We start from the raw sequence: 71,056 nt of genomic DNA, 5'->3' as shown, positions 1-71,056 counted from the left end.
CCTGCCAGCGGGAGGACACTGTGGGATGACCACCATCACATCACGTTGTGGACCACCGGGTCATCCCAAGGTCTGTCTTCCTGCAGGAGCTGTCACTGATTGGGGAAAGGGAGACCAAAATGGGGAAAGTGAACTGAGATCTCGAGCAGAAGCAAAGACTGAGCCCTCGCAGTGCTCATGGTGAATGTCCCCAAGAGCACCACTGGGGCTCAGCACCAGTACCCGCCCCTTCTATGATAAGAGCACCATCCATGGTCATTACCAATGTCCTTGGGAGTGCAACAATGCCTAGCATCAATTCCCTGAGGACACTGTCAGTGACTTTGGGGCACCACCAAGATTCACCAGTGGCCTTTCGAGCCTGTCATCTATATTTTCAGGAGTACCCATCAGTGTGCATCTCCAAAGCCTTGGGTAGACATCCTCACCAATGCCCCAAGCATAGGAACCGTGTCCTTGTTAGTCATCACTGTATCTCCATTAGCCAGGGTGCCTGGCTCTTGACAGGAGCTCAATAAATATCCTTTGAGTAGGTGAATACATGAGTGAAAGGGAAGGACAGGAACTTCCTCTTTTCCCTGTTGGCCACCCTACTACCTTCTCCTCAGAACTTACCCAGTACCTAGCCAAGGAGAATGTTCCATAACTGTCTGCTGGGTGGACAAGCAGGTGGGTAGATGGATGGAGGACGGAATGTGGATGGATGGTGGATGGATGGATGGGTGGATAGTTGGTGGATGGTGAATGGGTGGATGGATGAATGGGTGGATGGAAGGAAGGAAGGAAGGAAGGAAGGAAGGAAGGAAGGAAGGATGAAAGAAAGGATGACCCTTGGAGGAAAGTCAGTGCCATCTGTGATTCCAGGCAATCAGCCCCCAAGATGAGTTCAATATGAAGTAATCTTGAAACAGAAGACAAGGCCAACTACTAGTGGTTGGTGAATGGGTGGATGGATGAATGGGTGGATGGAAGGAAGGAAGGAAGGAAGGAAGGATGAAAGAAAGGATGACCCTTGGAGGAAAGTCAGTGCCATCTGTGATTCCAGGCAATCAGCCCCCAAGATGAGTTCAATATGAAGTAATCTTGAAACAGAAGACAAGGCCAACAACCCTAGTGGTTCTATACAAGCCCAATGGCTTCACCTGATTCTCTCCTTTGCACTGGAGATGCGGTGGGGATGGAGATGGGCAGAGTCCGGGAAGGCCTCTCACCCCCCGGCCCTACTCTCCCTGCTCTCACTCTCCAATTCGAATACCATTTTCTAGAATGTCCCCAGGTACTGGAGGGAAAGCTCATTACCTGTGATCTGCCCATAAAAACGTCAGTAGCTGCCTGCTGGCTGGGGAGCCCGTTGCCATCAACTCGGCCTGGCAGCAGGATAAGCAGCTGAGCTGAGGCGGGGCAACACCAGCTCCAGTCCTCAGCTCAGCCTCTCTGCAGGTGCCAGCTTTGTGCCGATCCAGCCATGACCCCTGGCAGGGCTGACTGCCCAGTACCTCCGAGAGGGTCACCCCGGGATGGGGAGCACTTGGTCCACCTGCCATGCATTCCACATGCACTTCAGGCCACTTGCTCCCCATACCACTTGATCTAGACCCTCAGGGCCACCCTAAGAGTCAGGACCATCACTAAGGAGCCCCGTTTCACAGTTAAGGACATGAGCTCAGAGAGGCAAGGACGTGGCAAGTCAGCATCTGACCCCAAACTGATCTGACTCCAGAGCCTGGCTCCTGTGGGTGGCGGCTGTCAGCCCCTGAAGCCAGGTCACCCAGTGCCACCAAGGTCATTGCCACACAGCAGCTTGGGGTGAGAGCACTCTCACTGCAGACAGCATTGACCACGTGGCAACAGAGAACAACCTCTCTCTCTTGGCAACATCGAACCTCTGACCTCTGTCCGTCACCCTGGCGGGGGGGTCCACTAGCCCACAGCACAACTTCCCGTGAATTAGAAAAAGCAACCCCCTTTGTCCAGAGGAGGACCTCGCAACCTTGTGCAGTGGCCAGCCTGCACCTCATTGCACAACTGCTCTACGTCCGATTTGAAATGAGATTCTGCTGTTAAATCTCAGAGCCTTGGAGCTTTGGCTCTAGAAATACTGAATCGATCTGGGTTTTCCCCATTTCAGCCATTCGAATACCATATTCATAATTTCTGCCATATCCAAGTATCACCTGGACTATTATTTACTGAATCGTGTTCTTCCAATGACCCCCTTTTTATACTTAATTTTATTTGGGAAGCAAAACATTCGTCAATGCATTAAATGGAAAAACAGTAACGCAGGACATAGACGGAGACGTAAAAACAAAACACTCGAGTAAAACGCTGTTACCACAGCCTACTCTGACATCGCGGCCCACCAACTCCTTCAGTCTGTCTCACACTTTATAACAAAGGGAAGTTACTGAGAATTAGGTGCCCCAGACATGCCAGCCCCTGGCCCATCCTTTCTCTGATCCGGTCAGAGAAGAAGGAGTGAGAGCTGAGGAGCCCCCTCTCTCGCCAGGTGGTAGCTCAGTGTTATTTAATGCTGTTTATAAGTCCTGGCTGTCAGGGTTTCCCAGGACTGACCCGCCTGGCCACCACTGTGGCCCAACACAAGAGCTGAGGAGGGTTCTCGCAAGCCTTGGTTCTTTCACTATTGGCTGGGCGTCTTTGGGTGAATCCCTGCCCCACGCTGAGCCTCGGTTAGACGGAACATACTCTACAGCTGCTTTCAGCTCTGATAGTCTAAAATTCTGAGATCTAAAAGGGGATTCTTATACTGTCTAGGTCGAGGGATGACAAACTTTTCCTGTAAAGGGCCAGATCAGATAGTAAACATTTTCCACCTTGGGAGCTATGCCGTATCTAATCACTGCTCCTCGGTGCCATGGTAGTGTGAACAGACCATGCCGGTGGGCATAGACCTTTCTTGGGAAGCACAGACAAGGACCAGCCACAGGTGGTAGTTGGCAAAACCCTGGTCTAGATGTGGGAGAACGGAGGAGGCGCCAGGATCAGGGGAAATCAGTCAGGGTCGAGTTCTGTGATGGGTCAGGTACAGCCCCCCACCGTGAGGCCCCCACCTCCCCTCCAGGAAACCCCACCACAAGTTTCCCAGACAGCCAGGATCCTACTCCCTTCTCTCCCCTTTCAAACCTATTACTCCTAGGAAAAGATCAAAGTCATTCTTCGAGGTGAAATTGTGGACTCCCTCAGAGCTGACAGGGCGCTCCTGTCCTCCGTAGCCAAGACACACACAGATTTCAGGACACTGCCCAGTGTGGGCCTGAAATCTCACTCCCCTTCCTCACTTGTCAGGAAGACAAGTCTTTTCCCTCTGGACCTGGTGTTTCCAACTATAAAACATAAAAGAAAGGACTGATACATACCCATCCCAACAAAGTTAATTGAAAAGGGGAAAAATTTCTCTTTACAGAGCACTCAGCAAGTATTAGCCCACACTAAACCCTCCACACGTTACCTGTTATTATGAGTAACAATAACAACAACACAAGGTGGCCCAGCTCCTACCACACAGCCCCGCCTGCTGTCCATCAGGGCTTGCCCCCCCCCCCCCCCCCCCCCCCCCCCCCCCCCCCGCCACACACCTGCTACACAAAGTGTAGCCATCGATTTCTTGGAAAACCGCTTTAGGGGTTTTGTGATTTTTTTTTTTTTTTTAGTTTGATTTTTAAATCCTGGTTTATTCTTAGTGCCTTAAAAGAGGAAGTGGAGATTTGGAGGCAGGCTGGAGCTTTCCTGATGCTTGATTTTCCTACTCTTCCACCCCATTTCCCCAGCCTCCCAAGCCCCAAACCCACCCCACCTCTGCTACTCACATTACTGTCTCTTCCCCCAAAGGGGGTAGCACAAGGACTTCTGCCCTGCCCTGCCCTGGCACGGGAGGAGGGATTGGAATCAAAGTGAGTGACTTGGACTCCAGGCACTGTCCCCTGTCCTCCTGGTGACCACCCCCACCAAAGCCCCAGTAAGCATATTTCGAGGCCTCTCCTTGCCATCCACCCCCAGCCTCAGATGGGCACAGGTTCAAGGGTCCCCTGAAACTCTACCACTTCCTAGCTGTGTGGCCTTTGGGCATATCATTAGAACTCTCGGGGCCTCTGTTTCTTCTTCTACAAAATGGGTAAAAAGGTGCCATCTCCCGGCACTGTGGGAGGAGACAGTAGGGTGGCAGGGGCTTTGCGAGTCTTCCAATGGATGAGGGAGTCTCGGTGATCATTGCCTGACCAGGACAGGGTCTGGCTGCTTCCCAGGGGCCGCTGGGTTCAGGTGGAATCAGGCAGAGAAGTCTTCCCAGCTGAGTGTTTCAAGCTCAGGCTCCGGAAATGTTGCAGCTGCCACTCTGCTACGACCCAGCTGGGACCCACTGACAGCATCTTAATTTCAGCCCCAGCTCTTTTCCAGACGGGCTGCTAATTAGGGCTAATGGGCAGCTCTCCCCGCTGGCTCCTGGGGCCGCCTCCTCTTCTAGAAAGCAGGCCACTGAGCAGGGTCTTTGGGCTGATGCCCCAGGCTCGTTGGCCAGACCGTCCCCTTGGGCAGACATCACTCTCCACGTCTCTTGGCAAGGGTGAGTTCTTTTGCTGCTTTTTCCCCTGACAAATGGGAGGCAGGGGAAGGGGCGATATTCATCCCAGCGCACAAGCACCCCTTCGGGACCAGGCACCTACCACCTCCTTTGTGCTGGGCCGGTGGGAAGCACTGAGGACATGCAGATAGGCTGAACCAGAAGCCAGACATTCCTAGACTCAAAGTTGAACTTAATCGCATTCTGGCTGTGTGACCTTAGGCACGTTACTTAACTTCTCTGTACCCAGGTCTCCACGTGTATCATAAAATAGTCCCTACCTCACAGGGATACTGTAAGAATGAGATGAGATGGGATAGGCTGAACACTGTAGCCAGCACTCCAGCCGCGAAGCTGGCACAAGTCAGAGGAGGCATGAAGGGCCTTGAGTGCCATCTTGAGAAGCCGGAACGACGTGCCTAGAGAGCAATGAACAGTGACTATTATTCTTACCATGTTTACTTCTGTTCCATGCTCACTAGACATCTCCAGAGTGCTGAGAATGTGATAATAGCTACACGTTTATAGCATTTACTGTATACCAGGCGCTGTCCTAAGTACTAACTCCTTTAGTCTGTACAACAACCTGACAAGATAGGTGTGATTATTTTTTTTTAAGATTTTATTTATTAATTTGACAGAGAGAGATCACAAGTAGGCAGAGAGAGAGAGAGAAAGAGGGAAGCAAGCTCCCCACCGAGCAGAGAGCCCGATGCGGGGCTCGATCTCAGGACCCCGGGATCATGACCTGAGCCGAAGGCAGAGGCTTAACCCACTGAGCCACCCAGGTGCCCCGATAGGTGTGATTATTAACCCCATTTTACAGACATAGAAACTGAGACACAGGTCAAGTAACTTGCCCCGGATCACCCCGTCAGTATGGAGTCACCCACTGCTGTATGACAAATTAGATCAAAACCTAACAGCTTAACACAGTCAACATTTTTTATCTATGTTTCTGGAGGTCAGGAATCCAGACACTATTAAGCTTGGTGCCTCAGGCCTCCTGGCTCCTGGTCGGGATATCAGCTCCTTGGCATGTGGCCCTCCCCATAGCGCAGTTCACTACATGGCAGCTGGCTTCCCTCAAGCAGGAGAGGGTATCCAAAACGGAAGCCTCCAGTTGTTTATGACCCGTCCTTGGAAATGATAGCCCATCATTCTTGCTGTACTGGGTTTATTCAAAGCAAGTCACTAGGTCCAAACCTCACTCAAGAAAAAAGTGCTATGCAAAGGCAGGGGTACCAGACACCACCACTCCATGGGGTAGGGGCGTCTTAGTGGGTATCTAGCACAGTCCGTAAATAGGGGACCTGGGGTATGAATCCAGGGAGGCTGGCTCCAGAGTCCATGTTATTAATCCAGAATCTGATGGCTATCTCAGCTCCACGATTGTCCGATGATTGAATTATGAGAATCGAGACACCATCCCCGCCCTCCCGAAGCTCTCCATCTAGAGGGAAGCAGAAAAGAGAGTGAGATGCAAGTGCATTCATGGAGGAAGGCAAAGCAGATTAAGCAGGAAACCTGCCTGGAGGAGGTGACGCCACTCTGAGAACAGAAAGACAAAGTGGTGTTGGCCAAGCAAAGAGAAGTATGGGAGAGAATTCGGCAGCTAGAACAATTTGTGCCAAGGCTAAGTGTGGAAGATTGGTGCTTTGTGCGAAGGCCAAAGTGTATGTGGGAGGAAGAGAGCTGGAGTGGGCAGAGAAAGAGCAGGAGAGGTAAACAGGCTAGGTTGCCAAGGGCCAGGTAAAAGAAAGTGGATATTATTCCAAAGAACTAGGGAGCCATGGAAGGTTGTCCACAGTAAGATGTGTGTTTTGTAAAGACCATCCTAAATGGTACGGGCAGTGGCAGAGGGTGCCTGGGACAAAGAGGGAGAGTGAGGAGGCTCTTTCTTCCTCCCTTTGTTCATTCATTCGGGTAATATATATTTAGCAAGGCCACCAATGTACTGTTCTAGGCACTGGAGATACAGCAGTCAATAACACAAGGCTGTTCCGTCTTGGAAGTCACATTCTAGTGGAAGAAAAAAATTAAACTTACAAAACTAATAAATAAAAAGGAAAATTACCAAAGCGATAGATGCCATGAAGGAAAAAAGCAGAGTAGCCTTAGCCACGTTGACTTTAAACCTGAAAGACAAGAAAGAGCTGGCTATGGGAACATAGCATTCCACGCAGAGAAACAGCTGGTGCAAAGGTCCTGGGGTGGAGTGGGTCTGGTCCAAGGCTGGTATGGTGGTGGCATAGCAGCCAAGAGGGAGAAGAAGTAAACAGAAGCCAGAACAAAAGAGGATGTTGCCAGATGCTGAGCTCTGGCAGCAGGGACTAGTGACGGGAACACGGAGGAGCAGCAGGAAGAAGGCAGACTCCACCGGCTCTGGGTAAGCAAATCTGAGTACAATGCCTGGCGGCCCCCATGGACCAGGGGAGCCCTAGCAAGAAAGGGAGAGAAGAGCGGCTGGCCCGGCCCTGACCTACTTTGAGAACAGGATTCCTCCCCACGGCCCTGGCCACAGACTAACCGTCATCCCCACGGCAGACCCAGCGAAGGCAGCCGGTTAGGCAGCATTTGCATATTTGTTTAATAAAAAGTTATGGATGTACAAAGATGGATAATTAATTACCCAGCATATTTTCCCTCGGCTCCCTCCCCTCCTTCCCACATCGCCACCGTGGCCCCAATTGCCTGCCTCTCCTTCTGGCTGAGTCAGCAGAATCCCTTCTTGCCTCTTCTGAGTGGGGGCGGGGTGGGGGGGGAGGACAGGCCCAATAAATACGTACTTATTAAGTGTGTATTGCGGCCCGTCAGGCCCGCACAAGCAGCAATCCCAGACCATTCTGCCTGAAGTATTTATGCCGGTACCTAGGGCCACTTTAGCTATTTATTTTCACAAAGAAATTAAATTAGATAGTTTGATAGCTTTCAGTGTAATTATGAAAGAAATTTACATGGGATGTTTATGAGGAGGGGATCATTAGGCACCCGAACCCCGAGGATATCCATTTGTAGGGACCCCCCCTCTTTTATTTCCTCCCCAGCCACTACAAGGGGAGTGAGGAAGTATCCCTCCATGGCGGTGGGGAGGGGGGCGCTGGAGTTGGGGGGGGTGACTCAAATTGCTGGAACTTGAGCCCCAAGAGGGTGGGAGCCGTCCCTCTGTTGAAGCAGTGGGCTTGGAGCTCCGAGGGACAAAGCAAGGGGCTCCTCCTCTTGAAGACTCAGTTTCCTTATCTGTAACAATGCCTCCATTGCCACGCTGTTCTGGGAATTAAATGAGATAATGCAAGCAAAACTCCCTAGCCAGAGCTGCTCTTTACTGGGTTCTTACATGTCAGGAGAGACTCCGAGGACTGTCTTGCATCCTCATAACAATCATTTTAAGCACATGTCAGCAGCACTTGGGTGGCTCAGTCAGTTGAGCGTCCAACTCTCGGTTTCGGCCGGGATCATGATCTCAGGGTCGTGGGATTGAGCCTGAGTGGGGCTCTGTGCTCAGCAGAGTCTGCTTGTTCCACTCCCTCTGCTCTCCTCCCCCGCTCACTCTCTCTCTCTCTCAAATAAATAAACAAAATATCAAAGCCGATGTCAGAACTTTAAGCTTCTCCCCATCTGATGGATGGGAAAAGTGAGACCAGGCTAAATTAGTTACCCTAGCAGCTCAGGGCAGGGCCAGCTTTCGAACAGGGCAGCTGGCCTGAGCCCGCCCCTCGGGTCAGTTGCTGTGCAGCCACCTGGCTTTCTTTGAGGTAGGAGGCTAGGCTCTTTCCCTTGCATTTCAGAGTTAAACACCTACTGCCTTCACCCATGCCGGTGCGTAGCCAGGGAAACCCAGAAAGGAAGAGCATGTTGTGCCAGCGTCCCACTGAGCGAGCTACATGGCTGGAACCCTCCTAGCATCTCCGCTTGCTCACCTCCCCATGGACTGAGTAATCAGCCAGGCTGATTAGCACTGACGGCAGCTCCCGCCCTGCAGGGCAGAGAGGGAGCCCTGTCGGGGGGCTGGGCCTGCAGGATGGGGGAATGCAGGGCACCGGGGGTCCCTCGGATCCACCTGGTCCTTCTCTCACCATCCCTGCTGGAGGCTGGCTCCTAGGGGCTACCATCTGAGCTGTAGAGGGATGGGCCAGAAACCCTGGACCAGGAGACATGCCCTTAAGTCCAAGTCTGGGAAACTGAAGCTGGCTTGACCAAGTCTCCACGAGCCAAAGCCCCTGAATTCTAATTCTGGCTCTGCCGCTTAAACTAGCCATGTGGCAATCACTTAACTTCCCTGAGCCTGTTTCTTCATCCATCACATGGGAAGATGATAATAGTCCCTTCCTCTCTGCGTTGTCATGAGGACAAAATAAGCTTCTGCGGGTGACATGCCTGATAGGACATGGGCATTCAAGAAGCATCATTTTTATTATGTATTTTTTGTTTGTTTGTTCTTTAGGATATTATTTATTTGAGAGAGAGAGCGTGAGAAGGGGAGGAGCAGAGAGAGAGAGAGAGACAAGTTGTCCACCAACTCAGGGCTGGATCCCACAACCCTGAGATCATGACCTGAGCCGAAATCAATAGTCAGATGCTTAACTGAGCCATCCAAGCGCCCCAACATCGTTTACATTATTAATTACTCAAATCCCTGAAAGGGAGAAAAACAGTGAGGCTGGATGGCTGAGGGATGTGGGAGGAAGCTCTGGCCCCAAGGCCATAAAGGCGGGATGGAGCAGCCCTCCTCTGGCCATCTGAAGCCCCCCCACCCCCAGACCTTGGAGGTGGGCTGAAGAGGGAAACACCAGGTATCGATTGTACGTACTTGGTAAAATCGTCCAGGTGAATCCCAGATGAGGACCTGGGCCTAGCCAGCAGGGTGCCTTCCCAGATCACCAGGCAGAGTCAAAATTCCAATCTGGGCCACTCTGACCCCAGAGCCTGGAGGGCAGCTGGGACAGCAGACTGAAGCCCCCTTCTCTGTGTCAGGAGACCCCGCCCCGCCCCCGGGGGACTGCAGAGGGCAGGAAACTGGCTAAACAGAGCACAGAGGAATTAATGGAGGAAGCTAATCAGGGAATCCTAGAGAGGACGCCAGACAAGATCCAATTAAAATGCCAGCCTCTGTGAGTTCCCCATTTTAATTTTCCACAAATTAGCTTAAAAGGGGAGGGGGTGGAAATGAAGATATTAGCTTTTCTTTCTTTTTTTTTTTCTCTTTTCTTTCTTTTTTATTTTTTTCTTTAGAGCCAAGAGAGAAAAAAATCCTTTGAGGATTACATTACTTCTTCCTCCTTTAAAAAAATAAATAAATAAAATCACTCTCAGCGGAGGGATTTGGGTTCCGACACTACCCTCGTTGGAGGCAATTTCCAGGGCCTGCTTATTAGAGTGTAGACGTGGTAAGCCCTTGATAATGTAAAGCACCATTTTCTGAATGAGCACCTACTGCATACTGTCTAAGCCTCACAACCCCCAAGGTCCGCAGCCCTGCACCTGTGTGCAAAGCTCTGCTCCAAGCCTTGGGGCAAAATCCTTGCAGAGACAAAGCCTTACCCTTCTGAGCTGTGTGCCCCTGAACAAGTGACTTAACATCTTTGTGCCTCCATTTCCTCATCCACAGAAGGGGATAATAAAAACTGAGCTGGAGAGGTTGCAGGGAAGGTTCCATGAGACCACAGACATGCAAGGCCCCGGCACATCAGTTGCTTAGTTAATGTGACCCTCCTCCCTCTGAAAACCGGGAGGTCAAGGGCCCTGCTGGGACAAGGATCCCAGAAGGAAGAAGAGGCAAGAGAAGGCTCAAAAGGTGAGACGAGACTTCTTTAATGGAGTTCCAAGTCCACTGAAAGGGGGAAAAGATGAAGCACCGTGGGCTGAGTGACAGGTGCTGCCTCTCTAGCCTGGTAAGAAGGGCCAGGACAGACCTGAAATATCCCAGGCCCTTGCCAGTGAAGCAGTGGGAGAACCAGAGCCAGCAGGGATCCCCAAGTCTTGGTACAAGCTTATCTGGGCGTATCTGGGGTGACCCCTCAGATTCTGCTGGTAGCTTACCCAAGGCTAGGGGAGCCCAAGCTAGGGTTTGGAGTCTAGTTTAGGAAGATGTCTAAGTCTGCACTTGTGCTAAATCTGTGCGTAAGCCCGGGTTTGGGTCATGCCAGCGCTGGACGGTGAGCTCTGAACTTGGGGCTGACCCTGGTGAGATGCTCCAGGTTTGGGGGGTCTGCACATCCACCTTTGGTATTATCAGGATGAAGCTGAGCCCCAAGTCTGCCTGTTGTCCCAAGCCCGGAACATATCAGAATTTGAAGTGAGCTCTGAATTGGGGTACACTGATAGTGAACCTCAAAAGCTTGGGGTATCTGTAGCCAAGTATGTGAGCCCCAGCCCTGCTGTGTTTACGAAGGAGCCAGGCCACTCAGGGCAGTAAGGTGTGAGTCTTGGGTGATTCCCTGGGCAGCAGGTGAAGACCCACCAGGCTCCCCACTTTTTGTTTCTTTCTTCCCCTTTCCCCAGCGCACACAATCTCCTATTTTTGGTCTCGCCTTCCACCACCCATTCGGCCCCACTCCTTCACCCCCACCTCTGCCCAGAACTGCTGACTCTCCAGGAGGTGCTGTTCTGAACCCCAAGCCTCAGGAGCCTCCACATTCTTTCCCTGGGGTGAGGAGGATGAAGAGATGAGGCGGAGAGAGAACCCACCTTCCCCTCCTCCTCCCACAGGGCAAATCCTCCCCAAAGCACCCTTTGGGGCCCAGGAAAGACAGAACCTATTCTTGGGGGAGCTCAGAGGCCTGCTGCCTTATCTAACTCTCTGGAACAAGCATTTTGCATTTATTCCCCCAAATGTGTTGCCGAATTGCGTTCCAGCCGATGGCTCCCAGCCATCTGCAGAGAGAAATCCAGTTAGACCTTGTATAATAAGTTCCTGACAATCTTGCCGAGGACGCTGGGTCATAAAAGTCTCCTGGTTTTATCGCCGGTAACAGACACGGAGTGAAATTAAGTTGTCTTATCAAATTTAGATAATATATATCCCTCTAGAGTACAAGGCTCTGCATGGGACTTTCATGGTATGAGCCCAGGAGGGGAACGGGGAGCGGGGGAGTGTTCCTAGGGATGTGGCACGGGGTGGGGGCCGTCCTGGAGAGCCTGGAGGACTGAGGGACAGTTGGACAGTGTTACCAGCATTCCAGCCAGGCATGGATTTGAGACCTGCCTCTGTCATTTCCGTGCTGGATGAACTTGAACAACTTAACTTTACTTCCGAGCGCCTCAGCTTGTTCATCTGTAAAGTGGGTGGGACATGAGCAATGCCTGCCCCCTGGGTTGTTGTGATGTTTAAATGAGATGCTACATCCAACGGGCTTAGCTCAGTGCACAGCATGTCCTGAGCGACCTGCCTGTTCCCTATCATTTGAGAATGGGAGAAGGGAAATGAGGGTGGACGCTGATAGCATCCGGCCCATTCTCTACCCATTTTATCAAGTGGGTTACCAAGTCACCCCTTCAAGACCAAGCAGTCCCAACTCTTTCCAACCCCAGCGTGGACCCCCCCAGAGGGGCTGGAGGCTGCCACGTTCTTGCCTCTGCCGTAGTCCTACCATTTAGCACCTTGCCCTAGGGAATGGGCGTGTGTGCTAGAAAGCTTGGCTGTCCCTTTGCTAGTGGAATGAACTTCTAGGACATTACCCAGTACTGAGCTGGCTCTGGGAAACTTATCACACTGTCCCGGGTGGAGACTGTCCGACCCCAAGCAGTATCTGCCTGATAGAATTGACCTGTCTTTCTTTCACAGCTGGGATCCTCTCTGTGGCAACCTCACACTGCAGCATACCTCCAGTGATGGAGAGCTCACTACCTGACCTGACCAGGCAATCATTCATTTCCTCAACGTGGGCTTAAAACAACCTCACCTTATCTGACTCCTAAGCTAAGACTCATTCATTCACCATAGCTTTCTTCCAGCACAGCCTGAGTGTATGTGAGCCTGTATGTGTTAATGGATTTCTCTGTGTGTGTTCCACACCATGAGTTGCAAAGGGAGGGAAACTGAATGAGTGTAGCTCTGTGTTCCCAAGGAACACACAATAAAATTTAAAAAAGAAAAGAAAAGAAAAGGGGGGTGGCCTGGGTGGTTCAGTTGTCAAGCATCAGGTCCTGATCCTGGAGTCCTGAAATCAACCCCCGCATCAGGGTGCCTGCTCACTGGGAAGCCTGCTGCTCCCTCTCCCACTCCCCCTGCTTCTGTTCCCTCTCTCGCTGTGTCTCTCTCTGTCAAATAAATAAATAAAATCTTTAAAAACAAAAAAACAGTAGCTAACCTTTATTGAGCACTGACTACGTGTCAGACATGAGTTACGTGCATTAACTCATTTAATCACCACATTAACCCTGAGATGCTGTTGCTGTTATCATCGCCAATTTACAGAGAGGAAACCTATGGCACAGAGAGGTTAGGTGACTTGCCCAAGATCACACAGCCAGAGCATGGTAGAGCAGTGTGAGCCCAGAGCTATTACTCTCATTTCCCAGGTAGTCCTAAAGATTATTTGAAATGAAGGACAGAAAGGAAAAAAGGAAGGGCAGACCCAGCTGTGTATATCCATCTCTTTCAAGTAATCTGGGCTCCCAAAAGGCAGGAAATCTGTATTATTCAAATCTCTTTTCCCCAGCACCTAACACAGTGCTCGGCAAACATTAGGTGCTCAATAAATATTTGTGAAATGACTATTTACTCATCATGAGCCCATTTTTCTCCCCCATTATTCCAGGAACCCTTGGATCAGGAACTGAATTCGATTCTCTCTCCAGAGCCGTCACTAGCCCGCTCTGCGGGCATTAGAAAAAAGCAGCTGCAATCCTGTGAGTGTGGCTCGCCAAGCTAATGGCGCGCTGTGGGAAGAGAAAGGAAAACTCCCTTTCTCTGGCCTCAGGAGGTCCAGGTTGACAAAGGAAGCCCCGCTCTCCCGGGGATGAGGCTTTGGGCAGCTCACAACCTGCAAGATGGTCCATGGAAATCCCGCTCTGATTCCCTAGAGCCCAGCACGGGGCCTGAACATGCAGCAGGCACCCTGTTCGTTGAGCAACTACTTGCCAGGATTTGCGGCTCTTCCACCGTGTTTCCCCTGTAGCCATTCTAAGCCCCAGGAGAACAATTGCTGGAAGAGCCACCAGCTGGGTGTCATGCGCTATGGTGCTGGTGGGGGGGGGGGTGTCTGCAGACAGAAGGGGGACAGACAGGGTCAAACATAATTGGTAAATATTTGTCTATCTAATCAGAGGGACTTTTAATTAGCAATTTCATCTTTGCAACTGGTTTATTTTTTTTCTTTCTGCGGGAAGTCAATTAAATGTAACAGATGGAGGAGAACATGGGGGTTTCCTTGTCTCCTACCATCTGTCCCATCCCACCCCCACCCCCAAGCCCCAGCAGCACCCACACCTCATTGGTGGAGCTGCCTGCCAGTTTCCAGGAGAGGGCGGGGCTAGGGCTCTGAAGAGGTGGTTGGGGGTAGGGTCCCTGAACCTGCCGGCCTCCCCCTTCCCAAAAAGCCCTCTTTGGGACTCCTAGTCTCTCTGGCCACCCCACACACCTAGGCTGATCTTGTCAGCTTGCCAATGACCCTCAGGTCCTAAGACCCTTTGCCATGCCAATGACCCTCAGGTCCTAAGACCCTTTGCCAGCGGGGCATCTCCCCATCCTGCTTGGGGGCCAGTATCATCATATGCTTGTTTTGGCTCCCACTGTAGGCCTGCCAGGGGCTCCCCTCTGGAGGAGATACTTGTTTAGTTCAACAAACCTTTCCTGAGTGCCTGCTCTCTGCCAGGCCACGTATCAGGCACTGGGGATAGACATCAGGCAGTCCCTGCCCTTCAGGAATTTGTAACCCACTGGGGGCAAGGGGACATTCATTCATTCCCTTATTCTTTAAATATTTCTTTTTTTTTTTTTAAGATTTTATTTATTAATTTGACAGACAGAGATCACAAGTAGGCAGAGAAGCAGGCAGAGAGAGAGGGAGAAGCAGGCTCCCTGCTGAGCAGAGAGCCCGATGCGATGCGGGGCTCGATCCCAGGACCCTGGGATCATGACCTGAGCCGAAGGCAGAGGCTTTCACCCACTGAGCCACCCAGGCGCCCCTTATTCTTTAAATATTTCTTAAGCAGCATGTATAGGCCTGGGCTAGACCCCAAGAACACAGGGATGAATCCATCCCGCCCCTTACCTTAAATAACTCAGTCAAGCAGAGGAGACAGGCACGTAAATCACGCATTCAGTGAGGATTTGTTGAGTGACTACATGCGCCGTGGGCTGTTCTGGCTGTGGGGGACACAGCAGTGAGCAGCGCGGAGCCCACGTCCTTTCTAGCCGGGGGAGAGGCAATAAGCAGATGGACGTGGCATGGCAGAGGTGATCAGTGATTTGAAAAAATTGCCTATCCTATTGTGTCGTGTGGAATCTGAGCTCCGAAATGAGAAGGCCAGAGTCTCCAGCACGGCCTGCCAGAGCCCTGATCACAGCCCAGCTTTCTCTGTAGGATCATTTCCTGCCACGCCCCACTTCCCAGTCTCCGTTGCAGTCACATTCACCTTCTGATAATTCCTCTGACCTGCCAGGCTCTGTCCTCAGACCTGCTCTGAGACTGTTCCCTCGGCCGGCCACACTCTTCCCCTTATTGTTTGCCGGTTAACTCCTTGGCTGAAATGTCCCTCTCTGTCCCCTCTGGGTCCCTCAGGCCATGTTCCGTTTCTTCCACTGCAGGATCCTGCATCCCAAGTCCCCCCACTTCCAGCTTGGCTGTTGCCAGAGATGCTTCTGTCTCCCTCGTCCTGTGTGGGAACCAGCACAGGGCCCGGACAGTGTCTGTCCCGTTCCTGCACAATGTATCTGTCCCCAGCACCAGGCACATTGCCTGGCATGTGTCGATCCCCCAGCCCACCGATATTGACTGCACTGAATTCAACCAAGCAGAGAAGAGGAGAGAGGATATCCCGGCCAGAGGCCAAGATTTGCAAAGACAAGGCAGCTTGAAAGATTCCTAAGTGATTCAGAAATAAGGAGAACCCTGATGTGGCCGGATTAAAGAGAAGAGCATCGTCCGAAGCCCGAGTTAAGCCTTGAATGTTAAACTGAAATGTCTGGACTTTATCCTTATTAAGCCTATAAGCCAACTTCAATCACTCACATTCCTCTTCCATAATTTTGTCAAAAAGCCATGTATTTCTGTACTACAGTTGGCTTTTTTCTTCGAATGGTAACTTTTTTTGCTTTATTTTTTAAATAAAAGCTTTACTGAGATATAATCCACATTAATAAAATCCATCCTTTTAAAAAATATTCTATTTATTTATTTAGAAACAGAGTGTGAGCGGGAAGAGGGCCAGAGGAGAGGGAGAGAGAGAATCTCAAGCAGACACCCCACTGAGCGCAGAGCCCAACACGGGACTTGATCTCACAACCCTGAGATCATGACCTGAGCTGAAATCGAGAATCAGATGCTTAAACAACTGAGCCACCCAGGCATCCCTAAAATCCATTCTTTGAAAGTATACAATTCAGTGGTTTTCAACATACTCACAGAATTGTACACGGCTCACATCTAATCCCAGAATATTGTTAACAGCCCCAAAAGAAATTGTGTACCCATTATCAGTTACTCCCCATTCCGCTTGCTGTTCCGCACCTCCACAGCCCCGGAAACCACTAATTCTCTTTTCTGTTTCTATGGATTTGCCTATTCTGAATGCTTCATACACATGGAGTCATGCAACGTGTGGCCTTTAATGACTGGCTTTTTTAAATTAGCAAACTGGTTTCCAGATTCATCACACTGTAGCACACATCAGGACTCCCTCCCTTTCTACTGCTAATGTTCCCGGGTATGGGTCCACCATACCTTGTACATCCAGTCTTCAGATGATGGAGTTGAGCCGTTGCCACTTCTTGGCTATTTCGACTAACACTGCTATCAACATTCCTGTGCAAGTTTTTGTGCATTTGTGTGTGTTCGGTTCTCTTGGGTACCCAGCTCCGAGGGGTGGAATTACTGGGTCATCCCATAACCGCATGTTGAACCTTTGGAGGAAGAGGAGCTGTCCAACTCCTTCCAAAGTGACTGTGCTGTTTTACAATTTCATGGGCAATGACAAGCACATTCCAGTGTTTCTCCTCCTTGCTTACACTTGGTGTTGTCTTTTCTGTTTTAGCCCTCCTGTAGCTAAATTGTAATGGGTGTGAAGTGGTGGCTCATTGTGGTTTGATTTGCATCTCCCTAATGCTTAATGACGTGGAGTAGCTTTTCCTGTGCTTATTGGCCATTTGTACATCATCTTGGGAGAAATGTCTATTTAAATCCTTTGCCCAGTTCTAAATTGTGTTATTTGTCCCTTACGGTTGAGTTGTAAGAGTCCTTTATACATTTTGCATACAAGTCTTTTCTCAGATCTTTTTTGTTTTATCTTCAAAAGAAAGTTTGTCACTATCTAAAATGGAAAAAAAAACAGTAACAGATGTCATAAATCAAAGGCACTTCTAAAAATAAATGCAGTCCATTAATTCAGTCAATAAACATTAATCATCTCTGATGACCTAGGCACCATTCTTGACACTGGGAATTACAGCAATGGGCTGGTACTTAAACTTCAAGTGTATACTGATCTGGGGAAAAGCAAAAACCAAATAAAGGAAATAAATAAAAATGTCCTCTGCTAAGACGGGGTGCCTGTGGTTACGTTTGGGGTGACTTTGCTGTTGGATGATCAGGAAAGGCCTCTCTGAGGAAGTGGCCCTCGGGCAGTCAGCTAAAGGAAGAGAAGGCACCAGGCATGCAAAGGTCAAGGTTAAGAGAATTCTGGACAGAGAGAATAAGGCGGACCTGAGCTGTGACTGGAACAGCGTGGATAAGGGGGAAATCATATGGGACAAAGAGGAAGAAACAGACAAAAAAGCCCCGTCCATCCAGGACCTTGTAAACCTCAGTGAAGAGCTTGGAATTGCTGTAAGCATAGAAAATGCCCTTTGAGACTTAAGCAGTGGAGCAACATAATCTGATTAATGTTTTTAAAAGCTGCTCCGGCCACTGTGGGGTGGATTATTGGGGTGCAAGGTAGAAGCACAAGACAAGTGCAGAGGCTACCCCGATGTGCAGGTGAGGGGAGATGACGGCGGCTCGGGCCAGGGCCAGAAGCAATACAGAGAAGTGGCTGTTTCAGGATATGTTCCGCAGGTGAAGTTGACAGGCATGGCTGATGGATTGGACGGGGCAGGCAAGCCAGAGAGCGCAATCAAGGAGCACTCTTGAAGGTTTCAGCGGTCTACAGCAACAGCCCGCGAGTGGGGAGAGGGGAGGCGGGCTGTGGGGTAACTCCAGGCTCTGCTTTGGACTTCCCGGTTCAGATACCTGTTGACCTCCAAGGGGAGATGTCAAGAAGACAGCCAGAAAATTCTGGGTCTGGAGAGAGGCATCTGGGAATCACGGATGGTGTTCAAGGCCATGGGACTGGACAGAGTCCAGAACCCCTGGTACACCAGCTCTAAAGGGCCAGCTGCAGAGGGAAAACCAACACAGGATACTGAGAAGGAGCAGCCCATGAGTGAAGAGGAAGCAGACAAGAAACAATGGTGGAAAGGAGACCCGAGCAGAAGGTGTTTTGAGAAGGAAATGGTTGGGAAAATCTAGTTTTAAAACACATTGTGGGGGCACCTGGGTGGCTCAGTGGGTTAAAGCCTTTGGCTTTGGCTCGGGTCATGATCCCAGAGTCCTGGGATTGAGCCCAGCATCATCAGGCTCTCTGCTCGGCAGGGAACCTGCCTCCCTTCCTCTCTCTGCCTGCCTCTCTGCCTACTTGTGATCTCTGTCTGTCAAATAAATAAATAAAGTCTTTAAAACAAAACAAAACAAAAAACCACATTGTGTTATTGAGTTCTAACCAGATGTACTGGTTTGTTTGCTAGAGGCTCTGGGTCTCAGCCCGATCTCTCTATGGCGAGAGTTGTGAAAGACAAACCACCTCCAACCCGAGATGTCCTCTCGAGTACTGAAGGAGAACTGGGGACTTCCCAAGGGACCCAGATCATGTACTGCCTGATGGTATCCCATAACTTCCTGGGTTCTCCTGGCGCACTTGGAAAACCACTTCTGTAGGCAAAGGGGAGTCCTGGAAGGCTGTGGATGAGGGCAGGGATGGGGTCAGATTAATGAGGGTGGAGAATAGATTGGAGGAGGAGAGCCCATGTTATGCCCAAGTTTTCGCGTCCGAGAGACCACCAAGGAGCCAAGCACCGAGGCAATCACACGAGGATTTATATGACAAGCTTAAGCTTGGGACCATGTATACCCGACATAGTGGAGTAGGGACTTAGACCCTGAACAAGATTACAGTCAGAGTTTTTAAAGGCAGAGTAGGGGTGGACTCGGCAGTGGGTGAGGACAGAGGGGATTATGGACGATGTAAGTCTCCAAGGATTTTTGGAAATAAGGTCTCCAGGACCTTGAGGGGCTAGCTATTGTTGGGAGAAAGGTTATTTATTACCAATAATAAAAATCTTCTCGTGAGACCCTTTAGATGTGTATCAGTGGGCCATATACTTGGGAATGATTCTCGACACTATCTTGGAGGTTTAGAGATAAAGGAATTGTTAAAGTAGACTTACAGGATCCTGGTCAGACCTGTTGGGGTAGGAGGTCGGTCAGGCTACGACTGTCCTTTGCAAAATCTCAAGGTGAGGGCAGTTAAGTCCCCAGGGGAGAGCCACTCTGTCTGTTTCAAGGGCTTGTTAGTAGGTACGGAATTTTAATGATTTTCTTCTGCCTCTGTTTCCCACATCAGCTAAACTTGAGGTGGGATGGCCTTAATTTTCTCGGCCTCCACAACCAGGCAGGAAGCGAAGAGAGGAAGGAGGAAGACTGGCCCCAGGACATGTGAGGACTGGATGAAAACAGAGTAGACAAAGCCTAGAGATCTTCAGGGGGTCCCCTGCACCCCGACTCAGAGACAATATCTGCATTTCCACCTTGCTTTCTGCTTAGCCCAAGTCCTATCCCTCCCACCAGCTCTCTTTGGCCCTCCACACCCTCCCATCCATTCCCACTCCGCCCCAAATGCTACCACGCCAAAGTTCTTGGTATGTGCCAGGCACTGTTCGAAGCACTTTCCATACATTCCCATTCAATCCTCACACCCCTCCATTTTACACAGGAGAAAATGGAAGCACAGAGAGGACTAGCAAGTTGCCCAAGGTCACACAGTACACAAACGAGGAGCTGCGATTCAAACCCAGGAGCTCTGACTCAAATCCACATTACCATGGTGGAGAAAATGGAACCCCGTGTCCTATCCTGCCAGAAGTCCTTTGTCAGTGAGTCATACCTTGCATACCTCCGGGGATGGTTATTTCATCATCTCCCAGTCAGTCTGCTTTGCTGGTGAGGTTGATTCCTCAATCTCTCTTTTTCTGTCCCTGCAACCTGTCCCCTGTCCCTTCTCCCTACAGGTGATACAGCAAAAGGCGAGGGGGGCAGGCATAGTGACATAACGCTTAAAAGGAGGGCCCTCAAATCCAGTTGCCCTGGATTAATAGCTGTGCCCGCTTAGGCAAGTCCCCTCACCTCTCTGGGCATCTATCTCTTCATTTGGGAACCTGGCTAATGACAGAGCCCACCTCCGTGTTGTGAGGATTAGGGGACAGAATCTTAGTCCACTATGAGCTCTGGGTAGGAGGGAACTGGGGGGTGATGGGGATATCTGCTCTATACAGGCCAACCCCTCCTCCCCCCGGGACCCCAAGCTCTTCCCCTCAGGGTCACCAGTGCCCCCCCATTCCATCCCTGGACTTCCCCTGCTACCCCCAGGCTGCCTGCCTCCTGCCCCTGCTGTGGCTCAGGTATGCCCAGCTGCACCTGCTCTCTAATCAAGCCGCCAGGCCCCCCCACCCCCTGCAGGGCCCTGCAAGTCTCCTCACTAATTCCCCTTCCTCAATCAGTCCACACTCTCCACTCTCCTGGCCTCTCGAGTGATTTCAGGCCGGCCCCCACTGCCAGGGCCCAGCTCGCCCCAGACGGCCCCCTGGGTGTCCAGCCCACCTGGCTACATCCCCTCGGCTATCTCCAGGCTTGTAGGCTTCAGAGGAGGTTGGACTGTGACGGGCTTGCGGGCCAACAAAGCCACCAGGAGTGTGTGGTTGTGCACACATGCACATAAGCACACACACACTAAAAACAAATGACAACACATGGACAGCCCCACAAATGAGGACAATACACACCTTCAGAGACAAAAACACACAAACACATACCACCCAGGTGCACGTGAGTGTGTACACACACGCACCCACACGTATGCATGCACACACACATGCACACTGCAGCAGGTATCCGATCCACTCCAGCCTGTTTCAGCTCCCCCCAACCCTTCTGCTTCTAGCCCCTCCCCACTTCTTAACTCTGTGGATGGGTTAGTAAATGCCCAAGGCCTTCGGCCTGAGCGAGCACAGATAACAAGGCAAATCTCATTTCCAGAGTGAGAGTGCGTCTGGATGCCATCTCCCCCCCGCCCCCCGCCACCATGTACCTCGGGGCAGCATCACGACGAGCCCCCCACCCGCCTGCAACATCGGTGGTGGGCTGAGGGACTGGCTGTCTGGCTCTTATCATTCCCCAAAGTCTTCCTGGGAAAGGGAAGCAAAGTGGGTCCCAGGGCAAGACCGGGGCAACCTGGGGACAGCCTGTCCTGCCCAGCGACCCCAGCAAGGCCTCGGCCCTCGTTGTTCCCCTCTGGCAAGGGCCAGCCTTGCTCAGGAGGCGAATGATTGCATCCCAGCCGGCTGGCTGCGTCCACTTCCAGCTCAGTGCTCGGGGTGGACATGGGTCCCCTGGGAGCCGGGAGGGGGAGGCAGGAATGCTCTGGCACTCTGGGCTCAGCGAGTCTCTGTGTGCCCTTCGGCACTGGGCCCATTCCCCTGATGCACCTGGCCTAAATCCCAAGGGTCATGCAGTGTCTTTGGCGGGGGGGCAGACCATGCTGACCAAAAGAGAGGGAGGGGGGCTCCAGGGCTTTGGGCACCTGCCGCCCCAACCCTTACTCTGTTCTCAGCCTGACTTTCAACTGAAACACACCAGTCCTGCCGTAGAGTATTTTAAAATAACTTAAAATAACTGAACGACTTCCACCATGTTGTCAAACGGGGGCTGCCCTGAGCTCTCCCAGCAGCCTGGACACACTGGTCCCTTCCTGGCTCTCCAGAGCCTCCTTCCTGGAAATTACGGAGTTAACATCTCCATGCAGGTGCGTAACTGAAGATGTGGAGTGTCACCTAGGACCGGGGGCCTACCCCTGACTCTGTTACTCCCACCCACCGCCTCTGGCCCAGCTGCCCAGTTGGGTTTGTGCTGCCCCTCTCAGGGACCCCCGACTCGGGAGTCCAGAAGCATGGTTGACTCAGACCCAATCATGAGCCTGAGGGTCCTGCCTCCAGCCCCACAGATAAGAGTTGGAGGTACACACGAAGAAGCACAGGCCCCCCAGCCGAAGCTCTGAAAGGGAGGAAAGTCAGCAGAGTCCTCTCTCTGGGTCCCAGCTAGGAGGAGGGACAGGGCACCCCCGCCTGAGCCCCACTTTCCTCTGCCGCTCACACTCGTGGCTGCCCCCGCCCCCGCCCCCACAAGTACCTCCATCATCTATACAGATTTATTTCACGATAATTTCATTTCGTCCCTGGCTCCGGAAAGATGGATTGCCCAGCGCGGTGATTGGGGAATCTGTGTTGGGCTCATAAATTTGCTGCCCCTCCATGAAGCTCCTGTGTAATGTCCCACACTTGGTGGGGGGGGGGGGCGCGTGGAGAGGGGAGAATGTGACTGCTGTCCCCTCCCTGCCACCTGGGGGGGGGGGGTGTATAACAGGAAAGCATATCAAAGGGGGGAGTTTCCCTGCCCTAGAACTGGTGGGGTTCTCTCTCCTCCCTTGTTACAAAGGAGGTTATTTGTCACTTGGCTGGCAGGATGATCGCCTTCATCCACCCCTCACCAGCGCCCCCCACAAGGGGAGGCCTTCTCCTGCTGAGAGGGCACTGAGCTGGCAGAGGAAAGAGGGGCCAAGAAGCAGTGGGGGGGGCTTCCCCCTCCTTCCTGCTCTTACTGGTCAGCAGGAGGCACGTGCTGGGAGGGAGTGGGAGGCTCGTGGAAAGCTAGCCCCTTTCAGGAGGGAGAGCACATGCACACACACATCTAACTAGCATGCACACACACGCACAGAATAGTAGCACGCCCACACCAACACCTGCTAGAAAGAGATTACAAATGCAATAGCAGAATTGAAGCAGCGTAGAAAAAGGGAGTATGGGACTCAGAATCTAGGAGAGCCAGAAATCGGGTACTGGCTGCCCAGGGTTCCCTTGGACCACTAACACAACCTCTCGGAGCGTCACCTTGTTCCACTGTAAGGATGACCCATCTTCCCTCCAAGGGTTGTTATCAGGATCACATGAGACGCTCTGTGAGTCACATAAACGGTAGGCAGAGTCATGATTACCGTGCCCTCCACACGCATGCACGCGCACTTGCCTCTACCTTCTTTCTGCATCTCTCCGTAGCCTGATCCATCCCTCTTCCCGTTTCTGCACAATTCCGAACTGACCTTTCAACCTCCCAACTCCAGGAACAGCCACGAACGAACGGTGCAGCTCAGAGCCCCCGGGGCCACGTTCAGGCCCTCTTCCCTCTCCTCCCTCTTCCAACCAAGTCACCTTTATCAGCCCAAGCCACACAGCCCCTCTTGCCTCCAACCTTCATGCTCCTGGGTGATGGGGAAGGCTGGGGTTTGGAGGTCACATGGGAGGGGCCGGGTAAGAGGACAGAAGTGAGTGGAGGAAGGGAAGCCACCAATGGTAAAAATTCAAAAATGGGGAGCAGAGACCCCAACTAAGGCCAAAGCCGAAGGTTTTCATTCGTGGTTGGGGAGGGAGATGTTACCATCATAGGAAGCTCCTAAAAATGCCAGATGCCCGAAGAAGCAGCATCAAGGTCCCCAGCCTACAGACATTTTTTGTCGTTGGTCAGGGATGAGGCCTGGGTCACTCGAGGGGTTTAGGAACCAGGAGCCAGCGGGTCCCTGCAGTTCTGGGTGGTGGGGGGGGGCGGCGGTTTCCTAGCACCCTGCCACCTGGCCTCGGGCTACTCTAGTCCAGCACATCCACTGCGGCTGGCCCCACCAGCTGTGCTCTCCTGCCTCTCTCCCTGCCGGCCTCCAACTCCCTCTTCATCTCACTTCCCCAGTCCTCCTCCCCACATTAACCCTTCCCTGGGGTCCCTGGTGGGCCCAGGCCTCCTGTTGGATTCCCCCAAGGATCTTCCTCCCACCCCAGCTTCCCAGGTAGGAGGGGGACCAGAGAGGCGCTCCGTTCCCAGTTGAATCCTGTGGCTCCTGCCTAATTAGTATTCCAAGGAGAGCTGGCTCGGCAGGCCCCGGGATTTGTTTGCCAGCCGGCCAGTTCCCTGTCTCCCCAGTTCAGAGTGAGTAATTCTGTCCCTCCCAGGCCCATTTAAGGGAGTGAATAATTAGTTACATTCAATTAGGCCTCTCGCTGCCACTGTGGCTCCTGCCTGCCTCACTTGGGGGGACAGGGCCTAATGAGCTGGCGCCTGTCTGACACGGGGGAGCGGGTGTTAAACACCGGCGGCCCCCCCCACCCTTCAGCTGGGTGAGGGCTTGGAGGGAGCCGGAGGCAGGAGGTGAGAAAGGAGGCTGGAACCCTAGGGGAGAAGGCGGGAGAGGACAGGCCCAGAGAAAGAGAGGCAGCAGGAAGGGCCTCACGAGGAGAAGGCAAGAGAGAAGCCATGCAGATCTCCATCCGTATAGTGTCCTTACATGAAGCAGGCTCAGCCCTACACGGAATCCTATGCAGCACTTAAAAAGTATGTTGTTGATCTATATTTATCCGCATGGAGAGACGCCCACCGTATACTGCTAGGCAGAGAAGGCTGCTTCCAGCTCAGTGTATGTAATAATAGCCAAAGTTAAAAAAATTTTTTTTTTTTTTGGCACAGAAAACAAGCCTGGAGGACCTGTACCTTGTGGCAGGTGGGCTTGGTGGGGAGGGTTACAGGTGGTCTTATTTCCCTGTTTATTGCTTAGATGGGGGCGGCGCAATGCACCGGTATGATTTTCATAATTAGCCAAAATAACATTTGTTCGAAAGAGAACAGGGGGAGCTGGAATTGCAGGGAGAGGGAAGGAGGCGGATGGGCACGGAGCGAGCCCACGGCAGGGAGAGGGGGGGGGGGGGGGCGGGGACTGCGGCGGGGGGGGGCGGAGTCCCGGAGGGAGGCCGGGAGCCGCAGGGAAGTCGCGGAGCAGGAGGCCCCGCAGGACGCCCGGGTCTGTGGGGAGAGAGGCAGGGAGCCGGCGGGATAGGAAGGGGGACAGGAATGAAGAAGCGTTCCTTGCCCACCGGCCTCATCTGTTTGGGCAGAAGCTGCTCACTGACCTTACTGAGCACCTCCCAGAGCCCCCCTCCCTTACCAGAGCTGCAGGGCCTTCCTGTCCAGCCCCCAGACTCCAGGACCACAGCAAGGGATTCCCCCCACCCCTTTTTTTTTTTTTGTAAATTAAAACTGTATTTCCCCACCCTTGCCAGTGGGTTTTTAATTTTCTGTTCCAGAATCACTCTGGGGGAGAGAAATCCTTGGTGCAGAGTCTTTAATAACTTCTGCTGCCCAAGGAAGCCTCGGCAGGCCCTGCAGGCTGCCGGGGAGGGTTTTGCATCTGCCTGCCTGTCGGGGGTGGTGGGGAGTCGGGAGTGGGGAGCAGTGGGGAGCAGGAAGGGGGGTATCACAGAATGAAAAGGACTCAGACACCCAGCGCAAGGCAGACCCAGGACAATTTCTGAGTTCTAGAGCTTTTCAATACCTTAGATGTGGGTAGAGCCTGGGCCCCCAGGAGCTTCCTCCAGCCTCCGGGCTGGGATGCGGAGGGAGGAGAGAGCCTGCCTCGGACAGGCGGCCTCACCCAGCTCTGGACCCTACCCAGGGCCTCAGTTTCCATACTTATAAACCAAAGGATCAGGCACAATGACGTTCCCAGTCTCTTTTAATTCCAACCCCCTATGACACACTTTCTTGGGTTCTCACCGACTTTTTAAATTTTTAAAATTTTAAATCCTTGGAGCTGGTAGCATTTCAACACTAGGAGATTTCACATGGAAATCCGGATTCAAAGCAATATCCAACTCCCATTCCTGCAGGGCAACATGGAAAGGGACCCATCGACACTGCCTCCCCCCAAAATAGGCAGAGCCTCCCCACTTTGTCCTAGTCTTGTGCCTTCCTGACTCTTCTCGCCCGGGCCCCACCTCACTCTGTGGCTCCTATGCAGGTCACCTTGAAACCCCTGCCCTGGAGGTTAGCCGCTCCGGGGTTTCTCTCCACCTGCCCCTGCACAGTCACACTGACTCTTAATGGCCCCACGAGATTCGCACCTGTTCCCCTACTTGAGCATGGGGCAAAATCCTCAGTCTGGGGGTCAGCCTAGTTCGGCCCAAATCCCGGCTCTAATCTTCAGAACTTAGCAAGTCATTCAGCCTCCGAGCATCATCTGTAAAATGGGTGTCATGAGACCGTGCATTCTGGACAGTCGTCCTCTGGACTAAGACAGTGCCTAGGAAATTCTCAGCACCGTGCCTAGTACATAGAGAGCACTGAAGCCGTGAGCACTCTCAGCGACTCCGTGCCCAGTAGGAATGCAGTTAATGCTTTTCAGGGGAGAGGGTGACCTCCAAAAGGCCAGAAGGTAGCAGGAGGCTCAGGCCTAGTGGGCCCGAGGCAGGAAAGGCCTCTTCTCCAAAGTGAGAGTGGGATGTAGCTAGAAAGTCCCCAAAAACCGGCGGCCAGGGTCTTCGCACGTGACGTTGGCGCCACCTTCTGGCTGATACAGGCCTCACACCCTCACCCACCCCCAAACACAGACCAGAGCCGCTTGTCTAGTGGGTTGATAATCTTCACTTATTTTTAGCATTGACGGGACCCTTAGAACTCTTAGGACACCAGCCCTTCATCACACATCGGGAGGGAAAATTTCCAAAACCAGAGAGTAACTTTCCCAAGGTCACATAGAAAGTTTCTGGCTGAGCTCCATTTAGAACCCAGAACTTGCTACAGCTGCCAAGAACCCCTTCCCTTTGTCAGGGACGCTGAGATATAGAAAATTGTACCTTCCCATGCATGAGCTCTGCTGACTCTTAGGGGGAGCCCCTCCCAGAAACAGACTCTGTTTCTGGAAAGAATGCGGGTAGCTTATTGGGGGGTGGGGGTGGGGCAGTGTTGAACTCAACACGTGCGGGGGGGGGGGGGGGGGGGGGGGGGGGGGGGGAAGAAAGCCAGCGGCAGAGGGGCACCTGGGGCTTAATCCCTCTAAAAAAACTGGAAAAACCTACACCGCCTTTCAGATTTGTCCCTCCCAAGGGCAAGGAGGCTGGGGCATCTGTCCTCCACCTTTCATTCCTATTTAGTTGATAGTATTCTGGGCATTAACTCTCCCAGATACAGTGGACCCTCCGCACCCCTACACCAAGCCTGCTTTCAAGACCAGGGAAACCCCAAGGCAATTGATCCCAAGTGCTTACAATAGGAAACCAACTGCTTATCTGGAAATGTCAATGCCCAGGGAGGGCAGTAGTTCTCAAAGTGAGGTCCATGGACCAGCAGCCTCAGCATCACCGAGGGAACTTGTTAAAAATGCAAATGGCTGCACTCCATTCCAGACCGACTCTTAACACTGGCTGTGAACCCCTGCAATCTTTTAATAAGTCTGAGAGGTGGTTCTGATCCATGCTCAAGATTGAGAACCTCTGAACCAGGAGAACACAAAGAAGACTCAATACCACCTACTACAGGTATCGTCTCCATTTACCAGATGAGGAAACTGAGCTGCTCAGAGATGAAAATGACACACCCAAGGTCACACAGACAACAGGTGACAGAGCAGGGTCTTTTGCCTCTTTCCACCATACTGCCAGGCCCAGAAGTGAGTGACACTAGGATTTGTTTGGACTCTAGGAAGAGGATAAGGGTGAGGTCCCAAAGCTCCCCTCCCCCCACCCCACAACCACCCTGTTCTGCTTTCTAAACCAAACATCTCTGCCTGGTACATCCGAATGCTTCTTAAAGCTCTTCTGGGAAGCTTGCCAAGCCAGGTGCCCTTCTCTTGGCTCGCAGCTGCCCTCAGTCTCCATCCGTGACAAGCCCTCTCCACCCCCACGGTCCAGCCTGCAGGACACACCAAGGAAATCCAAAGCTGCTTCTCAATGGGGGGACAGGTTGAGCTCCCTGGGTTGAACCAGCCTGGTTGAACCCTCGCCATGAATCTTTGTGCCCGGCTTTGTGTGGCTCTTCCCTCTCCTTGTCCTACAACCTTCCTCCCCTCCTCTCCCCTCCCCTCCCCTTCCTTCCCTTCCCCTCTGCTCCCACTCCATCTGCTGTTCCTCCTGGCTAGGCTCCCCCTCAGTTGGCACAGCAGGAAAAGAGAACAGGATGGTTTATTTTTATCCTAAGATACTGCTGGGGGGCGGGGGGGAAGGGGCACCATCTGACCAAGCAGCAGCAGCTCCTGTAGCAGTTGGGAGGTCAGAAGGAAGTGGGAGGCTGAGGACCTCCCTAGGAAGGAGCTACAGATGTAGGCTCCAGAGAGCAGGAAGATAGGGAAGGAGCAGCCCAGGACCAAGAGTGATGAACTCTGAGTGCCATCACTGAGAATTGCTGTGTGACCCCAAGCCAATCCCTTCACCTCTCTGGGCTCCCACTTTCACCTCTGTTAAAGAGGGAGGGATCTGGACCCTGCCTGCCCGCAAGGCTGTTTTTTATGAATATGAATAAAATGAGGAGAGTGCTTTGCAAACACAATGCCAAATGTGAGCACACATGGAAACCACCGGGAAGGGCAACAGCCTGGGGATGTTCTTATCCTCAGAAAAGTGCCCTAATTCTGTAAGCCTGGCAGCAAGTTAAACAGCTCATGTCACCCAGCATTTCCACCCCCGTTTTCCTTTATACATGTTTGATGACTTTTTTTTTTTAATTACATAAGCATTATATGAACTCACTCTCCTCTTGGGGGAAAAAAGTCAAATCGTCGTTTAACCCTTCCCCGACTCTTCTTCCCCAACCCACACATTGCAACTCTTGAAGCTGTGCTTTTTCTGTGTATCCTTCCAGAACACTTGTCAAATCTACATACACACTGGTATGTTATGATTATACACGTATCTGTAGATGACATATCCTATCGTTCGGGGGTATGTGCTTTAAGAAAAAAAATGTTTCCATTTCTAAGCATCATTCTGCAACCTGATTTTTTTTTTCACGACAGTGTTTTTGAGATCCTGTTGTATAAATAAATTATAATTTTATTTTGCCAGTCCCCTGCTGATGGACAGACAGTTAAGTGGCTTCTAGCTGTCCACTGTCACAAGCAACGCCTCAATGGATATTCGCGTAAGCATCTTCCTGGGCTCGTAGAATCCACCAGGGTACATCTCTGGGCGCTGAAGTGCTGGTTTGGAGGGTTTGGTGGATATTACTCTACGGCCGCCAAAAAGTTTCAGCTCCATCTTTAACAGCAAGTTGAGAGACCGAATGGGCTCCAGGGCTGGGGTGGAAGGTTCTCCGATTCTGCACCTCAGCGATGCGCAGGGGTTGCCCCGCCCCTTGCCGCCCAGCGCAGCAGCTGGAGCCGCAGCTCCAGGCCCTGCGGCCACGCGCCCGTCTTCCTGGGAGCGCACTGCCTCATACTCTCTCCTGCACCGAGATGCGACTCTCTTTGCCGTCCTCCTGGGTCACCGGCTGGCACCCGTGTAAGGTCTCCTGCACCGGAGCAATGGAGTGGGGAGGGACAGGAGATTCCTCCATGTCCTCCACGGGGTCCTTCCTGTGTTCCATCCACATAACCTTAGGGGAGCCAAGGCGTGAGGTTACCCTCCAATACCTCCGAATAGCCCTTCCCTCTGAAGGAGCTCCCTTCCCCCCAAACACAAGCCCCTTCCCCTTTCCCAAAGGGAGGGTCAGAGCTGATTCAATGGAGACCTCCTGCCCCCTGCTGGCCACACAGGGAGTGTCAAGAAGCTTCCAGAGTGGGAGCCCGCAGATCCAAGGAGCTGCCCCTTCCAGCCCTGGCCAGTGACGGGGCACCAAGGCCCCAGAGACACGGTTTCCCGTGTATTAAATGCCAGGAAATGTCAGATCTTGCCCATGGTGCCAGGGCTGCTCTGTGGGGAGATGAGCTCTGGAGCCGACAGAGGTTGCTGGTGCCGAGGAGTGAATGGGAGGAGGGGTCCATGCAGCCCAGCCCTGGTCCCTTCCCCTACCCGCCACAGGAGCAGACCCTGAAGCAGTTTTCCTGCCACAGAGGCAACACTCAGTCGGGCTTTCTTTCCAGCTTGCCAAAACCCTGAGCTGGTTCCCCAGGGCTGACCTACCTTATTTTCTGGCTCCTTGGCCACCTTTCCTGGGGGGGGGGGGGAATAAGATGGGGAGTTGGTGAAGTCAGATCAGGAGACAGGTGGCCCCTTCTGTACCTTCTCCCTCCTCCTTCCCTCATGGCCTCCCCACCCGGGGACTCACTGACACAGGCGGACACCAGCAGGACAGCGAGCAGGATCCCCATGGTGATGGGGATCACCACCAAGGCTCTCATCCGAGGTGGGGGACCTGGAGAAATCAAGACTTCAGTGACGGCTTCCCGCCAGCGGCACCCCCCCCAGCCCCCATGCCTAAGGACTCTCAAATCCTTCAATGGCTGAGCCCATCTCATATCCACCGATTCAAACGGGTGGCCCTGGGAGAATGTGACCCTATGTGTTTAGTGTGACCAGCACATTAAAAAAGAATTCTTGAGGGACATCCGGGTGGGTCAGTTGGTGAAGGGGCTGCCTTCGGCTCAGGTCATGATCCCAGGGTCTGGGATCAAGCCCCGTACTGGGCTCCTTGCTCCGCGCAGAGCCTGCTTCTCCCTCTGCCTCTGCCATCGCTCTGCCTACTTGTGCTCTCTCTCTCTATCTCTCTGTCAAATTAAAAAAAAAAAAGGAATTCTTGAAATACTTGCCAACTTTTTTAAATTGGGAGATGGCATATTGAGTATTAGGATATCTGGTTTCTCTTAGAAGTTTGGAAGATCCAGCCGCAACGGGCCAGCAGCCCTGCCTGGCACCCCTCGCCAAAACTGAGGAGTGGTAGCTGTCTACTCTGTCTCCCCACGCCTCATACCTCCCCACCCTCTGTCCGGTGCGGAGGTCTATCTTACGTCTGCAGGTTGTCTTTGTTATAGAAGAATGAAGGGAAGTAAAGTATTTCTTGGACCTAAGTCTCTATCCTAAATGGGAAAATGAGAGATGCACGGCAGGGACTAGGGGAAGGCAAGTGAAGCATTCACCTTGGGACAAAATCTAAGGGGACACCCAAAAAACTCAGTAATCAAGAAAAGTAATATTTCAGTGTCATGTTTTGAAAATTACATCAACAAACTATGGCCAATAAGCCAGCTGCCTTTTCTTTTCTTTTCTTTTTCTGAGATTTATTTATTTATTTGAGAGAGAAGGCACACACGAGTAGGGGGAGGTGCAGAGGGAAATGGAAAGAATCTCAAGCAGACTCCCCACTGTGTGGGGGGAGTCTGATGCGGGACTAGATCTCACCACCCTGAGCGGAAACTGAGATCATGACTTGAGCTGAAATCAGGAGTCAGACACTTAAATGATTGAGCCACCCAGGCACCCATGGCTGGCTGTTTTTTAAATAAAGTTTTATTGGAACCAGGGCTGGGATTAGGCTGAGGCAAGTGAGGCAGGGCTGGATCACATTTTTATGTAAATTTTGATATTTTGTTCACTAAGGGTTTTTTTTTTAACAATAGCTTTGATTTTTTAAAAAAGAATGTATCAAGTGTTATTGATCTTGATGATTGCATTTTTCTCGCACCCCCTTTAATACTGTGTCCAAGGCAAGTGCCTCACTCTAGTCCCAGCCCTGCCCAGAGGAAAGCAGGTCTTAAGAAAAAAACAGAGAAAATGTCTTTGTCTTAGCAGTGACTTTTCAACTCCTCGACAGCACCTGCCTGGTCCCTGCAGTTATTGGAGTCTGTGATCTGTGCTGTGGGCCAACCCCCTCATTCTAAAATCAAAACCGAGGCCCTGAGAGGAACAGTGTCCCACCACGCTGGTGGTTGAAACGCAGAGTGGCTGAAGAGCATTGCTGGAACACCTCGAAAGCGTGAGAACCCATGCCAGGCACTTCCCCCAAGCTGCTAAAGGAGCTGCTGCTATCAGCCCATTTCACAGATGAAGAAACTGAGGCTCAGAGTAGGGAGATGACTTGCCCAGGCTCCAAGGATAAGTGGCAAAGCTGGGATGCCTCAAAACCCCAAAACTGCTCCCTCCTCTCACCACCTGCTCTCCCTCTTCCCCGCAACCCACCCCCCATCATCTCTGTGCCCCTCTGTTCGGCTTGAGCTCCTCGCCTCCCGAGCCTGCTCCCAGGACCCATTCTCCAAGACTCACCACAGACAGCATCCGTCTTGTTAGTCCCCTCCTGAATCTCCATCAGGCCTTTGGTCTCGCAGCTGTGCACAGACAGACATGCGTGTGTGTGTGTGTGTGTGCGCGTACGCGTACACACACACACACACACACACAACACAGACATAGAGAGAGAGAAAAAAAAAAGACATGAAATTTCTCCAACCATAAGATTTCCAACCCCAGAGGGAGACCGTCAAAACCAACAAGTTCAGGTTCACCGAGCACATATTGTGTGCACCCTCTGATGCTGGCTGTTATGGGAATGACACAGACTCTGTTCTTATGGAACTCATGAGTGCAGAGAAAAAATTGTTGCACATCTTGAAGGAGGAATAATCAGAGAGTCTCTACGGAGTGCCGTGCTTTCTCCCATAGGCTGAAGTGAACTGGGAATCACTCAGAGCAGGGGAGACCAAACCCACAGTAGCTGGATGAGAGGGATGATGAGTTCAGGCTAAGGCAGGGCTTCTTACACTCAGCACTACTGACATTTGGGGCCACATGGCTCTCTGCTGCAGGGCTCTCCTGTGCACTGCAGGCTGCTTAGCAACACCCCTGGCCTCCACCCACTAGATCCCAGTAGCGGCCCCTCTCCAGTTGTGACAACCAAAATGTTTCCAGACATTGCCAGATGTCCCCTAGCGAGAAAAATTGCTCAGTTGAGAGCCTCTGGGTTAAGGGTCCTCCAGAAAGGCTGCCCTAGGGAAAGGAGATCTGAGTGGCTTTGAAGGATGTAAATTTTTTTTTAAAGATTTTATTTATTTATTTGACAGAGAGAGAGAGATCACAAGTAGGCAGAGAGGCAGGCAGAGAGAGAGGGGGAAGCAGGCTCCCTGCTGAGCAGAGAGCCCGATGATGCGGGGCTCGATCCAGGACACTGAGATCATGACCTGAGCCAAAGGCAGAGGCTTAACCACTGAGCCACTCAGGTGCCCCATGAAGGATGTAAATTTAGAGCGGCAGCACCTTCAAACCGAAGCAGGACAACGTGATTTGAGGGATTTGGTGGGGGGCATGCCAGACAGCGCGAAGGAACTACAGAAAACTGGGCTTTAGAAGCAGATCACTGGTGATCAGCCATGAAGGTTTCACCCGGATTCAGCTGGTAATACTGCGTCAGCATCCAACCAGAGGACCATACAGTGACGGGACTCAGGGGGCCAGAGAGCTCAGGAGGAGAAATTCCAGATAAGTACAGCCGGGAGGCCCGCACATGCATCTCGACATGGGATGATGAAGATGTGGCTCTAGGGGCGCCTGGGTCGCTCAGTGGGTTAAAGCCTCTACTTTCGTCTCAGGTTGTAATCCCAGAGTCCTGGGATTGAGCCCCGCATCAGGCTCTCTGCTCAGCAGGGAGCCTGCTTCCCTTCCTCTCTCTGCCTACTTATGGTCTGTCAAATAAATAAATAAATAAATCTTTAAAAAAAAAAAAAAAAGACATAGCTCTAGGCGGAGTTGGGAGGAGTGGACAGAAGAGAACATCGCCAAGAAAAATACACCTAAAGCAGCAGGGGGAAAAGGTGAGAAGCTACAAAGAAAGCGTGTACATAAGGGTGCCTGGGCATCTACAAGACACTCCTACGTGTTTTTTCCTCATGCCTTGTGAAGTGAAGGTCATTCCCATTTTCTAAATGAGGGCACTGGGGCTCAGACAAGGATCATAACTTATGTGGGGTCACAACCATTCTAAGCTGCACTGACGCTGGGATCCAGTGCTCTGATTCCACTAACCCAGCCGCCCCCAGTTAGCATTCAGCAGTTCTCAGTAAAGATTTATTGAGCATCTACTGCACACCAAGCATTGATGTAGGCATAAGGAATGCATCACTGGAAGAAGAAAAAAAAAAAAACCACCAAGGCCAATTCTCTACACTGAAGGAACTGGCAGTCTTCTGGAGCAAGGCAGACAGGAAACAAATGAGAAAGAATTGTAAGGGAATTGTGTGGAAAATAAATGTGTTTGCACGTGCATGCATTTATTTGTTTGCACATAGAATCTCTGGAAGGACACACAGGAAGAGTAGCTACCTCCAGGGAGGACTGAGTGGCCAAGGAACAGGGTAAAAGGAGACTGGTCACCCTAGGTTTCGTTGTGCCTCGTGTCCCAGGAGTTTGTCTCACCCATTTTTTTAAAGTTAAATGTAAAAATTAATCGGGCACGTGCTGAAGGGTGTTCCAAGCAGGAGAGCTGGAGGCAAGAGAACCAACAACGTGTTGAAGGTTGGGACCTGTGCAAAGGAGTCTGGGTTTCATCCTAAATGCACAGGGAGCCATGAAGCGTTATACATCGGGAGCGCCAGGATCCAAAATTCACTGCAGAAAGCTCACTGTGGCAAGAGGGTGGGCGGGAGAGAGCAGAGGCAGGGTGGCCAGTGGAGAGTAAAGGCACTGTACAGACCACAGTGATGACCGTGAAGGTAAGAAGAAGGAATCCCGAAACAGGACCTGGTGACTGATTTGGGAGGGACCGTGAGACAAGTACCCAGACCCGTGGGAGTATCTTTCCAGAGGATAAAAGGGCAGGCAAGCGAGCCCATTTGGCACCTGTGGGTCACCTGCATGGAGCTGGACCCCCCAGTGATGGCATATGACTGTCTGGAACCCAGGAGACAGATCTGGACAGGAGATGTGGTTTGGGAACCATGGACAGAGATGAGACGCTTAGGCAAGGCAGGCAAAGTGATTGGGGAGTAGAGCCTAGAACAAAGGCCAAGGAAACCAGGTAGAAGGGGTGGAGGAAAGCAAGAGAGGTGTCATGGTGCCCCTAAGATGCGAGTTTCATGAAGACTTAGAAGATCAGCAGCATCTGTTACCACCGAGACAGCGGGCAAAAAAATGCTGAGAAGTGGTCACGAGGATGTTCCAGAATTCTCTAACTGCAAAAGTGTGTGGACATGGGGAGCAGCGGCTGAAGGACAGGTAGTCAGAGAGAATGGAAGTGGTCCCACACCCCTCTTAGGGCCAGAAACACAAGGGATGGATCCTTGTACCTTGTCCAAGGGTGACACTTTTCCAAAGCAGATGACACATTGGAGAAGAAGCCGACGGGGCAGGGATCGCAGACAGTATCAGAAACCTCTGTAGCTGGAAGGGAGGAGGTGGCACTCATCATCACAGTGGACCACCTGTCCAGCTCGCAAAGGAACTGGTGGAATGGCCGGGCAGGACAAACTGCCTGTGTCAAGGGCTGTCCCCCAGCCCAGAGCTTCCCCGGTAGAAGCCTCCTCCCACCGTCCACCCCAGGCAGATGCCCAGGGCTGGAGGCAGGATGAGAAACTTTCTGTTTTCTGCTCACCAAGCAGAGATCCCAAGGCAGGGGGATCAAGACTGAGTGCCCAGTGCCCAACCCCTCTCCTGGAGCCTCAGCTCCCATCTCCTGCCTGCAGAGCAGACTCCCAGACAGGCCACGTACCGATCTGCTTGACTCCCAGGCCAGGAGGGCACAGGCTGTGCACGGTGCAGCTTTCACAGGCCTCGCTGGTACAGTGGAGACCTTCATGGCACGTGCAAGTGGTGTCTGTTTCTGAGGTGCCCTCTCTCTGGACCCGGAGCCCTAGGTCTGAACAGAGATGGTAGGAAGGATAGAGACACCTTACCAGCCGTGCTTGGGCGACCTGCTCCTCACATGTCCCGCTTTTCTTTTCTCTTCTTTTTTAAAAATATTTTTCTTATTTATTTATTAGAGAGAGAGAGAGCATGAGAGGAGAGTCAGTGAGAGAAGCAGACTCCCTGCCGGGCAGGGAGCCCAGTGTGGGATTTGATCCTGGAACTCCAGGATCATGACCTGAGCCAAAGGCAGTCGTCCAACCAACTGAACCACCCAGGCACCCCTGCCTTTATTTTCTTAAACCATCTTCCAAGTAGGGATAAGTATCAAATTATTTAACAACCCGGACATCCCAGACTGCAGCCAATCAGAGCAGACTCTGGCTATGAAAAAAAGTAAGGGCTCCGTTGTCAGGAATGAGCTAGACTGTCAGCCCAGCTCGAGCGCACCCCTTCCCCAGCAGCCCACGTACTGGGGTCGCAGTATTTGTGCTGGTGACAGTGTCTCTCTGAGTTCCAAGTGCCTAGGAATTCGCCTTCTTTGCAACGAGTGCATTCTGTGCTGATGGTCTGCGTGCAGTCGCTCACCAGTTTCTGTCCTGAAAAACATTGGGAGATGAGGTGGTTCCAGCCAGCTCAATTAGTCAGACACTTATCCAAAACTGAGCAGGCTGGGGTGTGTGGGGGGGGTGCTTAAAGACGACTGTCTTGGACCCTTCCAGACTTCATAGTCTGGTGGAGGCCATAGAAGAGATAGGAACCCTAGGGCTGGATAGACAAAGAGGGAACCCAGAACATTCTGACAGTAGGGCAGGGATGGGAAGAATCTCCAGGGGTCATTTAAGACTGGAGTGGGCAGTGGACACATGGAGTCTGTGTCTGCCAGCGAACCAGGAAGGGTCTGGTCCCACTACAGGGCCAAGGGGTTGGCAGCTCACCTGGAGGACACAAATCACAGCACTGGTTGTTTACTGGGTATTGCTTTTCTCTGCATGCAGTGTATTCTGGGTGGACCTAAAAACAGAATGGGGTGATTGGCGGGGGTCTTGCAATCTCTGCTACAGCTGGCAGAGAGGTGGAAATCAGCCAGAACAGAGGTTAGAACTGAAGTCTGGAGCAGAAAAATGGAGCCTGCGTATTACTTGGTGTGTTTGTTTTTAACTAAACTGCCAACTGATGTGATTATAAAAGGACCCAGAGGATCAGTCTGGCATTTCACAAAGTGATTGCACTGGAACATCACAATATTCCCTGAACCAAACAGATCTGCCTTTTGGCTCGACTCCTGAGCTGTTCCTCTTCCCAAAGACCCAGAAACACAGGAGGACTCCAGAACCTCCTCTGGAGTCATGAAGCTAGCTGGCTTCAGCTGGTCCTAGTTCTGGCTGGGGCTATATTTAGCACTTGGCCCCTTCCTTTTCTTCATTGGCTCCCCACCCTTTTCTCCTCTCCAAACACTCATCATCCGCTGATCCAACCCCTTCCTCATGAAATGCCAGGACTGTGAAGCTGGAAGGGTTCCAATCCAGTGATTTTGCTTTATAGGCGACTAGCCTAAGGACCAGAGAGGTGGGGCACTCGCCCAGGGTCACACAAAGATAGAATCTGCGGGGAACTCAGGTCTCAATACTGCCCCCTCTCCAACAACTTGGGTCTTGCCCGTGCTATTTTTACTCCATCCAGGTACCACCCATGCTATTATTAATTCCTTCTCATTAATTTAAATACATCGGGTTTAAATGTAAACTTTATATCATTGACATGAGAGAAGAGCCAGTATCACTTCTCATAAATAAACGGTAGCCCTAAAAATAAATTCAACAGAAATGCAACAATGTTATTAAAAACCCAGCAGAGCCCCTCCTCTTCAGGTCTGCCCTTGGCTTGGGTTTTGTTTTGTTTTTCTTTTAAAAGGAGTATTAGAGGGGCGCCTGGGTGGCTCAGTGGGTTAAAGTGAGCCTGCTTCCTCCTCTCTCTCTCTCTCTGCCTGCCTCTCTGCTACTTGTGCTCTCTGTCTGGCAAATAAATAAATAAAATCTTTAAAAAAAAAAAAAGGACAAGTAGCAAGTGCGGGAGAGGTTTTAACTCTATTCAAGCTCCAGAGATTTCCTCCTTCAAAAGAGAGAGAGAGAGAGAGAGAGGATTGTAATAGAAGTATAGAAGTGTAAAGTGAATTTCTGTTGTTTAGTTCTATATCTGCGTGTTCCCTAAAATCATGCCACACTTCAGGAAGAGCCAGTGAAAAGAGCACAGGCTTGAGAGTCAAACCGCTTAAGGCTCTAATCTTGCCTTTGTAACACTTACTAGTTTGGTTTCTCTTAGCCTCAGTTTCCACCTCTCTAAAATGGGAGTAGCGCCTGCTCCACAGATAAGGTTGTGAAAATCAGAATGAATATCCATAGACAGTCCGGCACAGTAGCTAGCTCATTTCAATGGCAGTTTTAATTATCACACGTATATGGATATCTGCTGGGATGACAAACACCCTGGATTCTGCCTAATTGGTGGCTCTCATTCAGCTTGGGTGAGAGGATTACTTGCAGAGAAGCTTCTTGTTCCAAATGGGGAAGGAAATATACAGGTCTGTTGATTCCTCTACCACATCCTGTGAATGTTCTTCCTGCAACCCTGTGGACCTTCCCACCAGACTCCTAGAGCAGCGGATATCTTTTGTCATTTTCAAACCCATGGGAAATACAGCTCCTTCTCTGAAAGTTTGTCAATCTCCAGCTCCCACTCCATAGCCCCAGTCCTTCTGACACAAAGCAGCTCAGGACCAAGGCTCGGAGAAGAAGGCTCTGCAATCAGGCAGATGTAGATTTATATCCAGGTTCCACCTAGCTATGAGAACTCTGGCAAGCTATTTTCTCTCTCTGAGCCTCAGTTGGCTTAACTGTGTGATGGGGGAGTTGAAAAAAATCCGACCATGAATGCCTATAAAGGATTTTGCTCAGAGCCTGACACATGGGAAGCTCTTACAAGTAGTCCCTGCTCTTTTTGTCACCACCCATTCTCTACCTGGAGCGCAAACTGGCAGTAGGTTCTTAAGAAGCCTAGATCACCCTTCACGCTACCTCGCCTGGCTCTTCCTCCAGTAACCTCCTACAACCTCCTCCCCCTCCTCCTCTCTCCAGCTCCACCTTCTTCCTGCATCCTTTCTCCCTAAGAACTATTGCTTAGAGTGAAAATGAAAGTTCTGGGACCAAAGCAGCTTCCCCACTGACTCTCTTCCCCTGCTGCTGACTCCCCAAACCCTCCATGGGTCTTTCCTACTCAGATTTCATGCCAGAAACTACAGCCCTTGAAAGTACGGGGAGGCCAGAGGGTTTGGGATGAGAGGGTCAGGTACTTGGGGGATTCCCAGCCTCCAGAATGAGGAACTACCAAAATAGATTTAAACAAAAAGTGAGTCAAGTGTGGGCTTCTGAAAATCCCGGAGACATGCTTGGCTGGGCATAAACTGAGACTTCCTGGTGCCTGGAGAAACCCCTGCTGGTCTTCTAGCCCCTTCTTGGGTCCCATGAACTACGCAACGCATCTCCCCCAGCAAAGGTCTTCTATATCATCTTAAATTCAGGAGGTATGCCTCCTAGGTTGGATCACCCAGGATTGGGGGTGGGCATGGGAGAGTGAAAAGCTCCTTGCCTTCTCAGAGCAGTACCTGGCCCTCTGCTCCCACCCTTATTCCCACAAGAAGGCAGCCCCAGGTGGCCAGGATATGATAACCCCTCATAGAGGCTGGCATCTGTCCACAATGGAAAAGGGACAGGAAACCGACCAGACCCGCCTCTTCCCTTACCCAGCCTCCCTTCTGGCTTCTGAAACCCCTCGCCAGTCTCTGTGCAGCCAGCCTCTGAAGCAACAAAATTAGACTGCAGCCTTTTGACCAAATAAAGGCTTGAGGCTCCCCAAATCCCATTCCCATCTACACCACAGGTGCACGTTTTTTGCAGTGCCCCCACTACACGCCCTCTGTGGACTACCTAGGACCCCAACCTGGAAGAAGACAGAGGCAGCCTACCTCGTACAGCCAGGACCCCGGGCTACCTTCCCCGGCTTCTCTACCCACCTGTCTGTCCTCCCAAAATCAGCTAGGAAGGTCCCTTCCCCGAAATATTGCTTCTCTTCCCCTTCCCCCCTCTCCTGTCCCTTGTCGGGTCGGAGCAGAAATTCAACTCACGGCGGTCAGCAAGGAGCCCCAGAAGACACAGCGCAGAGGCAGAAGAACCATGGCGAGGTGAATGCCAGGCGACGGAGTAGGGGTGCGGGCACTGGGCCTCTAGTAACTCCCCTAGCCCGTGCCCCCCTCTCCCAGGAAATGGGCGGGGTCTTCGGGGACCAATCGCGGTCAGCTTCGTTGGGGGGGCGGAGCTCCTGACGACACCTCGCACCGGGATTTCCCCTGGACATTCCTAGGAGTCTAATTCTCCCCGGAGTTAAGCGACGCGCTTTTGGCGCCGGGAAGGGCGCGTAAGTCCCAGGAACAGCACTGTCTCCTCTCCTCGCGCCTGGGGCTCAGAGGCCAAGCTGAAGGGCGCAGGGAGCTAGCAGTCTTCCCCGAGAGCTGAAGGAGAGAAGAGCGATCCCCACGTGCTGCGAAGACGCCCCAGGGACACCACCCCCAAATGTTCTCCCCCGGCAGTCTCCGGGAATTCCGGCAGAACCGAAAGTGTCCCCACCGCGGATGGAGAGGCCTGAGGAAGTTCCCCCCATCCCTGAAAGCGGGAAGGCCGCAGCTGGGGTGTAGGGAAGAGGAGGGCTCGGGTGGCGTTTCAAGGAAAAGAGTTTTCCAGTTTAAAGTTTCGCTCTCTTTCAGAGGAAATTCCCTCGAGTGGGCGCAGCGTCCCAGCCTCCCCAGCCAGCCATCCGTGCATCCATGCGTCCCGCGTTCCCGTCCGGCGGCTGGAGACAGGCAATTAGAGTAGAACATCAGCCTTTCGGGGAGCGGGGATCCCCACGAGTATCTCAGGGGACTGCGGACCCTCTCGTTCTACAGAAACCCCCGCACGCTTGTGCCTACATTTCCCGCATTCTGGCCCTCCAAGCCATTCTTCAACCAACGTTAACGCTCCCTGTCAGCAGCATGGAACACCTGAATTCTGTTCTAGGCTCCGCCTCTGATGGCTTGCGTTCCGTTGAACCTTGGTTGTCCCGGATGGAACCTGAGGAGCTTGAACTAGACAGCTGTTAGGGTGATGGCCCAACAAGTTTTGCGTTTCTGGGCCAGCCCAAAAGGCCAGGCTGCATAGATCAGGGAAGATGGGAGAGGAAGAGACTGCTCACCAACCCCACCTTCCTGGCTTCTGCTAAAAAGGGCACCCTCTTTCCCAACACGTGCCACTAATTCAGAACCCCATCATCTCTCACCTGGGCTGGCCTCAGTCATTCACTAGGTACCTGTTGAGCCCCTACAATGAGCCAGGCAACACCCAACAACCTCCTCCCCAATTGTTCATCCTGTTGCGGTTTTCCTTGCAAACCCCAGATCTGATCCGATCAGGACACTTCCCTGTTGAAAAACCTCTTTGGGATCCCCATCCTCAGGATGGTCCAAACTCCTTCTCACGACACAGAAAGCCCTTCTGCACTCTACCCCCACCTGTCTGCCCACGGTTCACTCCCTGCCATGCCCTCCCATGCACACTGGCTTCCACAGTACTTTCCCCCCCATTTTCAAACACTTTTCTTCTTACTGTGTCTTGCTGTTTCCTTCTTTCCTCTCTCCTTTCCTAACCAGTTTAAATTTTGCTTCCTCTTCAGTTAAGCCTCAGCTTAACTCCCCAAGACAGAGGTAGCTGCTCTACCTTAGTCCCTCCCCCTGTTTTCTTGCAGCATTGGTGTGCTGGACTAGAACTGCACCGGTCTGGCCCCACTGGACTGGAAGCATCTTGAGGGCAGGACTGAATTCATCCCAGTCCTGGGCATATAATAGGACACCAATATGCACTGGCTGAAAGAATGAGTCAGTAAGTGGGTTCTGTTGCTTCTCATTCCCAGCACACCCTCCATCAAGAACGATGTGGGGACAGGAGGTGCCAAGCAGGTTGGTAGTCATGACACACCTTGAGCTGGTGGTCAGACACCAATAAGCCAGGAACCCTTGAAATCAGTGTCCAGAGGACTTCATAAAAGCCACCCAAACGTGCCTGGGATGAAGAAAATATTAAACTATCTTTTCCCTTTTTAATCCATCTCATAAAGCAAGTAGAGTTTTAATTCCTTTGGGAGGGGGGAGGGCGTTACTATAATAACTTCAGCCATTACTTATTCTTTATTTGCTTGATTCCAAAATTGGGCCCTTCACAAAACTGCCTTGGGAAGCCAGTACACAGAATTAAAACATTAATTATATTATATAAAACGTATCATAGCCGCAATTAAAGCAGCTTAAATTAATGTGTGAAAGAATAAATAGTAGCCTTCGGGTTGCCCCATGGGGCGAAGACCAGATAAGATAAAGGGAAGATATTTTAGTATATGCATATCCAAAGCAGACGTGTGCTGGCGGGGATAGGCCAAGAGAAGGCATAGAATCTCCCTGGACTGAACAGAGTATGCTGGAAAAGGAAGGAGAAAAGATGATTTACGGGGAGGGTGGGTTCAATGATAGGAGTAGGGCAAGAGTGGGGACCCAGGATTCTGGAAAAACAGGAAATGGCCTTTGCAGGGGAGTGGGGGGTGGGGTGTGTCCCAGGGCCACATGGATGGGTAAGAAGCAGGCCTGGAGGTTAAGTCCACAGCACAACCAGAATCTGGTGAGCAGATGATTCTAATACACAAACCCCATTGTGTTCCTCTTAGGTTTGAAGCAACTCCCCAAAGAACCTCGTTCCTTAAGCTCATGGAGCCTCAAGGCCGTGGGTTCACTGACCTGCATCTCTTACTGTCCTCCTGTCTTCAAATGTCTGCTCCAAGCTGTGCTGTGACCTCTGCCAGAAAGCCCTTCTCCGCTTTCCTTTCTTCAGATCCACCCTTTCTCATCTTTCAACTCAGGTGCCCTTCTCTGGAAACCTTCTGGAACAAGCCACCTGGAATGTGCCCACCTACCTCCCTGTGCCCTCTCAGAATCCTGTGGCTGCTTACCTAAGCAGGACTCCAGCCCTACCACGCTGTATTTCAATTATTCTGTTTACTCATGGAACCAGTGTGCTGAGGCGACTCAACTTGATGGGGCATAATAATGAAGCTTTTCCGTCTAATCTCTACCTTCAGCCATGCTGTGCTGAATTTCCCTTTTCCATCCCTTAATGACATCTTGGGCAGATTGCATTACTTTTGGATCACTTTCTGTTGTTAAACCTCCATCCTTGAAAGCTTTATTCTCAAACTCAATTTAAATCTCATTTTTGTCTTCTCCCTTATTCATCCAAGGGTTGACTTGAGCCAGCATCCTTCCTGCTTGAATAAAAGGTGGAGAGATTGGGGGGGGGGGGGATATAGCCTGGTTGGGAAACATGCATCCTGCATCCTCCCCCATACTGAAACTGACAGGAAGGAGCGGGAATAGCTCTGCGATAGACCCCTCCCTGTTGGTTGACCCTGCTTCTCTAGCTAACCCAGAATGCAAGTGTTCATAAATGGTTTCTCATGGGCCACGTGAGTCTATTTCTTGTGGGCTTCTCCACTGCACAGTTTTCTGACAGTGGCCATCCAGCTCAGGCTTGAGCTTCCCTACCTTGCCCCACCACCAAGGCTTCTACCTCTGGTGGGATCCTGTTGCTCAGCAACAAGCCCAGCTGGGTGAGAATGTCAGCTTAGGGAACTACTACAGGGTCTACTTGACTCAGAGAAACTCACACGTCCTGGCCAGCTGCTCCACAGTGACTCCTCTCTCCCACCTCTCTTTTCCCCTGCTCAGATAGGGATAAGAGAACATCAGCAAGTCCATTGCCAAGTAGACTCTCATTGGGGAATAGCATTCCAGTATTCCCTTCTTGCATTCCCCTCTCAATCTCCAGAAGGGACTCCCAGTTGAAGGGGAAGAGAAGGGAACTACCTTTCACCATAAAAACTATACTTTTCAATAAAGCCTAAGAACTCCTCCCTTCCTGGTATTATGGGGCAAGGAAAAGGAAGTGAGCTTTTAGCTAGGGGATATAGGGCCAGTTCTGCCCCCTTTAGTAAACCTTGCAGGGAATGCATCTGGCTTCATTTAGAATGCAGGGTACACGGGGCCTGTTTGCTTTGGTTGTGGGACATAGTACCAAATCTTAAGTAACTAGGAGATTCCACTCAATAACCTTTGGATTGGGCCATCCTTCCTACCTACCTTGGTTCTTGGAGAGGAAGATCTTTGTAGCCTGATGCCCACATAGAGCCCAGGCACATGCTGGATGCCGAGCAAGTGTTTGTTGAGTGAATGTAAGACTATAAACTGATGAGACTGTAGGGATCTGTCAGGATCTACTTGCTCATTCTCACACTGTCTGGGGAGTTCTTATCTCCATCAGATGACCAGGCTCCCTAGCCAGGATTCCCAGGCACAAGTGTAAACAAAAAATCTCTGCTTTCAGCTCAGCAGAATTGGTTCGGGATTTATCAAAGGGAACTAAGAAACTCAGAAAAGTACCCAACTATAGATTAAGAAAACCCAAGAGCTTGCAAAACAGATGAGTGAGTTAACAAAATATAGACGTTCGTTATCATGATCTGGTGAAATCCACTTACTGACTTGGCTGTTGCTGATTCTTAGACCTCGGGTCTGGTCCTCAAGTCTTCTCGGGCTCCGATGTCTGGAGTACGAGATGCTTTGGTTGGGGGAGGGGATCAGATTTCTTTACCATGGTCTCAAGATCTTGCATGATCTGGCTTCTGCCGACCACTCCTTCTACTCACCTACTTGCTGGCTACACCCCAGTCATCTAGACCTCTCAGTTCCCACCTTGGAGCGTTTGTCTGTGCTGCTCCTTCTGCCCAAGAGGCCCCTCCCCACACTGTTCCTCTGCTGACTCTTTCTCATCATTCAGGTCTCCGGCCACATGGCACCTCTTCAGTGAGGCCTTCTCTGATAACCTTATCTAAAGTGAGTTCCTCTGGCTCCAACCCACCTTCCCCACTGCTGTCCTCTCTCCTGGCACCTGTTCGAGTCGGGGTCATCACTGCAAGCAAGAGAAGACAGAGCTGATGAACTTAAGAAGAGAACATCTTTGGAGGGTGTCAGGTGGCTCATAGAACTGATGGGAAGGCTGAAGGACCCAACTCCAGCAACAGCCACAGGAAGCAGGACATAGTCAAGACTCTGCTACAGAACAGGTCTTACAAACCAGCTCTGTGTTAGCCAACCCCCCAAGACAGCCCCCAGCGACCCCACCTCCTGGCCTATGTACCTTCCGGTGGCCCCACCACCACCACCACCACTCACTGTACCAGGGCTGGTCACATAACCAATAAAATCCTGGAGAAGTGATGGCATGTCACTTCCAAGATCAGGTCATAACACTGAGATGTCAAGGCCTGCATGCGCTGTAGAATAGTCTCTCTCTCCCTCACCTTCCTCCTTTCTTGCTTCTCTCCCCTTTTCTCCCCTCTTCCCCTCTCTCTTTCCTTCTCTTGTCAGGCCTACTGGGGAAGCCAGCTGTCCTTTCAGGAGAACACTTGGGAGTCTATAGAGAAGCCCACCTAGTGAGGATCTGAAGCTTCTGGCCATCAGCCATGTAAGAGGCGTGGCCCCTCGAGTCCCAGTCAAGCCTCAGCTAAGTGAAGCCCAGCCTTGACTGCCTGGACTGCCAGCTTGACTGCAGTCTTGTGAGCTCATAAATGTTTTGTTATTTCAAGTCACTAAGTTTTTTGTTGTGTTTTTTTTTTTAAGATTTTATTTATTTGACAGAGAGAGGGAACACAGCAGAGGGAGTGGGAGAGGGAGAAACAGGCTTCCTATTAAGCAGGGAGCCTGATGCAGGACTCGATTCCAGGATCCTGGGATCATGACCCGAGCCGAAGGCAGATGCTTAATGACTGAGCGACACAAGTCACTAAGTTTTAAGGGACTCTCTTACACAGCAATAGATAATACAATCAGTAAGTGACCCTGAACTTGAGCATCATCCCCTCTAGGTTCAACGTATTGGGAAGGGACCTCGGAGTGGCTATGCTTGGCTCACCCCATATTCTGGTTGCCGGGGGGGGGGGTAAGAAGAACTATCTGTGCCTTCCTGGCCCCTGGTGGGTCCTGCCCCCCACCGTTCCCATCAAGTAGGAGGGATGCTCATATGGTAAACAGCCAAAGCAATGTCTATACTGCAATGTTCCATCACAACATTACCACTAGTTATCATTCTCTGCACAGGATGGCCTTTTTCTCTTTTCTCCTCCTCCTCCTAATTTTGGGCACACAGCAAGGCCCCAGAACTAAAGAAAACAAATACTCTCTTGGTCCAATAGTATATGGGAACTATTCTCAAAAGTCAAAAGTCTGAGTGCCTTAAGAATGCCAAACCCTGGGGATACCCCAGGGCAACCTCCTTTTGGTGGATTAATGGGGGGAAAGAAGAGGAAATTTGGGAATCTGGATCAAAAGATACAGTTCTGCAACTTTTTGTAGAGCCAAAGGCCAATGAATAATCAAACCTTCCCCACTCAAAATATATGTATGAAACAGATACTTTAAAACAGACCAAAAATTCAGCCATGGTCCCAACCCCAAAATAAATCAATGTTTTATTTGTGCATGTCTCCTTGTTGACCTTGACAATATGTACCTTCAGATTGTTCTTTCCTGACGATACCCTAGATAGATTTCTTGTTTTACGTTATGTTGTACCATTAGATCGTAAGTATTATTTCCACTTCTGTAAATATCCATTTTTTTCTTTCTGCTTACACTCCCCTCCCAATCACAGCTTTGTTGGGATCCTTCTACGTATTTAAGAATATCCTTGTTCAGGGACACCTGGGTGGCTCATTTGATTAAGCAACTGCCTTTACCTCAGGTCATGATCTCAGGGTCCTAGGATTGAGCCCTGTGTCCTGTCAGGCTCACTGTTCAACAGGGAGCCTGCTTCTCCCACTCCCTTTGCCCCTCCCTTTCCTTGCGCTATCTTTTTTTTTTTTTTTTTTTTTTTTTAAGATTCTATTTATTCGTTTGACAGACAGAGATCACAGGTAGGCAGAGAGAGAGAAGGAAGCAGGCTCCCTGCTGAGCAGAGAGCCTGATGTAGGGCTCGATCCCAGGACCCTGGGATCATGACCTGAGCTGAAGGCAGAGGTTTTAACCCACTGAGCCACCCAGGCGCCCCATCCTTGTGCTATCTTTAAAAAATATATGTTTCTTCATACCATAAGAAAAGGAATCTTTGCCAATTTTCCACCCTTTTCTCATTTAACTCTATTGTGGAAATCATGCCAGGTTAGCAGACACAGATCTAACACATTCCTTTTGTAGCAGCTGCATAATATTCCAGGTTGTGGGCTTGTCACGACTGATTCAGTGGTTCTTCTGTTGATAAACATTCAGGCTACATCCAGGTTTTACCACTGAACAGCTTGCTATAACAACATATACTTGTACCCCTATGCTTGGGCATTTGTGCTTCTGTTCCTACAGAAGAGGCTTCTAGAAGTGGAATTTGCAGGTATGTATATTGTAAATGGGAACAGTATTTACAAAACACTTGGGAAATTTACATGTATGAAGGGACCTTTACTTTGCATTCTACCACTAGATGTTATCATCCATTTCAATATCTGACAGTTAATGCGTGAAGAGAGATAGCTCATTGCTTGAATTTATATTTTCCGAATTAATTGAGCATCCTCCCAAATGTTTATTAACCATTTGGATTTCCTCTTTCATGAGCTAACTGTATATATCCCTCGCCCACTATTCTACCAAATGTCTTCTTCCTATCAATTTCACTTATCCATATATTCATTCAACAAATACTCATCAAGGATTTCACTATATGCCACATGTTGGGATTATGGTATTGAACCAGGCAAGTCCCAACCCTAATGAAGAGCCCTTTGTATGGTTTCAATAGTAACCCTTTACTATGTCACGAACCTTGAAAATCAGCTCAGATATCTAATTGTATTTTCAAGCTCTTCCCATACCCATGCTCTAAGAGACTGCTAATCTTTATAGTTTCGCGTTTTGTGATGTAAAATACCTAATACCAAGCACCACCAGCTATTAATTTGTTAGAACAGAAAGAGCGCCTTGCTGGTACCCCCTTTTATGTCCTCCACATTCACTGTTTCTGTCCCTCCTTCAAGCACCTGTGACCTTCTCCTGAAGGGCCTTTTATGGCCCAAAGTTCATATTTAGCCCTTGAGGGGAGCAGGACAGAAGTGCCTGGGGGAATGTCCCTCGGAGCAGCCTTTTACCAATGACAGACAAAGAGCTGGTGAATGAATACCCCAGTTCCCTCCTCCCTTAGGTGGGATAACTCAGAGGTGTGTGTTCTCCATGATCTCCACCATCAAGAGGAAGCCTCAGTTGTCTGTGATGTAACCAGCACATGAACCCACTCCACAAGGGCTTCCTTCCCTCTCTATTTCACTTCCCCACCGGTGCTTCATGGAGTCATCTTCCAAATTAACTACTTGCCCTCAAATCCTTGTCTCAGTTTCTGTTTCTGCAAGACTTCAACGAAGCGCCCTTGGTTTGCAGATGAGAAATTAGCTTGATGGGTAGGAATGTGGCCTCTGAAGTCAGAGGTCTGGGTCCAAAGCCTGGTTCTGCTCCCGATTGCGGCCTTGAGTACATTCTAAATCTCTGGTTCCTCCTCTGTAAAATGGGCCTGAAAGCTCCCATGGTTATGATAAGGATGAAACTAATTTTGCCATTTCCGCATAATATCCAGTGGAAGTGATATTAATCATTAGTATTAGAAATATAAGAAAACTGCATCCTAGAGAGTACAAGTAGCTCACCTAAGGTCACACAGGAACGTGGGACTCATGTGCCATTTCGAAAGACCCTAATCCTCTGTCTTCCCGGAGCCCAGGGATGTTACAGTCATAGGGTATCACTTGCCTTGGACTTTGAATGTCCCTAGACTCACAGGAGGAATTGGGTATTTACCAAAGCTGTCCAACAGAACTTTCTGTGCTGATGGAAATTCTCTCTATCTGCATCCAACATGAGGACCACTAGCCAAACCACAGGGGCCAATTAAGTACTTGGAATATGACCAGTGCAACCAAGGAACTAGGTTTTTTATTTCATTTACTCTTAATACACATAGTCACACACAGCTAATCACACAGCTCAGGTCTAGAGAATGGGGGTTGGGCAACGATGAGAAGAATCTCTTAGGTTCTTTTCTTCTTCCTTCTTCTCCTCCCTTGGCTCCTGCCCCGTCTCCCAGCTAGTCGGCACCCAGCTTTCCCTCCTTTGAACATGCCGGGTTCGATGGCAGGAAGCACAGGGACTGTGACAGCAGCTGTATTTTCATACACCCAGCAAGGTGAAACACACTCCTTTGTGGTCCTGGTGTTGAAAGACAAGACGAATACCTACTATAAATAAAGTTGAATAGAGATCCTTTTCTAGATGGCTTCCATTGTTCCCCGTTCCCTTCAAGTGTTCACGCTGAGATAATTTCCAGCTTCTCAGACCCTCAATAGTTATAAAACATACCATTACCTCATTTTCATTTCATTAGATTCACAGGTCACAAGACCACGCTGATCCTTACCAACTTCATCTTTAATGGTTTCAAAATAATGGTTCTTTCCGCTTTAGTGTGAGCCCGATACAGAACTTCCTACTCGTGTATTGTTACATCTCCTGCTTCCCCTTTCACTCTCTGTCTAGACAATAGCGGCTAATGGAGTTTTCCAAATGCTGGTGTGCATTTCACATCCACGAAGATGCACCCCACACTGCTCTGTGACCCCACAGCTGGAGTAGGAAAAGCAGTCATTTCTCTCCAAACCATCTAATGCTGATGGATGGCATGGAAAGGTCTGCCCAAGCCATGTATCTGGTAAACCGTCAGCTCGTCCAAGCTACATTTCCATGGCACCTTTAGTTAACTCTTCAGGGCACGGTGGACGCCGGGGCTCTGGAGCTTGACAGATGTGGGTTTGACAGACTGTGTTGCTTAACTGTGAGGAAGAGTAACTTACCCTATTTGAGACACAGTTTCCACACTTGCAAAAGGGAGGAATGGGATAATTACTTTGCAGAATAGTGAAGGACTAGATTTATGTGAAAAGCAGGATGTTGGCCTTAAAAGCACGAACTCTACCACTGGGATACTGCCCTGTGACATTGGGTAACTTCCCAACCTCTCTGAGCTTCAATTTTATTGCCTATATATAGGGGATCATAATAATGTCTACCTTTTTTTTTTTAAGATTTTATTTATTTATTTATTTGACAGACAGAGATCACAAGTAGGCAGGCAGGCAGGCAGAGAGAGAGGAGGAAGCAGGCTCCCTGCCGAGCAGAGAGCCCCATGTGGGGCTCGATCCCAGAACCCTGGGATCATGACCTGAGCCAAAGGCAGAGACTTTAACCCACTGAGCCACTCAGGTGCCCCTAATGCTTACCTTTTAAGGTGTTAGGAGGATTAAATAAGGATGTATATATAAAGTTCTCGGAGAGGGACTGACTCAAAGAAAGCATTCACCTTTTATTTTGTCCTAAGGAGAGCTTCTCATCCCAGACATTAAATTCTTTCTTTAGAGCAGGATTCTTAAGTGTGTGTGTGTGTGTGTGTGTGTGTGTGTGTGTGTGTTTTGCAGAATCCTCTGACCATACATAGAAGCCTTTGGACCTTTCTTAGAAAAACATTTGTGAATGCATAAAATATGATAGCGGTACAAAGAAAACCAATTATATTGAAATACAGTCATCAGAATGGTAAAAAGACAAATGTGTCCTGTAGTCCTGTATGAGCTTTTTCATTAATGGATTACATAATAAGATCTAGCGGCAAGTCTAAGCTTTCCATAATTTCAAAGTAATGATGAGTGCAAACAATAATTTAAGACATCTGCAATAACTGTACTGTGATACGAAATATCTGTGAATTCCACTGGAGACAATGTAGCGGGCTCTGCTAATATCTCTGTTGCTTACATTCATAATGGAAACAATTGCTTAATTTCAGTTAGAGGTAAATGAGAACAAAGAAGCAGGTTTTTCCCATTCAAGTTCATGAACCCGGGACTAAAGCCTCCTGCTTAAGAAAATACTTAGCGCCCCTTTATTCTCAACTGTGGGTCCAAAGTTACAGATTAGGAGGTACCCCCAGGATTCCCTCTCACATCTCATTAAATGGCTTCTGATTGGAAGAGTAATTTCAAGATGGGAGAGCATAGTCCTACAAGAGCGTGTGTCAGGTTAACAAACCACTACCGGCTAGCTAATGCTTACTGTGCGGTACACAGCAGGCACTAAGTGTTCTAAGTGTTTTACAGATGTTAACTCAGCAACATTCATAATGATCCTTTCAGGGAGGTCCCAGGACTATCCCTGTTTTACAGAGGAGAAAACCGAGGCACAGAGAGGTTAGGTGACATGCCCAAAAGTCACACTGTGACTAAATAGTGGAACCAGAATTTGTACTCAAGTAGTCTGAATCCCTGGTCTATGGTCCTAGCTACCAGGCTACGCTATCTTTCTATTTTGAGTGGGGATTGGGATTCAGATTGAAAAGAACATCTTGGGCGCCTGGGTGGCTCAGTGGGTTAAGCCGCTGCCTTCAGCTCAGGTCATGATCTCAGAGTCCTGGGATCGAGTCCCGCATCAGGCTCTCTGCTCAGCGGAGAGCCTGCTTCCCTCTCTCTCTCTCTGCCTGCCTCTCCATCTACTTGTGATTTCTCTCTGTCAAATAAATAAATAAAATCTTAAAAAAAAAAAAAGAAAAGAACATCTTGTTAACCTTAAATGTAAAATACTCAGGTATTTACCAGCAAAATGAGTTTATTTGGAAATTGTGGAAGAATTGCAATCTGAGACATGCAGGCTATGGCAAACCACACAAAGCAGAGGAACTTAACTCTATGGAGAAAAAGGAGGAAGTTGGAAGGGGCTGCTCTGAACAAAAGCCCCTTGGAGGAAAGCAGGAGCTTAGGGTGATGATGACTCCTCGTTGGCAGAATTATGGGCATTTCTCATGGGCTGGGCTGTTGCTGGGCGAGGAGAAAATCTTCCTTCCTCCTGCTGGATAGTCTTCCTGTCTAGGAATGTGAAACAAGCTGCCCTGGTAAGTTTGTGGGTGAGAACATCCCCTTTGGGGCTTCCCAACTCTACCCTGCATGAGGTTTCCCTTTATTGACTTTCCCAACCTTCAGAGTGAATAGGAATTCACTGAAGAGGTGACAGAGCGAGGAGGAGGGGAGATGGAAATGTAGGGAAGGGGTTAGGAGAGTACTTAAGCAGAGGGGACAGCAGGTATAATGGCCCTGAGGCAGAAAGGCCGTGGTGAATGTAGGGCCCAGAGTGATACCCGTGGGTTTGCAGGTTGGAAAGCAAGAGGGATAGTGGCAAAATGTTAAGTCTGGATGGCAAAGTTCCAGATCTCACAGGGCCTTGAAGGCAGCTTTATCATTGTCCCAAGGACCGTGGGAAGTGATCATCAGATCTGTTATATAAAAAATCATTCTGTAGAAGAAAAAGAAAGGGAAAGAAGAAAGGGTGAAAGCCAGGAGCCAAGTTTGGAGACAAGGAAAGCAGTATAAGCTAGGGGTGACAACAGCTTGGACTCGGTGGTGGCCTGGGGGGACCAATTTGAGAAACATTAGGGGGAAGGAGCTGGTGTACCAACTATAAGGATGAGGGAGAACTCTGCGGCCCACTGTATTCCCCAAAGGTGGCCACAGCTTTGTCTCCCTCCCACGGTCTCTGCTCAGAGTGAGAGCCCTCGCCACTCCTCCCGTTGAGAGGGGTCCGTGAATCTGGCCCGCCTTAGGAGGCATACGACTTCCACGACTATGTCAGAGAGGGCAACACATCTCCTCTCGGGTTCTTTCAGCCACTCTCCCAGGGCACCGAGCTCCACGGAAGCAGCACAACTACGCTGAAGCCACCATGTTGTGAGGAAGCCCAGGCTGGCCCATGCGGAGGCCATGTGAGGAGAGAAAGATGTCCCGCCGGCCTCCAGCTGCTCCAGCCCCCTGCTGTTCCAGCTGCAGCCACACCGTCTGACGAACCTGGAGCCTGCACTGCCCAACTAAGCCCTTCCCGAATTCCTTGTTCCCAGAAAGTATGAACAAGAATGAAACACTTGCTTCATATCACTAAGCTTTGAATCTGGAATATTCATCCTTCAGACTCTGCCTCTACTGACTTGGCCAGTTATCCAGTTTCAACTCTCATAAAGGAGACTTAACAGTCTCAGTCTGGGTAATTTGTGAGAGACCCTGAAACATGGTAAACGGTTTCTAGGTATGTTATCTCTGTAATCACCAAGCCCAGCGGTTTGTAAACCTGGGAAGAGACTTGAGTTTTTTGTTTGTTTGTTTGTTTGTGTAATATTCTCAAGTTTTACCCTAAACTCACTGAACCAGAATCACCAGGAAACAGTGACCCAGGACTTGGTTCATCTGTCCTACTCTCTGACATCATCCTTCACCATTTTTATGATTATTATACTTATACTCTATTTCTATAACCCAACATATATAGGCAAATTTGGAGAGGGATCCTTTGAGAATTTCAAGGGAAGGGAGGCATTAATCAGATTGCCCTGGGGATCCGAGTAGCACAAAAAAAGATTTACTTACCTGCATCAGAGATAATTCTCTTTAAACATTTTCATAAGTATGTTTCACATGGCTCTGGAAATAAAACAACTAAATATGTGCCATCTAGGGTAATAATAATTAAATAATTAAAACAATGTGAACTGCCCCCAAAAGAAAGGGATATCATAGGATCAATAAAGAGTAGGGCATCTGGCTGGCTGGCTCAGGGGCTCGGGGCTCGGGGTCATGAGCCCCACGTTGGGTTTTTATTTTCTGAAAAAAAAAAAATAGGAAATGATACAGAAGCAATGAAAACCCCTAAATTTAATCCTCCTGTTAAAAAGAATATTATATGATAAACAGATACAAAAATGGTTTGGGGGTGTTATTTTGTGTTGAAATAGCTTGGAAGAAGAGGGAATCTGATTGTACCTACCTGTGACATCATACTTCAAAATCAATATTAATTGGATTAAATAATCAGGTATTAAAAGGGGAAAAGTAAATCAAGGCAACATTAGAAAAGGAAAATGTATATTTACCAAGTTTTCAGGAGGATGAAAAGTCAGAAGTTAAAAATGTGTCAGCTGGGGCGCCTGGGTGGCTCAGTGGGTTGGGGCCTCTGCCTTCAGCTCGGGTCATGGTCTCAGGGTCATGGTCTCAGGGTCCTGGGATCGAGCCCGGCGTCAGGCTTCTCTGTTCAGCGGGGAGCCTGCTTTCCTTCCTCTCTCTCTGCCTACTTGTGATCTCTGTCTGTCAAAAGAGTAGATAGAACCTTTAAAAAAAAAAAAAATGTATCAGCAAAGCCGTGTTCCTTCTAGAGGCTCTGGGGGGAATCTGTTTTCCCGCTTTTTCCAGCTTCTAGAGGCCTCCTGTGTTCCTTGGCTCATGGCCCCATTCTCCACCTGCAAATCCAGCAGTGTAGTAACATCTCCCACTACCTCCCTCTCCCTGTCTTTCTCCCACCTCCACACCCTCCCCCCAGCCCCCACTTCCATCAGCACATCTCCTTCTCTGACTCCAACCTTCCCACCCCCCACCCATAAGGACCCTTGTGATTACATTACATTGGGCCCACTTGGACAACCTAAGATTATCTCCCCATCTTGAGATCCTTATCCTAATGACACACCCAAAGCCCCCATTGCCATGTAAGGTGATGTATTCACAGGTTCCAGAGACTAGGATATGGATATCTTTAGGAGGTCATTACCCAGATTCCCACAGTTGTACAGAGCTATACTAACACTGATGGGCATGTCATAGAGGCTGGTCTCCCTGATGGCAGGGAGGGACCTCAGTGTGGCTATTCTGCAGTTCCCTGAGCCACTCCTTTCAACGTACAACAGACCTTGCCAAGTTGGGGCTGTCCCATTCTGACCCACTTTGTTGGCAGAATCTTACTCTGAGGAGCTATTAGTTCATTTGGGGTTCACCAGGAACTCAATATCACAACAAAGTCCCTTCCACCCCCACCCCAACGTCCTGGGGAACCAGGACACATTCATTCATTCATTCAACTCCCAGTGACATTTATTCTATTTATTCCACTTGTGAACAGAGTAGCCCATGAAAACCCAAGGGCCTTTGTCTTCTAAGGATTTCTCTTTTTTCAAAAAAAAAAAAAAAGATTTTATTTATTTATTTATTTGACAGAGAGAGAGGGAGGGATCACAAGTAGGCAGAGAGGCAGGCAGAGGGGGAGGAGGAATCAGGCTCCCTGCTGAGCAGAGAGCCTGATGCAGGGCTCGATCCCAGGACCCTGAGATCATGACCTGAGCTTAACCCACTGAGCCACCCAGGCGCCCCGTCTTCTAAGGATTTCTAACAAACTGCAAATACAAATAAATCTATAGAAAGACACAAACCATGGCATTATAAGACATCTATGACCCATTGAGCCTGCACGAATCAGGCATAATTCTAAGAGCTTTATGTGTGGTACATACTACCTCATTTAACATACTTCATATTGACCTTATGAGGCACATACTATCATCATTCCCATTTTACAGATGAAGAAGAGGAGTCATAGGACATTAAAGAACACATCCAAGTCTGCCAGCTAGGTAGTAGAAGATTAGAGTTGTGAACATAGGCCAGTCTGATTCTACAGCCTATGTACTAATCTACCAAGACTTCATAAATGGTAAATTCCTTCAATAGGTTTGAGCCAAGAAAGCTGGAGTATCAGAAGTCTGGTCTGTGTTCATGGTCCACCGGATAGATGGCTAGGGCCGCACTGGCAGGTCCCAGCTAAGCTGGCAGTCGCCTCCACTCCCGATGCCTCTCTCCTCTACTATCTCCTATTGGCAAGGAATCCCTTCAAGACCAGCATGGAGAAATGAGTTTCTTGGCCTCTGTTAGGTCGTGTGAATTGGAAAGAAGAGATAGTAATCACTTTGCCTGGAAAATGCATTTTATGCACATAATATCACAGAGGGTTCTACTCAAAAGAAAATTGCTGGCTGAGAAGGACACAGCCTCGCTTCTCTGTCTTCCTGCCAAAAATGTAGAACCTGGATCTCACAATGGAGAAACATCAGACAAGCCTCAGTGAGGGTTGTTCTATAAAATAAGTAGCCTGTACTCTTTAGAAATGTCAAGGTCATGAAGGACACAGATGGACCGAAGAACTGTCACAGATCAAAGGAAACCCAAGAGATGAAAATAAAGGCTACATGTAACCCGAAACTGGGTCCTGTACCAGAAACAAATTGTTTTTCTTGCTCTCAAGAACATTAGTGGAACAACTGGTGAAATTCAAATTAGGCTGTGGATTAGATGACACAGAGATAACACAGAGGAAGAGAAACAAACAGAGAGACAGCTACAGAGCAAACAAGGTAAAACGTTCAATATTTGGGGAATCTGGGAAAAGGACATTCAGGAACTCTTTGTACTATTTTTTGCAACTTTTCTGTAAATCTGAAATTATTTGAACATTTTAAAACATATTTTTAGAGATTTTGACATCTAGAGTCACAGTGCTTCATTGTGTAGTGAATGAGAATTGCCTTAACCGGCAGCACATCTGAGCTCTGCACACCCTATGTGTCTGAGAAGTGTTCTCAGGAGACAATTAGCAGAGCAAGACGGCAAGAAGTTCCTAAACCAGGGAATGTAATGCAGCTCAGAGGTCAGGAGCCCAAGCTGTTCACCTCCAGCATTCTGTGATCTTAGACAAGCTATATAATATAGAAGCTCTCTGTGCCTCAACTGGCTCACCTGTAAAACTGACATAATAACAGTACTTACCAAGGAGACCATCTATATGACACTAGCAAAGGGAAGGAATTCTTTCACTTTTTTAAGATTTTATTTATTTATTTGACAGGGAGAGAGACAGTGAGAGAGGGAACACAAGCAGGGGGAGTGGGAGAGGGAGAAGCAGGCTTCCCACTGAGCTGGGAGCCCAATGCGGGGCTCGATCCCAGGACCCTGGGATCATGACCTGAGCCAAGGCAGATGCTTAACTGACTGAGCCACCCGGGTGCCCCAAGGGAAGGAATTCGTAAACAAGACATAGAACACCACAAATTATAAAGGGGAAGGTTGAAACACATGACTACATTAAACTGTAAAACTTGTGAATGACAAGATACCATTAACAAAGTAAGATGAAAAATCACAGAGAGAAGACCTAACCCTAACATGAGATCGGTATCCAGAATAGATGAACAACTCCTATGGATCAATAAGAAAACCAGAAATAAACCCAATGGGAAATGGCCTAGAAATACCGACAGGCAGTTCATAAAGGAAGAAACTCGGGAAAAACTTGGATAAGAAAATACGCTTGATATCACTAAATTCAGGAGAATTCAAACTAAAACAACAAAAATATTGTTGCATACCTATAGTCATAAGCAAAAAATAAGTAAATGAATAAAATCCAAAAATATCCAAAGTTGATAAGGGTATCTAGAAATGGTACTTATACATTGCAGGCAGAACCATGCATTAATGCACCACACATACTTCTCTGAAGAGCAGTCTGGCTAACCCTCCTAAAGTTCGAGATGTGATAGATACTACAGAGTCAGCAAATCTACTCCTAAGTGTGTGTCCTTGATGTACCCAAAGAGATAACGTACTAATGTGTACAGGGCAGCACACTTTTAGCTGAAAGAAAATCTAACCATTCCTTAGTACAGATAAACAAACTGCAGCAGATTCATACAAAATAATACTACACAGCAAATAAAATGAATACATTACAGCAGTAGTTCTCAGACTTTAGGATGCATCAGAATCACCAAGAAGGGCTTGGGAAAGGACAAATGGCTGGGTCCTACCCTCAGAGTTTCTAATTCAATGAGTCTTGAAGGACTGAAATTCTGCATTTCTAACAAGTTCTCAGGTGTTACTGACGCTGCTTGCTGGTCTAGGGACTACAGAAGTAGTTGTAAGTCTCAACACAGTTAAACTTTGCAAACCTAGCAGAGTTAAAAAGATAAAAGTTTGAAATGTTAAGGAATTGTTGAAGTTCAAATTATATAGCATCTATCTTGTGGATGGGCATGAATAACAACTGATATAATGTGAAATGTTCTGGGTGGGAAAAGATAGGAAGATGAAGTTGGGCCACAAAATCTCTGTCCCTGTATATCTCACCAAAAAAATAATAATAAAAAAAGTAAGTTATAGGATATCAGAAAATTAAAATAATTTATCAATTCAACCAAAAATTGAAAAAGCATACAATTTTATGGCATAAACATCAAAAAGGGCTAACACAGGAAAGAAACAGAAGATTCTGAACTGAGTCCAGTGTGGTTCTTAACCTACCCACAAAAGGATACCAGGGAAGCAGGTGAATCCACAAAATCCAGAGACTTCTCACCAAAGTGAGTGAACAACCTAGGAAAAGTAGAGAAAAAAAAAGAGAGATTCCCTGGATGTAGACGTCCCTATCTGCTCTGGGAGCTCTCAGCAGAGCAGCTCTCCCAGGTGCCATGATGAATTGTGAATTATTAAGGACCGGAAGATGACGTATATCTGTCCAAAGGCATCAAGCACACTCTACACTCATCACAGGTGAGACTAACGAGACAATACTGCGTGTCTCTGTTTCTTTCCTTCAAATATTTACCTGTTTGTAATTACACACTCAGGTGTGATTATTCCGTAATTCTCTCTCTCCACTAGAAAGTAATCTCGAAGACAGCAGAGATGGGTCTGCATTTGCTCATGACAGTGTTTCAAAAGTAGTTGTCTAATAAATCATAGGGCCACCTAGTAGGTGTGTAATAAACATTCAGTGAGCAAATGAGTGAAGGGGTGAGCAAATGAATGGTTGTCAAAGAAATCTGACTTCCCATAGCATTCCAGTTCCACAGCCACCATTTTTCCTTGGCATGCACTATTCACAAAGAGAAAAACTAGACCCCCGCAGGGTCTGAGACAATTCCTAACTAATAAAAAAGCCTACCTTATTCATATAGCGATAGCTGTGATTAATGAAGTGTATTTACAATTGTGTGAACAAATTCCATCCCCTCTGACAAATTATTCTAGAGAAAAAAATGAACAATACAGCATTTTGCATGCTTCATAGTCAACAATTACATTCTGCGGTATTTATTTTTGACACTGAATAAATATTCCAGGAAGAAATAACTCAAAAAGAACCTGTAACTATATCAACATAAGCCTTTTACCCCTTGTCAGCAAAACTAATAGGGTACACAGCCTATTTAAATGTAAATTTAAATAAAGCGTTTTTTTCTACCTCTCTGCTTTCTTTGTTCCTTGGGATTCGGAGATTACAGGAATCCATATACTATTCTCCAACACACACATCCAAAGGTGTTTTGTTTTTTGTTGTGTTTTATGAAAAACGAAATCAAAGTGTTTTAGGATTTAAATGATCTATTTCCACAGTTAGAATGGAAGAAAAGGCGCTCCGAATATCAGAAGAAAGGCGAAGCCTTTGGGGTCGGGGGACCAAGCCTGGACCCATCCTTAGCCTCCGAGCCGTTACTAGGCAACCCCTAGCGTTCTCAACGGCCGCCGGGAGCCACTTCCCCGCCCTGATTGCTAAGGAGATCGACGCCCAACTCAGCCCTGCCGTAAACCCACGCGCTCTTGCGACATTGCCGCGCCTGCCGCTGCGTGCGCGCCCTCTGCCCCCACTCTCCGCCCCGGCCGCCATTGCCTCGTGCCCGCGCCGGTCGGTTGGTGGCGCCTTTGTCCTACGGCGGGCAGGTGGGCTGAGGTGGAGGCGGCAGGGGCGGGCCTGAGGCGAAGGAGCGGCCGGGAGCCCGCCGCGCTGGTAGCGGTGAGTGCCGGGAAGCGGTGGCCGTCCGCCGAGGCGTGGGGCTCACGGCAGGCGGTTGAGGGGCCCGGGCCGGATGGGGAGGCTGAGGCGGGAGGGCCCGCTCGACGCGCGACCGCGGCCTTGGCTCCTCTCCGGGTGCGCGCGGAGCTGCGCATGCCCGGTGCGGGGCGCGGCCTCTGGCTCCCGTCAAGCCCAGGCCGGGACGGCCGGGGCGGCCGGTGGTGGGCTCAGGTCCGGGCGGCGCCGCACCGCGGCCGCCTGTTTGTGCGCGAACCGCCGACAGTAGTCCTCCGAGCTTGTCTGTAGGATAGGCCTGCACACCCCGCGTCCCTTTCTCGAAATTGTGAAGTCGCTCGCCTGCGGGTCCTCAGCGAGTCGGTGGCGCAGGCGGGATTCGAACTCGGACCGAGGTGGCCCGCCTCTCCGGGCGTTCTACCGGGCGTGCAGCGCCGTGCGGCGAACCGAACGCTGGCCCCCGTCGCCGCCGCCTCGCGGCCCCTTGACAGCATCTTCGGGGCGTCTGTCTCCTTGTCGCGTGATACCTCCACTCAGTTTATAACGCGGACCCCGGGCCCCGAGGATGGGGAAAGAAACTGTGCCCGAGGTTACCGTGGAAACTAGCGACAGAGCCAACGCCCCAACCTGCTGGCTCTTCTGTCTCCTGACCCAGGTCACTCTCCGCTCCCCACGACCCGCCGGGGGCTTTTTTGAGGACGGCGTTTCCCAAATTTCAGTCTCTCGCGTGACACCTTTCTGTCGTGTGCCTTCTGTACTGTTATTTATTTACCAAATGTTAATTTTTTTCTTTAAACTGACTCCTTTTTCCTCCTCCTTAAATACATTTGTTCAAGGTGGAAACGTAAATCACAAACCGTATAATGGAAAGCCAGTTATTTTCCTAATGCTCATAAAAAATAAATACCTATCTATTAAACAGTGCGTCCTTGTTCCTCCTGAAGTTATTCTGCGTTCCACGCTTTGGGAAACGCTGCCCTAGGAGTACGGGGTTAATTGTCGTCCTGGCTTTCGCTCTGTGCGTAGATTTTTTTCCCTGAGGCATAGCGGATTCCGTGAAATGCTCCAATAACTTGGGGATGATGATACTACAAGGCTTTTTCGTTGTAAACTGTTCTCATTATTGACTTACAAGCGCTAGTCCCAGGGAACTGCAGGAACTGTCAGCTCCAGTGCGCCGGTGTGCCTCCTCAGTTTTCTTGTAGCATTGTGGCATGGTAACCACCTGACTGTTTCTGCGTATGACCATGGAGCAGTTTTGGGTTTTGACAACTCTAGATTTAATGTTTTCTGTATGAGTCAGTCCGGGTGTGAAAACGTACTTTCATGTTGCCTTTTTCCAACCAGTAAAGCCCAGGCTTTTGCATTGTGGGTATTGGAGATCACTTAGCTATTTAACATCTGTTTCTTCCTATATTCTAGTTTCTTTGCCTTTCTTTTAGCTCGTGTCATGACACGTGTCATCGTGTCATCTTCATTTGAAACCTCTGACATGATTTTTTAACTTAAAACATAGAAATTGTAGTTTTCCTTGTAGAATGTGCTGGAGAAACTGTATTCCAGGGCCCAGTGGAAGGAATTTTTCTAGCTGCAGGTGGTGCAGACTCACATGCCAGTAAACAGCACACATTTCAAGAGGCATTAGGAGCTCCTTTCTCCTGGCTAGATCAGATGCTGCCAATTGATGCATTGTTGAAAAAAGCTAATTAGGTTTTTCAAACAAAGGGAGGCATTGACAGATTAACTTATTTATGTAAACAGTCTGTTCTCTCTGTAGTCCGTTCATAAACATTGTGTGTGTGAGAGAGCAGATTTACTTTAATTCACGGAAAGGAAACTCAGAAAAGTCTGCTCAGACCATTCAGGCGTTGTTTCTTCAAAGTCTAAGAAAAAAAAAAATCCACATGCCTTGGAGTTACCTTGGTAAGAGCAAAATGTAGAACTTATATAAGGCTAAGGTGATCAGTCCTGTTTAGAGAAGAAATGAGAATTTTTTACTCAGGTTTGTTTCCGATCTTCAGCACATGGAGGTTCTAGCTACCAGTGCTCAAAAGCTAAGTCCTTTGGAGAAAGGTTTTAGAAGTATGATTAAAAAAAAAAATTAAAAAAAAAGAATGCCTCATGATTTGAAACTTCATTCTTAAGAACCATTGCAAGCATTCTATCCCTGTGGCCTGCAGATGGCAGTGCCTTTGTATGGTTGTTACTACTGTGAGAAGTATTGGAATTCATTTGTACTTGTAAGAGATTGAGAAACCTGTGGAGGAAATGCATTTAATATTTGAATGAGATACCTGTGGAGGAAATGTGTTTAAAATTTTATTCCTTTCAACTATCTTTGTTTCTTTGTTTTTGACTCCCCACATAAAGAATGAAACGTCTATTCCTAAACTATTACTCTTAATGGTAATGATCACATACAACCCTCAGTGCATATGATTTAAAAGCAGGTTTACAGTACCATTTCATTTGCTCCCACTAATCATCTTGTGAGATAGGTAGGCTGATATTATTAAATTTTTTTTGCTTATGAGGAAGTAATTGGCTCAGAGAAGTTAGATTTTTTTGCCCAAATCATATACTTATTAGAACATATTCAGGATACTATTGAAGGTAAGATTTTGTGGTCAAGCAAAATTGGGAAATAATGAGATAAAGAGGTGTCCTTATTCCAGAACTTTAATATACTAAACATATGCACTGTAGATGTCCAAGAGAGGACGATATCATTGGTACCGTTGTCTTGCTATCCTCCTATGTACATGTTTAGGTCCTAGTGTTTTCCCAAACTGACTGTTCTTTCTGCCATGCTCTGTTTCCTCTCTTTACCTTGTGGTTTACTAATGATTACCATGTGTTTTGAGACAGGTGGTTTTAAAGCTCAGTCAGCTTTTTTTTTGTGCCAAAAGATTTGTCCTGTGAACAGTGTACACATTTGTCTAGACTATTTGGCTTAAGCAGAGTTGAACTATCAAGAAGTTAAAAGGGCAGTGACCAACAGAATATTACCCTTTATGCTACTTTCATTAATGAGAAGCGTTAATGAAAGGATCAGGGTAAGGCCACTGTCTGAAGCCATAGCACATTAGAGAAGTATGAAGTATACTGACAGCTAAATATATAATACCAGCATGCCTGCTGCTTTTTAAATGGTGGTTTTATTACCACCAGATATGAATATTTATAGGGATGGTCATTTTCATTCTTTAGCCTATCACTAAAAAAAAAAAACCCACCCAGAAACAAACAAAAGAAATAATAGGTCAACTGGACCAAGTGCTTTTTTCTTTTTTTAATTTAAATTCAATTAATTAACATATAGTGTATTATTAGTTTCAGAGGTAGAGTTCAGTGATTCATCAGTTGTGTAAAACACCCAGTGCTCATTATCAATTATATTTATGTTAAGAAAATTCTCCTCAAAAAAATCAGAACTTTTGCACACCATAATACTCTTGACCTTTTATTTCCTATTCAAAACAACATTATTGTTGACCTACATAAAGACTGACAACTTTAGGCAAGGATGAGGGCAACTTAAGTTGCATTGGAAAACATTTAGAAAGCAAAATATCTTATAACTTGAGCTCTATGAAATATCTTGAGTGGTCCCCTGGATTGGATCTAGAGTGATTGAATTATAGAAGATTAGGTTGATCCTGCAGTTAGTGAGCAAGCTTTGGAGAACTTTGAATTATGAGTAATTTGGCTTTAAGTGAGTATACTTAATTATCCAGTTGGAGACTGAGATAGTAATAACATGTATTTACCATCAGAGATGATACAGGAAATTTATTTTTAAATATCTCTTCAGAAATTATTCTTGATATCCAAAAGAAAAAAATAAGAAAAATATTATTTCGTTCAGTACAAAAATGTAAGATTATAAACTTATTTCAGAACAGCATCAGTCCCTAGAACAGCTTGTTGAAAATACAAATCTGTATTCAGCTTCCCATCCCCCCAGCTCTGGAGTTGGGGGCTGGAGAATCTACCTTTCAGAAGCAAACCCTGCAATTTTTATGTTTTTGAGAACATATTATGGTTTTGAGAACCCCAGATTTAGGCTTTAGAAAATGAGTTTTCACTAGAAATAGAAGATTGAAGCAGATTCTAGTACTAATCTATTCATATCCCAGATTACTAATAGGAATTGGCAACTCTGGTTTATGGTTGGTATACATTTTAAGCAAAACTGTAATTTAACTATAAAATGTTCTTTGGCTTCATGGTTTGAACTAGAGGTAATAGCAATAATTAGAATATCTGTAGAGTTTTTAGTATTTTAATTCCTTCCATTTGCATCAGTAGGATGCTTTTACCTCTTGAAAACAAAGAAAGCAGACCTACCAAGATTCCATGGTCTGCTTATTAAATTTAGATGTCCTCCACTTTGCTTTTAGTGGTGTGGATGTGAAATCATATGTGTGACCATTTTTTTCTTCTTGCAAAGAGATGAATTTAGATATGAAAACCAGATGCCTAAAAAGAAGCAGGAGTTTTAGCCCCTGCCAGCAAAACAGTATCAACAAGTCTAGTTGCAGAATTTAGAGAGAACTTTAGTTGAAATTTTGCCATTTATTAGCCAAAGAACTGGATAATATGCTATCAAAAAGTGGCAAGCTCAGTGGATAATATTTTTCTTGCTCTTTTATAACTAGGTAATTGGGGAAAAAAGCTTAAGTTTTCAGTATACTTTTTAAATGATCAGATGAAATCGAAGAGAAGTTGTTGGTATACACTCCTCCTTGGGGGGGCAGGGACACTGACCTTACAGTTGGATGTTATTATTAACTTTAATACAGTGGAAACGTGGGTTCATGATTCCATTTCCTTTGGAGGTAGCTACATGATTATGTTTTCTATACTGTTTTCAAGGGTTATACTTTGACAGATTTTAGCCATTGTCATGACGTTTTCTTTGTGGCATTATGTTTATGGGTTATTACTCCTTGAATACAGGAGTTTAAAGAGGTTTCTAAATGGAGGATCTAAGTATATTTTATACATAAGCTAAGGGATAAATAGATAATACAGTTCCCAAATACTTGCCAAGGATCACCTGAGAAGCTTGTTAAAATACGGGTTCCCAGGCTTCATCTTCAGATTCTCAAAGTTTGTGATGAGGTCTGAGAATGATGTTTAGCCATCTTCTCAGGTGGTACTGATATCTTCATGAAAGGAATGAGACGTGAAGAATGAAAAAGTGTGTGTGTGTGTGTGTGTGTGTGTGTGTGTGTAAATGAGAGGGGACATGGGAAACTGTTTAATGGGTATAAATTTTTGTTTCGCAAGATGAAAAAGTTCTGAAGATCTGTTGTACAACAGTATGAATATATTCAATGTACTAAACCATGCACTTAAAAATAGTTCGTATGAGGGGCACCTGGCTGTTTCAGCTGGTCAAGTATGCTACTCTTAATCTCTGAGTCGTGAGTTCAAGCCCCACATTAGGTATAGAGCTTACTTTAAAAAAAATAATAGCTAATATGGTAAATTGTGTGTTAGGTGTTTTTTTTTTAATCACACTAAGTTGTTTCTTTGTTCGTTTGTTTGTTTTTAAGTATTAGGAAAAACTAAGGAAGGGTGCTTGGTTGTCTGTTTCTTCTAGAACAGTGGGTTAAACTAATATTGTTGGCTATTAATTCCTGACTTGGGCCCCAAGTTTATTTTATATTCCTTTATTGAAGGTAGATTCATAACCTTTTAAATACTTTTCTCATTCCTGTACCCTTCATTGTCAAACCAATGATCCTTGAAAATCATTACTATAGTTAATATTTTGAATATCTTAGGTTTAAATACTCCTGCCCCCCTTTTTTGGATAATATACGTATAGGAATCCTTTATTAATTTAGCTTCACTGAGACTCTATTATGGTAGCTCAATGTACACAGACCCTCTTGCCACCAATTTTTTCCTTTTCAGCAGCAAAGTTTTTTGTGACCTTTTTCTAACTCTGGCTTGCATCTGTAATTCTCTCTTTTCTTCCTCCTGTCCCCCTATTCCCTACACTAAACTTCCTACACTGAACTTACTAATTATGTTCTTCACGCCATTCCTTCACCTTTACATGGGCTGGAATGACTCTTCTCTTTCTGAACTTTCAGAACTACTCGTCCTGCAGGACTCTTCCTTTAGGCCATCCCCGCCGCCTCTATGTCCCTCCTACCCCTTACTCTTTTCAGTCTCTTCTCCCCTGCCACACTAGCCTTCATTGTCTCTGCAGTAAACCTGCTTTAGGTTATGATTATCCATTTGTATGTTCCACTCTCCTTTATTAAACAGTAAACTCCTTTAAAGCAGAGACTTTAGCCTTATTATTTCTGTATGTGTAAGGCATAGTACACAGTGTGACACATAGTAGGCCTGGAGGCATCCGATTGAGCTGATTAGAAACTGTTTTCAAGTGTGTTAATTCAGTTCTGTAAGGATTTCTGTTCAGTTCAGCGGAAATTTTACCTGTGTTAAATAAGCCTGTATTTTATATTTTTTGTAGCTCAGGTTGTTTTACCAGTTTAGATTAGCTCCATCTTTGTGAGTCTAAATTAGTGATGCTGATGCTGTCCTTGAATCAGCATAACCAACACAGGTAGAGTATCCATTTCATCAGATTTAGAGAAATCAAATGACTTGACTAACTATCCACCACTCCCATTAGGACTAGAACTCAGATATGCTGATCAGGTGAGTGCTCTTTCCTCGAAAGAAGTAAAAAGGGCAGAAAATTAAATGATGTAGAATTTTTTCCTGAAGTATTGAAGTGAGTAGAATATCGGTACCAAAGTCAGAAACATTGTACAGTTGACCCTTGAAAACCTGGGTTTGAACTGCACAAGTCCACTTATATGTGAATTTTTTTATAATACTGTAGATGTGTTTTCCTTACGGTTTCCATAATAACATTTTCTTTTCTCTACCTTACTTTATTGTAAGAATACAGTATATAATACATATAACATACAAAAATATATGTTAATTGACTGTTCATGTTATCAGTAGGTCTTCTGGTCCATAGTAGGCTGCCGTTAAGTTTTTAGGTAGTCGAGTTTTTCCGCTGCATGGGAACAGCACTCCTAACCCCTGCATTGTTCAAGGGTCAACTGTAGTTTGAGGTGATAGAAACTGAAGTGGAATTTAATAAGTAGGCTCTGCCCTGCTGGGTATCTGGGGCACTTAAACATTGGTGTGACTGGCATAGCCTGGGCCTCTCCCAGGTTCTGTCATTTTGATCAGGGAGTCTTAGCAAGTGTTCATAATGGAAACCATGTTTTTCTGTTCCCTGTTGGGGCAGTATAGTATAATAGTTAAGCACTTTGGTGTCAGACAAATCTGGATTTGAATCCTAGCTCTGCCTCCTGACCATCATGTGATCTAAGAAAGAAAAGTCAGTTAATTTCTCTAAATCTCAAATTTCCTCATTCGCAAAATAGAGATCATAGCACTTAACCTCCAAGCATTGTAGAAAGGATTAAATGAGATAATGCACATGATGTTCTTAGTACAGGCTCTGGGACAGAGTAAGCATTCTGTAAATAGAAGTTATCATTGTTTCCCCCATTCCTGTACCTAGGAATAATAATCTAATATAGCTAAAGATATAATCTATTTTTTTTTAAAGATTTTATTTATTTGTCAGAGCCAGAGCGAGCACATGCAGAGTGGCAGGCAGAGACAGAGAGAGAAGCAGGCTCCCTGCCGAGCAAGGAACCCGATGTGGGACTCCATCCCAGGATGCTGGGATCATGACCTGAGCCAAAGGCAGCCGCTTAACCAACTGAGTCACCCAGGCATCCCTATAATCACTATTTTAATTAGAGGATGAAAGAAAGAATCCAATATGAGGGAATGCATAGTTTTTTGTTTTGGGGTTTTTTTTTTTAATTTTTAATTTTTTATAAACATATATTTTTATCCCCAGGGGTACCGGTCTGTGTATCGCCAGGTTTACACACTTCACAGCACTCACCAAAGCACATACCCTCCCCACCCATAATCCCACCCACCTTCTCCCAATGCCCCTCCCCCAGCAACCCTCAGTTTGTTTTGTGAGATTAAGAGTCACTGGGAATGCAGTTTTTAAAGTAAGTTTAATGGATTGAGAAACAAGCAGGGCATTCTCTTATCCCTGACTCATTGCATTATAACTTGTTACATATCCCTGATGTTATAGTATACCATCAAGGCCATCTTCATAAATGTAGTTTAAGTGAGAAGTTCAATCCTTTCCCATCCCAATTTGGGGAATTTAATGTGTGATAACCTCTTTCTTGTCAGTACAGTTTTTCAAGTGGCATTATCTTTATCATTACATAGTTCCAATTTAGTAATTACTGATTATTAGTTGTTTTCAACTAAGCCTTTGGGGAATTTTAGTTCATTTATAATCACATCAAAATTATATGGGCTTCTGGGTTCCTTCAGCATCCAGCAGTCCCAACAGTGATACTGTCACTAAGTGCAGCAGTTCGTGCTAGAATAGTCCTTATGGTTTTCCATTATGATAGCTTGTGATAAAAATTGATTTTAAGGTGAAAAGAGTTGTTTTTATGATGGTACAATTAGAAAAAATAGAGCAAAGCCATTCTTGGTACTATGAATGAAACATGCATTTTTATTTATAGCATTGTACAAAGACCATTGTGTGAACCCTGTCTAGCATATTAGTCTAAACTAAAATTGTACAGTAGTCATTGTGTCATTCTTTGAAAGTTCTTTACCCCAGTCTTTTGTGACTTAAAACAGTTTTGACACTTCCTGTGTGACATCGTGTTTTCTAGATTATTTTCTGGTTTGTTTCCTTTTATGTAGATCCCTTCAGTTGGTGTTATTTTTCTTGCCTAAAAATCCTTAACTGAAAAGTGCTTTTAACTATTTTCAGAAGAAACCTTAGAAGATATTCAGGCCAAGGTACCTTGTGATGGTGATTTTGAATGGCATTCACATAGCTAATATAGCTAACAAAGTATGGAGGTGCCAACCAAGCTGAGGTGAAAGAGACAATGAGAGACTGACTTCAGGTCTTAAGGGCATTTGGCCAGGATGAGATAGAGCAGGAGTGGAAAGAAACATCAAAGTTGCCACTACCCTCTTGTTGATTAAATTCTCTCCAATTATGGTTCCCTACCTAATGTCCAGAAAGGTGGCCAGATTATCTTTCCATCTTTTTTTTCTTTTCCTTTATATTAACATTGTTTCCGTTTCCTTGGTGTAGATTATATATCTCTGTAAAGAGTTAAGAAGGAAAAAATCTAATTAACCAATTAATACAAAAGCCCCCTTTACCAGTCCCAATATTTGCATTTTCAAACAAACCTCCAACCTCCCAGTTGGTGGGTTATTAAATTATGTGACCAACAAAAGGGGGAGAGGGATTAGGACAAGGGTTTTTTCCTTGACTCTTTACATCTTAATTATGCTTTGTGACCAGTTCCCTGAAGTTTACTTTTGGCAGCTTCTCTATTCTTCCTGTATTTCTGAACTCAAAGGTTTTCCAAAAGTTCTATGTGACCATTTGTTAGGATTTTTTTGTGTATCGGTCTTGGTGGTGATAACAGTTTTGCTTTCATAACTCTAACTGAAACCCACCCACCCCCAACCCTCCTCTAACCTGAGCAGCTCTCTTGGGTGGCAGTGAAACTATCAAAAACTTCAGGTCTCATTTTCTCCATATCTCACCCAAGATGGAGGTATAAGGAACTCTTAAATAGAGGTGAATAATAAACAAATACTTGGCTTTAAGAAGAAACTTAAAATGGTCTGAGAGTTCTCTTTTTTACAGAAGAAACATAAGCCACACCATCCAGATAAAATTGCTTTAGACTATTTAGTGAAAATAGGTAGTAGGAGGCAAATTATAATCAAATGGTTTAAAGATAAAATAATCTTGAACTTTAAATAATCTCTCAAATAATTGCAAAAAAATTTCACTAACTTCAAAGTAAAATATTTACCTCCTTCATTCTAACTGGAGCCAGCTTTGCCCCAAAAGTGTATATAATACATGACTACTTTGGTCTCCCCAGTACTAATATGTAGGTGCTCACAGAAATGAATATAATTTTATAGTGTAATAGTCCTTTTCATACCATGTAAGCAAATTATATCACATTAATAGAAACGTGCCCACAAAAATGGTACCATATGTTCTGTACTCTAACCTAAATGTTCAAGTCAAGTCAATGTTGAGTAGAGAAGTTTTCTTTATTCACAAGACCATCCAATAATATCTGGAATCCTGCTGGGAGATCCTGTGCTTATTTAAAAGAAATCTGCACACCCCTAATACCCTCAGTATATTCCATAGATACTTTGAAAACTACTTAAACAATTCTTTCTGAATCATAATCACCCCATATTAGAGAGCAGTATAAGTAAGTAGACTAGGTCAGTAGGCCCTTCGAAACCTAAACCAATATTCTTCACAAAAACACATAAAAGAACTAATCATTATATAATGTGCAGTTCAGCTATTGCTGAGCTTTTGGGGTTGTAAGTGAAAGTGCTACTTGGCATACCAAAGCAATGGTCAGATATTACTATTGGCCAAGTCCTGTATAGATGTTATTTTTTTAGTTTTATTTTTTTTAATAGAGGGATGATAGCATTTGTCTACTTAATTGAAAATGTGAGAGGCAACTTAGGGTGAAATATGCTTCTCTTATTGTTTAAATTTATGTTACCTTCAGTTTATCAAAAGTCATTCTTCTCCTAGATACAATAGAAACTCTGACTTAAAATGGACCTGAAGATTATTCTCACTTAAATAGGAACTCAAAGTTGACAGCATAGCGGGGTAAGGTCTGTACCAGACCTCTTCAGTTCTATGTTATTACTGTGATCTCTCACACCATAGGACTCTGGTTGGAATTTTTTAAATACATAATTACTATTTTAAATTACTCTAATTATGTGAGTGCTTAATACCATTTAATGTCATTAGATACACTGCCAGTTGCTTAATATGGAACATGGAGAACAAAACTACACTGCAGCAGGACACAGTTTCATTTCTTCATGCAACCAAAGATTGAAATTTTTAATACGTTTATTAATCTGTAAGTCACATAAAAATTGTCCTGTTATCTTTCGACATAGATTGGTACATTTCTTTAGATAATTCATCAGTTCTTACTCATACATGGTGTTTTTATTATTCATTTCAGTTTTTGCAAAGCAGATTTGTTTTGTTTTTAACAAGTAGGCCTTAACTGCACAAACTGGCTTTTCTGTAAGTTTGTATGATTCCACTGTTCTCCCTTACCTGGTTGTAAATGCCACACTTCTCTAATGAAAACTTCCTGTGTGGAGTGTTTTACTACCTAACCAAATGCCAGTTCTTATTCTGAAGTACTTACCTGTGAGGTTTGTAGTTGCTAACATGTAATATACTTCGTTTAGGAAAACAATATTCTTTTCTACATCTAATTCTGGAACATTCTATACAACG

At 47.9% G+C, this 71,056-nt stretch overlaps 2 protein-coding genes across 4 annotated transcripts in view; one reads left to right on the top strand and one right to left on the bottom strand.

Moving 5' to 3' along the window:
- Positions 1 to 28,937: 28,937 nt before the first annotated feature.
- On the bottom strand, positions 28,938 to 39,992 carry CD40 (CD40 molecule). Of its 2 annotated transcripts, XM_059407134.1 has the most exons (9): positions 39,850 to 39,991; positions 36,608 to 36,683; positions 36,143 to 36,268; positions 35,536 to 35,682; positions 35,114 to 35,207; positions 32,103 to 32,164; positions 30,172 to 30,258; positions 30,027 to 30,055; positions 28,938 to 29,499 (listed from the first exon to the last, which is right to left on the bottom strand). In XM_059407134.1, exons 1-9 carry the CDS (start codon positions 39,898 to 39,900, stop codon positions 29,338 to 29,340), a joined length of 834 nt encoding a protein of 277 aa, XP_059263117.1. In that variant the 5' UTR covers positions 39,901 to 39,991; the 3' UTR covers positions 28,938 to 29,337. The 2 variants fall into 2 exon arrangements, with proteins under 2 accessions (XP_059263117.1, XP_059263118.1); XM_059407135.1 differs by lacking the exon at positions 36,143 to 36,268 and having other exon boundaries at positions 39,850 to 39,992.
- Positions 39,993 to 59,432: 19,440 nt separating this feature from the next.
- The window catches only part of NCOA5 (nuclear receptor coactivator 5), a 29,167-nt gene continuing 17,543 nt past the window's right edge, over positions 59,433 to 71,056 (top strand). Inside the window, exon 1 of one of the 2 annotated variants that reach the window (XM_059407132.1) lies at positions 59,433 to 59,592. The gene's annotated coding sequence lies outside the window, so the exon portion shown is untranslated. The remainder of the gene's footprint in view (positions 59,593 to 71,056) is intronic. The other variant, XM_059407133.1, reaches the window with a different exon arrangement.

This window comes from Mustela nigripes, chromosome 7, assembly GCF_022355385.1.
Source record: "Mustela nigripes isolate SB6536 chromosome 7, MUSNIG.SB6536, whole genome shotgun sequence".
Taxonomy (NCBI): Eukaryota; Metazoa; Chordata; class Mammalia; order Carnivora; family Mustelidae; genus Mustela; species Mustela nigripes.
This window is presented reverse-complemented; position numbering and strand designations above follow the sequence as displayed.

Excerpts from the sequence above, each read along its gene's own strand:
- CD40 (XM_059407134.1), bottom strand. The coding sequence starts at position 39,900 with ATGGTTCTTCTGCCTCTGCGCTGTGTCTTCTGGGGCTCCTTGCTGACC. Across the intron at positions 36,684-39,849 it reads GGGGCTCCTTGCTGACCGCC|GTCCACCCAGAATACACTGC; the intron begins GTGAGTTGAATT and ends TTCTGTTTTTAG. Across the intron at positions 29,500-30,026 it reads CCAAGGAGCCAGAAAATAAG|GTTATGTGGATGGAACACAG; the intron begins GTAGGTCAGCCC and ends GGCTCCCCTAAG.